The 72,089-nt window shown below is 37.8% G+C and overlaps 1 long non-coding RNA gene across 1 annotated transcript; it reads right to left on the reverse strand.

Annotated features, from left to right (window-relative positions):
- Window positions 1-32,514: 32,514 nt before the first annotated feature.
- On the reverse strand, window positions 32,515-40,913 carry LOC132077651 (uncharacterized). The gene is made up of 4 exons (XR_009419087.1): window positions 40,756-40,913; window positions 39,080-39,205; window positions 37,006-37,133; window positions 32,515-33,951 (listed from the first exon to the last, which is right to left on the reverse strand). It is a non-coding gene; the product is annotated as an uncharacterized LOC132077651 (long non-coding RNA).
- Window positions 40,914-72,089: the final 31,176 nt, after the last annotated feature.

The following is a 72,089-nucleotide window of genomic DNA, read 5'->3' on the forward strand; positions in this document are numbered from 1 at the left end:
ATACATTAAACTTCTTTTTAGCTTAGCCATTTAAAAGCAAATACTTGAGAATTATTTACATTACATTTTTTTCAGATCAACGAATAGAAAAAACTAAATATTCATACATTGCATCTGCATTTTCATGGAATACTACCAACCTTCATTTTCACTGCTTCTTTAATGTTGGCAAGGAGAAATTAATTGCATTAATTCCTTAATTTTTCTATGAGGAATCCAACTTTGATTTTTAAGATATGGCAGTTTCCTAATTAATTTTATTTGAGGACTTGCTTCCCTGAAAACAAACTACAGGCAAGGTTATATGTAGCTACATATTTTACCTTGGTTTGAAATCCTTATATCACTAAATTTTTTTAGCACTTTCAAAGTAATTAATAAAGTCAAAAAGTCTCTCATGACATCATGTATCAGCCATGCTAAAGCCTTCTGCTTTAATCTCCACTCTCTGGCACTGAAGTGGCACTCAGCTTACCTAAGTGAAATAAATTAGCTCAGGAAAAATTCAATCCATGATGTACTTCATTCTGTAGTCTTACCCACTTTCAGGAAACTTCATGCCAGGAGTGTACCTCTCCCAAGACAAATGTAACTATGCTCTATACAACTGCATAAATGGTAAAATAAAGTCAGGCAGAAAAACCTGGCATTTTGCCAGTTTCAAAAGGCACAGAAATATGTTATTCTCATCCACTCCAGGTTTACAAATTTTGCTGTGAGCAAAACACATTTTTGCTGCATCCTTTCCTAAGTAATTTTCCCAGGGTAGAATATGATTCTACCTTGAAGAATTTTGCTTTGCAAAAAGAAACTGCTAGAACTTTTTTCCTTATGAAAAGCAGTTTTTCTGGAGTACCTTACAATGAAACACCTCTCCTAACCACCTAATTATTCCAGCATCTATAGAAATCAGAGACAGGTAGTAGCAAAATAACAGCTCTAAATTCTTCCCTGAAGGTTTCTTCTCTCTGCACTTCCCCACCCTACTGGAGCTCATGTTAGTCAAGCTCAGAGACATTCACTCATGAGGATGCCAGGATATTCTTCATTTTGGACTAGAAGTGAGTGAAAAAAATCATCATTCCTCTTGGTGAGATTTAATAATGCTCAAACCATCTTTCTCAGGCAAAATATATTTATTAGCATTGCACAGCTGTTATGTTATTTTTTAGCAACACTGAATCAAGCTGCATTTGGGGAAAAAAAAGAGCTAAAACACTTCTATCTCTCAACTGATAATTCAGTGCAACAGGGGCACCTCCTGGAGCAGGCCAGTTGTGTGCCATTCCTTATACAATATTATGAGCAGGTGCTTTTTCCAATCCTGAGTGAATGACATAAACCCCTCCTTCATGCTGCTGAGGGACATCCACAGTGCAGTTGTGGAGTTGTCTTCAAGATTCCTAGTTAACATAATCCCAGAAGCACAGGTACAGCGGCACAGAGCACAGCATGGGCAACAAAAGGCTGTGGAATAGAAACATGAAGAAATAAATATTCAATAATTAGCCCAAACAGCTCTTAGCTGCTATGACCAAAGTGCTACTGAGCCTTAGGCTAAGTTGTTTAAAGCTGCTGAGGAATGTCTTATGGTCCAGGTCCTTAGCATTCCTCAAAAGCTTTTTCCTTTCTGTTCCACCCTCACTGGATGCTGATCCAACAAGACACTGCTGATTTATTTGTTGGATGAAGCTGGCAAAGCCATGTATGTCCAGTGGCTTGATTCATCTTCTATGTCTCTTTCATTCCATGCCAGTGAGGAAGATTTCTTTATTCCCTGACTGACATGCTGTAAGGTTTGCTTTGTTTGCTTTTTTGTTTGGATAATGCAAATTAGATTAAATCAAATCTCATTATTGTTAACTAAATTGCTTACCAATATGTCATATCTTGCCGAGTATAATGAACTCTATACACACATGCAGAAAGAGCAGAGAGTGAAAGGGCTCACATTCATCTGTTATAAGTGTTATGGAGGCTGGACTTGGTAAATCAGAAGCTTAAGCTTTATATTAAATAAGCTGCTTTTCTATGCAGCCTCTGTGCACAGACTCAAAAACCGAATATGTGAGAGGTAAATAAAATGCAAAAACAGCTCTCAGCAGAGCCAAGTTGATAAGTTCACTGGATTAAAAAAAATTAAATCAATTACTTTTTCCCGAGTGGTCACTGAAAAACAGCACATGTCAAAACATTTCATCAAATGAATAAACGTAAGTGTAGTTAAAAGAGGAGTTGAGGCCAGGGCTCCAAAGCTGACATTGACTCCTGGCTGTCACAAAAGCAGTCAGTGCTCCTATAGGAGGGTGGAACTGCTAGGAGAGAGCTGGAAGCTGAGCTATATTTTCTGTTTAGGCACTGGTCTTGCAGCCTCTAGACTGTGAGTTTGGGTTATTTTAGTGGCCTCTTTGTGAGTTTTGGACCTTCTAAGAGTTATTTTACTTATTTCTACCTCCAATACATTATTTCGAAGGCTTGACCTCGGCCGACAGCTACACGTGTCTGTACACTCACAAATATGATGGCTCTTTAGCTTAAATTTAACCTGAGGCCACCAGAACAGCAGGCAAGCATCTCTGCAGTTAGACTGGCAAGGTTATGAGGTGGAGACCACAACCATTTCACACACTGAAGAGGCAGAGTGGGATATTTAAGCTGTGCTCACTGATGAGTTGCACAAACCCCACTGACTTCAGCCTAACTTTGCACTTCCCTAGGAGGCCCCAAACAAGCATTCAATAGTACCAGAGCTATAGTTTAAAACCTGTGGTTGACAAACACTTTTTTTCTTTTATATAATGAGAAATCACTCATGCCTTACATGCAAAGTGAATGCCAGAAGAAAATCCTTTAAGACACTGTGCTGAAAATTTCAGTCAAATATGCTTTGGCAAAGTAGATACACACTCTATATATTCTCCATGAACTTTCCCCTGCTGAAAAAGGGTCATGCCTTCCAGCTATTTCAGAAATGAAAATGCCCCACACAGGTTATATTAAAACATGTGCAAGTTTATAAAATATATACACAGTCAAATGCAGTGTCTACAGTCAAATGTAGCATTGAGGTTGCTCAATCAACCACACAGGTCAGGAAATTCCAGAAGTTAATGGTGCATGGTCTTCTCTGGTATAACTCCACTGAAACTACTTTGCATTCCTAAAACTCACTGACATAGAAATATATGAAGAATTTCCATTCATTTTAGTTTATTAATATTTGTTACTTAATTAATGGTGGAGACTAGTAGGAGATTCTATCTGGACACATTAACATTATGATAAAACTGATTTAATTTCAATCTGGGTGTATAATCTTTGCATGAGAAACCTGAAGTCAAGACCAAGTGGTCCAAAGACTAATTTAGTACTTACCAGCTCAGGAGTTAAGTTAATTTCCTATCTCTCTTACAGATTCCCAAGTGACCTTTGGTAAATCACCTAAATCCCCATGCAATACTAATTCATTCTCATATTAGTATATTTAATATAAAATTATTTCATTTCATCTTGATCTACTCTATTTTCTTCTGCAAGAACAATGAAATAAACCAATTTTGTAGCTGACATCAGTCATATTTTTATTCATTAGAACATTTATTTTGAAATCACATCAAAAGGAGCATATCTTTCCCATGTTGCCATAAGTAGCCCTTATAATGCTTTATTAAAATTCAAAATGGACTCACTACCCATGGAAAACATCAAAATGGAAGGACTTTTAGAGAGGCAAGGCTGACTTAAATGGGATTAGAACTGAAGCTTGAACATATGAAGGAAATTTGGACAACTATCCCATTGACTTTCCCATTGTCACCTAGCTGTGTCATGTTAGCTGTCACTGCTACATTGCACATTCTTCTGGAAAAAATGCACATACATTTCCTGAAAATATTGAAGAAGTTCATAGTTCCGTTGATTTCTTTTCAGAAAATAAGATGTGAAGAAAGCCTTTCCTTGTTCTTAAGTTCCTACCACTTGGTTGTCTTACAGTTAGTCAAAGGTTGAGTGAAGAATGCTTCATGGTTTTGAATTTTTCTTTAAATTTGAAATTATTTTAAATTAATATGTATAATATGTTTTTATGTATTTGGAAAATACCTTTTACTTTTCCCTTAACCTAGTTTCTTAGTAAAAAAAGCCAGATCAATTCTATTTAAATAAATAATTGTCTGAATTGCTAAGAAATACTCCACTAAAATTGCAAATTTCTAGTATTTGTTTAGAGAAATTATGCTGAAATACACTAGCAACACTAAAATACTATAGGAACTGTTGATTTACATCACAAATTGTCTTTAAATTTTTATTATTATGTTGATGTGTCTTGTTGATTAAATATTTCATATGCCTTCAAATATTTCTTTACCTCTTTTAGAAGGTAAGATATACATGTGGATGTCTAGTAGACTCTTATTTTTCTAAAGTGCAGAATATACTTGCTGTATTTAAAGATCTCATGATAGCTTTCATGTGTATTTACAGCTTCATTAAGTTGTATGGAAATGTTATGAAATGGATGTATTTGCTACTGGGGTGGTTTCACAGGTGTTTTAAAATCTGCCATCTGACTGTCCTCTAAAATATGGCAAAACTTTGATATCAAAATGACATTATAAACTGAGAAAGCCCAAATGCACATTGACATTCCTCTTTGGGAAGTATGTGAGATGCAGTTATAGATGCTCAAGCTTCCTTTTCTGAGTATATTTCAATGTAAGTGTAAATACAAAATTAAAAATTATGTAAAAGAAATGGGAAAAACTCACTGAAATTTCTCAGCCTTGAAGTGTGAAGTTTTAGAGGTGTTAGATATCATATTCTGTTTGTTCTCAAATATATATTTTTCTCTTTAGAATTGCCAACATATGGCTAAATAAATGTGAAAAGCATTTGCAGTCATATGAAAACATGGCAGTCATGTTAAAAAAATATCTGGTTAGTCTCTATTTTGCATAAAAATAACTGGTGAAAAATTGTCTCCCGATATATCAATAAAATAGGACTGATTTGCCTGGAAATTTCATGTATTCTCTGAAATTCAGAAAAAAAATTGAGAAGAAAACTGGTGCTCTGCAGATCCAAGGACCCCAAGAAAATGCTACAAATCCAAAGAATGCTCCTGCATTCTACATTTTTGACACTAATATCTCATTTAGCAGTCAAATGTGAAAAAGCACATGTAGCTGGGAAACTTCCTAACAACAATACAGGGGGATGGGAAAAAGAACACATGTTTGAAGTGAGGCCAGTGTTCATTTGTACTCAAAATTAAAAACTATACTCATTAAAATAAATGTTTGTCACTAACTAAATAGACTTTGTAAAAGGTAAGAGTTAAGCCGTTCCTCACCTGTAAAAAATTAGTCATAAGTATTATTATTACTAAGTTTTAAAATCATCTGCCATTAAAAAAAAAAAAAATTACCTCAATGTTTTATTTTCTATTTCTTGGTAGGAACTTGTGCTATTCCCTGTGTTTGTTAAAGTGTCCTTGGACTGTCCCACCCAGCAGTGCCACTGCTGGCAGGAGTTTGCTGCTGCTGCTGCTTCTGCAGAGAGTGGCAGCTGGGATGGAAACAGAGCTCCTGGGTCCTGAGCCCAGGGCTGTTCACAAGTTCTCCCTGCTCAGCTTGCAGTGGGCTGAGAAAAGATTAAACTGCAAAGTCACCCACACTGTTGGGAGCAAGGAGCAGAAGTTCAGATTCCTTCTTTCCCCAGAAAGTGATGGCCTGACTGACTGAGAGACCTCAGTAGTCATTGCACACAAACCTCAGTGCGATGCAGGGATGTAAGGCCCCTGGAAATTCCTTAAAACAGAGGGATTTAATTGTTTATGTTACATGTAAATCACAAATAAGAAAGCTGCAAATTGCCTGGAGATTGGAAAAGTGACAAGTGCCAGGCCATTCCTAATAGATTCAGCTATATCAGTGCTAGAGAAAATGTTTTAGCTTCCCAGATTTTCTCAGCTATAACCACAATCAAAACAGAAATGAAAATGCATAGTTACCAAGATGACAGTTATTTAGACTCCAAACCTGACTTCCTTTGAATTAAAAATTATTTCTGAGAAATAGAAAGTCCTAACACTTGTTCAACAGTTTCAATTTTTAAAAAATAACAGCATTCAAAAACTATCACATTCTTTTAGTCTGGTTTTCTATTTGACAATTTTTGTGTTTCCTTAATTATGCAATACATGGCAGACTCTTGGATTTTTCCAAGAGGTTATAATATACCATCTCTTAGAACAAACACTCTAATTGGGTACATAATTCTGGCTTTTACAAGATGTCTAATCAACTCCTAAGGCAGATGAATTCAGGTTTGTATACCACATGTTTGAGAAAAAATATGAATGTTTTAGTGAAGTGTATTTATAAAGGCCATCCTTGGCCTCAGGGGTTAACTTCCTTATGCAAAACTCCTGTTTTGAAATACCTTCTGCCAGATCCTCTCTTACTACCAAGCACAGGGACAGTTTCAGACCAACAAAAAGGGGTAAATTGGCCACTGTGAACATCCCACTTCTAAACATGCAGAATTTTTTTTTCCTTAAGATATTAAAGTGCAGGTAGATTATAAATTTTCATATTTAAATAGACTCACAGACTAATGTCCTCCAAACCCTTCTGCAGCTTGTGCCTGTCTCACTAAGATCAGTGCAAGTCCCCACAAAACCTACGTGTATCAGTAAGTTCTGGCTGGATCCAAACCCCAGACAAAACAAAGCTTTCTTGAAGCCTACAGGATTAACAAATACTGCAAAAATAAACCGTAGAAAACGAAATGCACAGTGTACAGATCCAGTGGGTGTTCCAAGAGATCACTCCCAGGTGTAGAGGGTGGACAGACTCAGACCAGCTTCTCATGATGTGATAGAAATGTTCCAGCATTCACATTTTGCACACATTCCAGCATTCACATTATGCAAGTATTCCATAGTGAGAGTTATGTTCTCTGAAGCATGAATATAAAATAAAGAAGCTTTCAGTGGAAAATATGTGTGCTTTCATCAGTATTTTTCATTTAAATGCTCTTGCATGCTAATCAGAGCCATCATTTAGAACACAAACTCACTCTTCTCTGGTGTCTCAGCTCATTAACTGCTCACAGAAGGGGCTATGGATTCCAGAAGAAGCATCAGTCCAGAAATTGCTCCACATGGGAAAAACTCTGATCTTCTGTTTGGCTTCCAGAGAAATCAAGGGAGTTTTATAACCATGGGCATCTGATAATGTGTGGGTGATGAAGTCTGAAAGAAAGACCACTGTTTAGGTTAGAAATAACTCCAGATTTAGCCAGCCAACCCCTCTAGAAAGCAGCTTCACATCAAATGAAGAACAATTGATCTCACAGACACAAAGGGAATGAGCTTAGAGTAGGAGCCATCCAAAGCAATACACAAATGCATTCTTGAGAGACAACAGGACATAAACCACAATACATTCTGCCAGAAGTACGACATCTCAGGATAGGAAGAGACATTTGCAAGAGTCCAGACAACATTTATGAAGTTTTAAAATTTAAAAGCCACAAATTCTTTTATAACAACACAATTCCCTTATTTTTTGTCAAGTCAATGTTATCTGTGGCAAAAAAATCATACTATCTCATTCAACATCTGTTGGATTTTCACATGATAAATTCATCTCAGTCCATATATTTTTCAAATAACTGGAAAAGGCACACTCAGTTTTCTCTAGCACATCAGCAGTGCCTAGAAGAGGGAAAATATATTTTTTGGACATTTTAGAAAGTTCATGTGTACCATGCTGTCTTCTAAATTCTTTGAAGAGTGTTAAGAAAGAAGAAGATCCCCCAGAAATGCCCAGAGATACAAGGCAATCTGGCAGCCTTACTCACGGACTACCCATGGAGTAAAAGGACTACTTAACACAAGTACAGTTTTAGGTTCCAGATTTACAAAGCTGATGAAATATTGGGTCCTTTTATTTGCATTTTCTGAACTGTGAAAGCAATAAATAGTAGAAGAAAAGATTTCAAGAACATTTGTGTTTGTTTGTTTCACATTATTAATTAACACCAGATGTTAATTCTCTATATTTTGATTTTAAGACTGTGGACTCCTAGGGTCATATGAGCTATGACTTCTGGCTAAGCTTGATTAACTTCCCAATTTCTACTATGTTCATTCTTGCTGTCATATTGAAATCCAATTTTCAAGAGGACGCCAAGTCCTTGATGAAAACAGTCTTTTGTTATATCCTAACCAATGGATTAGAATTAGATTGGGCTCATATGGGAATAATCAATCACAGCTTACATTTAGGCTATTCAGCACATTTAATATGCACTTACACATACAATGTATAAAAGATATATACTATTAAAAGCATTGTTTTGACACAAGTGAAGAAAATACAGATTCAAAGTATTCTAGGTCATTTGGACACATCTTTCTTCCATTAATTTTAATGGAAGAGATGGACCAGGTTCATGCTTGGCTTGCAATGATACAATTTCACAGAAATCAGTTGGACAATATTGATTTACTTTTGCTGAGAATAAGGGTGCAGATCTCCCAAAAGAGAATCAGTCTGTGAAACAAAATGATACTGAGCCAATAAAATTCAAAAATATTCTCATTTGGCAAAGATATATTGAATAAAACCCCTGGGTTCCATCTTTTCTTTCAAATATTTCATTCTTACTATTTTAACATATATGAACACAAAATATTTAAGTCCCTTTAACTATTAAAAAAGTTTCATAAATAAGGGCTCCTAGATAAGCAATTAGCTGGTTAACCTCTTTAAAGATTTCTGAGAGTACTGGTGTCCTCAGAAAATACTACTGGACTTCCTCAGAAATGTGTTAATTTTGGTAGTACTTTGTTTCAGCAAAATATCCAAGCAAATACAGTTCAGTTATTTTGAACCATGTCAACACTGTAAGAATGCTAAATGAGTTTTTGCTTACCTTCTATTTAATAGATTATAAAATACTCTATAGCAGAAAAGAAATATAGAAAATCAAGACCAAAAACCTCTTGATTAACTAAGATATATTTTAATGTATTTTTCCCTTTACATGAATGCACTGCAGCATAAAGTATTTCTTAAGATACATAGTTCTTGACATGATTAGTTGGAATTGAATTCAAATTATTTCACCTTTAAAGGTTTAGATTGACTAACTGCCTAGATAATGCATTTTACTGTACTACACAAACATAATACAAAAGTATTAATTCATGTAAGATGAGATGATGCAAGCTATCAACAAGTCTGTGTTCTATTTATTTTCTGTAAATTTTTGTCTTCAGAGAAGATGATTTTAGCTATAAGAAAACCTATGGTGAATCCAATCTAAATGGTAATACAATAATCCACTTTTGTCACCTTCCTTAAATAACATGCTTTTAAAAAATGTCTATTAAAAACTTTAAAAAAAATCAGACTTTCTTGTCAGGAGAGTTTCTCAAATTGCATGATTCTTCAAGAGTGAATTACAGGGATACAAGCCAATAACATTTTTGATAGTCCTTCTTCAACATATCAGAAACACAATGAGAAAGTTTCTGAGTAAAGGAGCAAAATACTTTCTCTCTGTTAGATCTGAGTTGTGGGAGATACTGAATTAATCCTTCATGATGTCATGTAGGCACAGTTCAATAAGAAGAACCACAAATACCTGTATATTAAAAATAGAGTACAATTTAAAAACAGAAAAGAAACCCCTCCATTTCTCTGGAAAACCAACCCTCAGCTCCTCATTATCACCCTGTGCTCACTGATTCTTGGCTTTGACTTTCAGACTCCCACCCAGTCAGGACTATTTTAAGTCCAATATTGGCTTTTAGTTTCACTCAGGGACGATAGTCTTTCCAGTGTGTTTTTGAAGTTATTTTGAGCACCACTGAGCGTAGCTTTGCCAGACCTTTATAGAGCTCAGTTTTCTGCTTTTACACTTGTGAACTTGCCATTGGATTAATATATAAAGTGTCCCTGGTCACATTATAGTTACAAGTCCATGATACTAATGTACACATATGTTAATACATTACAGACGTGCTGTACCTCTTTTATAACCTGCTGCAAGATTAGATTACTATTCTGAAATATCTTGGATATTTTTTCCTGCCTGTGAAGGTTAACTCAGAAAAATATACCAAAGTTTTCCATGTCTTCCTACAATGACATTATGGTGGTTCATTTTGAGTGCTAATGGCAGGATGGTGTTGCTGTTTTCAAAATTTTTGCATTGCGATACAGAATTATAGAACACATAATTTCAAAAATAACCTTTAAAGGCCATCTAGTCTAATTCCTGCTGAAAATAGGGCCTGCTGTAAATGCCTTCTACAGAACTGAGTCCTATTGAACAGCTTGCTATTCCTATTTAAGTAGAGAAAATTCTTTCAAAATTATACAGGCCCTGGACACTGATGATCTATTGAACAATTGACCTGTTCAGAGAGGATTCTTGTGGGTTCAGCATCAGTAAAAGGACTTAAGAATAGCTGAAGTAGTTGCCACCATGTTCCACATTTCAGTCTTAATAAATGGTCACTCTTTTATGTTTTGTCAACTGTTAAAATCTATAGACATCTGAGTGCTGATGTGTTACAGGTTTCAAAAATGCTTTCTGTGGGGAACTGTTGATTTGATGGGTTTTTTAACAAATTTTTTTGTCATGTTTCCAGCAACAGTTAGAGGGATAACCTTTCTGGAATATTGTGCTTGATTATATTGAGTAAAGGCTGATTTTTTTTACCAAATAAAAGTATAAATATAAAGTTGTTTTTAGACTAATCTGGAGACAAGAATTATTTAAATGGTTTGTGCTGATAGCTTGGTATTTTTTATATTTAAATTAAAAAATCACAGCACAGTTGTGACTTTTCATGTCTTTAGTGAAGTGGAAAATATCACATGCTTTAGCAAACAGACTTTTTTAACTTACAAATCTATGCAAGTAAGATATTCTGCCTCCTAACAACAAGATGAAAAGCTTTTTAATTTGCAAAATAGGAAGAGGAAAGTAAAAAACAATACAAAGCAAAAACAGAACTGCAGGGTTCCTCAAAAAGAGATGTTCTGTTTATAGCTGCAATCCTTTAATTTTCCCTTTCCCTCCTACACCAGAGCTGTAAGTTCTGGACATATGCAGTGATTGACTTCTGCAATGGCCAGAGCCATTTCTCTCCTCAGAGGACCTTTATTCTCCTCTGCATTTTAAAGACCCCTCTGGAGAAAAGGGCATTGAGAGGTGATGAATTTGGTATGGAAAAGACATCATAGAGCAAAATTGCAATATTAGGCTAGAAGTACTGTTAGAGCACTCATTAATGTCATCTCATTATAACTGCTTAAGATACTCCATGTGCACCCAGCCTTGCAACCAGAACATTTGCAGTACAGAACATTTCCTGACTATTTGCTTTTGACACCTTGCTCCTTGTGTGCACCTCCAGCACTCCCACTTTTGTCTCATCAGCTATGAGCTCCTCAACTTTTCCTCCACCAGCCCACTCCTGCTAGCTCACAAGGACTAGCAAAATGTTCCCCACATCTCAATTTCCCATAGATTTTCATATTTCAAGTGCCTGGCAGTGTCTAGGCAGCCTGAGATCTCAGCCACACATGCAGCTCTGCCTTGTCTTGCAGCTTCTTTGTGCTTCCTCTGGTTGCAATGGACCCAGCAGTTGTGTCTGTCTCATCCTTAAAATTTGTGAGTTGTATAATGAAGGATTTTCTTACTTCTGAATTTTTTCAGACCTTGTAGTTCAGCTTGGTCAGTTGCTATTGTTATTGCTGTTGCTATTGCTAGTGCAATAGAAACATACGCTCAAGGGATAATAAAAAATATTTGCTTGTGAGAAACTATCAAAAGAAATACATTTTGCTACTCTTTTTGATAAAAATACTGAAAAGTTTTTCAGACAATAAGACTCAGTTTGAATAGTTGCTAAAAATTTTAAAATTGACAGAGCTGTCTTTTAAATGCTATCTTGCCCTGAATCAAAAAATTACTGCTTTTTATCAACACTGTGATAAAGCTAGCCAATTTATAGTGTTGTCTAGCTTTTAAAGGATTTATGTATGGAAATGCTCAAAAAAATGAAAAATATTTGCAGAAGTATTGTCTACAAAGCCTTCAGTAAAACCTTATGTCATCTATGGGAACGTGTAATATACTCTGGTACTCGGTGATTGATTGCTTCCCATTTAAATGACACTTGCTGGATTCTGAGGGACTTTCATTTGATGTATAACATTTCTTTTCTAGTCCTTAAATACATGCACATTCACACACAAAACCACATTGAACAAGACAGATGTATTAACACTTGTTAGCAGGTCAAACTAAAACATTTTCAAGGACACAGTGTTCTCTTTGACCTGCTAATACTTAAGCAAGCTGCAACAGCCCCATATAATTCAGATTGTATATGCTTTACTTAACCTTTGTTAACTAACACATGAAGGAACAGCTTTTCCTTTTAGTGAGGACAAAGCATGGTATTTCAAAAGGGCTTATGTGAGTTGAGAGTATGGCTCTGTACACTGTTAAATCCTACATTTGACTGCTGAACCCATTCTTTCCCCTTCCCACCCAAATCCACATGGAAACAACAGAATAGAGGAAAAAATTGTAGAATTGAAAATACTTTGAATTGTTTTCCATACCAAAATAAAAAAATATATATTATTTTCCATTTGTACATGGTGTTCCCTTGTAGACAACGTGAAGCATCTAAAGGTGCTTGTCAGGAACGATCCAAGGAAATGAAGGATTAGGATCAGAAATATGCTGCAAAATAAGAGACTCTGGTTTATCCTCTAACTTGGTCACTGGTGTACATCCTATAATCTCCAAACTACAGTTCTTGCTTTTACTTCTGGGATTTGAGATCAAACTTTTTGACAGTCCCCAGCAGAGCATGCCCTCACAAGAGTGCCATAGACTACTCCAGGCTACTTCTCAGAGTCATTGGAGACCCAGGTAAATACAACCTCACCACTGCTGGAGTTTCTCAAGTGCTGAGTTACTGGAGGGTAACTCCTCTCCTGATTCCTTTTCAGGGATAATTAAAACACACTACAAACTTTTTAGCAGCTTTTGTTTCAAGGACTGTAGGAGCTCTACCCCACAAGAATAGTGTCATCTTTTTGAAGGAAAATACTTCATTCAGACACACTCTCTGCCTAGCTCAGATCCCTCATCTGGATTCAGTAGCCCAGCCACCACGTTTTTAACTTCTTCTAAGCCTTTTGAGCCTCCTAAGCCTTTTCACTGTGGTCTGTGATTACACTTGACCTTTGTATAGGAAGCACAGAGTAAGGGAATGAAAGGGTCCTGCCAGACACAGGCTGTCCTTAACAAAAATATGCTGTCTCAGTGAGCAGGCTGACTCCCTGCAGGTCAAAAGTATTGTCATGGTGAGTCTAGCAAATTCTGGGGAACATCAGAGATTAAAAAGCTGTTATCACTGAGCCCTGGTTCCCCTTGCCTGTATGCTTATCTGGGGAATGTTCTTCCATCCCCTCACTGCAGTCACCCACTCTATAAAGTGAAAATGTGATTCTTAATTAAATTCCATAGTCTATCAATATTCCAAAAACCTCCCTTTTGACATATGAAGGTAAACCCAAATGCCTGTCTGTAGAAAAATTAAGTCTCCATAGGGTACAATTCTGAAAGAAAAAGATTAGAGCATTTATATGATCTCACTTTCATGATCTAATGCCAGTAATCTACTTGAAGAAATTTGCAAGAAACAAAATCCCAAATTTGTTTTTAATTTTGAGCACAGTTAATTGCAGGATTGTCAGTCCTGAATAGCTCATAGCACCGGGCAAGAGTAATATTGAAGATGGAGCTGTCTTGGATCGTGTCTTGGATCTTCAGATCTAGTCTTGGAACATTCTGGGACCTCATACAAGTTTGCTGACTGGGACATTGATTTTAAAGGTAACTGATACTACAGCCTAGACTAAAGTAAAAGCAATCCAGCCTTGTAGGCAAATTTAATTTTCCACTGTCAGTACAATGGATTCTGCCAGGGAGGACCTCAGAGAAACTGTGAGATTTCTGTTGGAAGCCTCTGAACAGAACCACTGGGATTTTAGGGGGTAGATGGGAACAAGTGTCTAGGAGGAGATCCTGCTGTTTACAGGATCCCAGGAAGCTGCCTTCCTCTTTTCCCACTTCTCATTGCTTCCCTATTATTTTCTGTCTATATACAGTCAAACCACTGAAAAGATAATAGAAAATCATTCCAATGTGGATCAGAATTGTGAAATAATACGAAAAACCACCATCTTCTGTTTATTTTCTTTTCTTTTCCACCATTAATCCCCAGGACAGATACAGACCAATCTGACTTAGTGATGCATCCTGTCACTGGCTTGGAAGCAGGCAAAGCAAAGAGATGGAGTAAGAATTGCAAAAAATCAAGAGTTCTCAAGACCCTCCCTTGAAGGCCCTGGAAGATGTTAACATAAGGTCTCCTAGTGGCTAGGAGCAGTTCTGGAGGCACATGAGCAAGAATAAAATTTCAGAATAACAAAAGCTGAGAGAGCTTCTGTAACTCAGTACGTCCCCATTTTTATAAAAGCATCAGTATGACAGGACTGCTAAGTAAAGGCCTTCAGTTTTCTTATTTAAACAGATGAATTACAAAACACATCAATACCAAAGGGATACCTGCTATATTGCCCAAAAGCAATATTTTCCTAAAGTGAATACAGATATTGGGGAATACATGTTATTGTTCTATGTGTGAAAATTCAAGTTCATGGAGGGCTTCAAACACTTCCAACACAACTATTGTTTCCTTCCTCAGTGTTCAGAACAATGGTGAGTGCATGCAAGGAGAAGATTTCAATATCTGAAATACATCCTGTGCTCACAGGGTGAGCAGTTTCTGTAGTGTCTGCCATCTTTCCTTCTCTATTCGCTGGGCTTACTAAGGAAATAATTGAAAAAAACTAAGCTAAACAAGGAAGATATCCAGAAGAAGACACACCATATAGTTGTGTAAATACAACTGCAGAATAGGCTTTACAGGTAAAGGCTGAAATCACTGACAGATCTCTGATAGTCAGCCAGAATTTCCTGACTTGGCTTTCAGCTGTTCTTCAGTACATGATGGCTTATCAAACAATGTTAAACAAATTGCTCAATTTCTTGGTTAGAGCTCCTTATATGTGACATGGGGAGAGTACCAACATCTATTATTTTCTGTTTCTATCTGTTCCTGGTGTTCTGCTTCCACATCCACAAATATTTAGTCATCTCTGTACCAAATAGTTTACGTTCTAAATTTATAAAATGTTTTTCTTTGATTTTGTCAGGAATTACCATGCATGAAGAAAAATACACTTAATTTTAAAAATCTTGTAGGCAAATATAACACTTGTCTCAATAAAAGGCAACTATTTGCTCTTTGTTGCTGTGTTGCTGCAGCTATTTGCTATTCCCAGTTCTAAGTACAAATTGCAATTCTATTGTGAAGTTATGAAATATCGAATTAATGTTTTCAGCCCAAATAAAAGCACATACTTAAAGAAATATTATGTACATTAATACTCATAAAACGGATTCGTTGGGCTGGCTCTTTACTTCAGGGGTTCTTTCATATCACTCTATCATGTTATTTATTTTATTCAGGTATTTAGCACCTGAAACTTTTTTAAAGTATTATGTTATCCCTAATTGCCTCTATGCCACCTTCTCCATGGCTAAAAACAGAGTAATCACTACACACTAGTGAGCAATTTCTATTGCAACAATTCTATTGTATCTCACAGTCCATATCTGCCCTTTCAAACACCCTAAATGTCAGCTTGGTCTCCACAGTACAGTTGAAGGGGAGCACAGAGGAAGTGGGAAAGTTTATTTCTAATATTTCCACCTTCCACTTTTACAAATGAATGAATAAGCATTTCTACTTTTAAGATGTGTGCTGTGAACCACTGCTTTAATTCCTCAGCAAATCTACCCAGGACAGACTGGCTGAGCTCAAGCACTCCAATAATATTAATAGTCCAAACCAACAGCTTCAGTCCCAGGTTTCCTGTTCCTCCTCTCTGTACAGGGAAGGAGCCAAAGTGCCGGTGTGTACATTTCTTATACAACTTCACCTGTCATGGGTTTGGCACCAACAGCTACAGCTCCATTCTGAGCCTAGGACTTCCCAATAGGATTTGAAACAGCACATATCAATAACACCTCCCCATGAGAAGATAAACAATGTTTTCCTATTAAAGTTAGACTACTGCACAATTTTGATTACACTGTGTTAGTTTTAATCAAATACTTCACCCTGATATTGCTTAAGCAAAAAAAAATAAAGGCATTTCATTTTATCCTCAAATCTGTCATCAAGAGCACCAACTACCATCTTAAAAACTTTCATTCAAAACACAAGTTTTGCCAATCTCAAAGGCTGTCATCTCTGAGGTACATTGAACTAATTAGTAATTTAGCAGGAGTAGAGGGAAAGAAGTTCACTTCAGGCACTTTGGTAGGCAGACAAAGAACAAAGTTCCTTTATCTGTATTAATACTTTAAAAAATAGCATTAATGTCCTGCAGCAAAAACAGTACCTGGAATGATTTCATGGAGTCAGTGCTTAATTTGAAAATATTCACACACTAAAAATGTTTAATGAAAATAATTAGGAACCAAACTACTTTCAACAGAAGGAAATAATACTAATAAATAAATAATGTATGTATTATAACAAAGTCAGACTCTCCAAGATCCCAGACAAAGGCTAAAGCATGGCAGTGTCTGCCTGCCACCCATGAAATGGTGATTCACACTAGAATGTGTCATGGCCAAATCCATGTCCATCTCCACCCTAACTGCAGGCAGCCACAGGATTTGCCCCAAACTCTATTTCACTTTTCTGCTTCCCTTGTTACTGTCTTACTGATGGGAGTTCTGCATATTTTCCTAGGGAAATTGGATGATCCCACCATCAGAATATTTTGTTTTCAAATGCACAACACAAGTCCATCCCATTTCCAATGTCCAATGGTCCATCCCATGTTTCAGGGTGGACAATCCTTTGTGTGGCCAAAGAGAACCAAATATTTCAGTTATACTCAAGAGAAAAGAACAAAATCCTCCTCTTATACACACACGCACCTCCCAAGCCAGCCCATGGCTGACAGTCCTGATGTGTGGCAATCTCTGCCCTCCAAGCCAAAGCTGTACCAAGTTAAGCAGCTGCAGCCCAGCCCAGAATTGCACAACACACTCTGCTCTGTCCCAGCAGGCTCCCAGCCCACCCAGTTTAAATGCCTTGCCTCCAATAGCCCAGTTGCATTGGAAGCAGGGTATTTTCTATTGCAATAATTGTGCACAATTTTTAGAAAACTATTTATACGCACAAGGATAAATTAAATATCAAAAATCAGTATCCAGCTAGTCATTATTGCCTATGATGTGTTACACCTAGGGCATAAAGTCAAAGAAATAAACCCAGAAAGGTTTTTATAGGTGATTAAAAAGAAAAGTATCCCAAGAGTGATTAAATGTACTCTACTGGCCTTTATTTTTATATTTAAGCTTTCAAACAAGCAGTTTGCATTAGGAGAGCTTTCAAATCTTCTACAAAATCCTAGTGAATTAGGAAATTATGCAGTGAACTGATATAAACTTGGGTTCTGGAACTCTAAATCAGTTGGTTTAAAATAATTTCTTTAAATCACAGTGCAAGATGTTTTTACAGAATGAAGTAATAAGTCTTGGTTCTGTGGTGATGATGAACAAATTGGTATTACAGGTGAACCTTTGCATTTCTTAATCTTTTTCTTCTTTTAGCTATCAAAAGCAAATATAAAACTGCGGCACAATTCTCCTAATCATAACTTACAGTTCACTGGCTATTTTTAAGAAGGTTGCCATAACCCTGTTGTTCTGTCTTGTAGGACCAAAAATTTCAATGGTAAATTGTTCATGAATGCAGTGAAAGGATTTCATTGATATATATATATGTATGTATGTATGTATGTATGTATGTATATATGAGATTAATCTAATTTCTTTGAATGTATATATGAGATTAATCTAATTTCTTTGAGAAGCAAACTACTGTGTATAGCTGTCCTTACCTGATAGATGGATGGCAGAAAATTAGTAGTCAGAATGGTATTTTTACTTCTCAGGTAGCTTTTTACCACCCAGTCAGAGCTTTAGGCATTCTAGCTCTAATTGCTTGACGTATAATTAGACAGAGAAAAATTCGAAATGAAGGAAAGAAAAATGATGTGTTCAGTGTCAAAACTTTCCACACTTGCTGGAGCTTGGCACTCCTCTGCCTCACAGATCCCTGAGACACCTGTAACCTGCTGTAAGGGATAATGACCACACAGAGGAAGGACCAAGTCAGTTTTTGCAAAAGTATCTTAATTCCTTATTGTGTTTTGTAAAACTTTTGTGTCAAGTGACTTGTCTAAATTGACACAGACACTTTTCAGAAGAAGAGGGGGTCCTCTGAGTCCCAGAAAAGTGGTTTAATTACCTCAGCCTTCTTCCTTAGCAGGAGCTATAAGGCAATAGAATAATTACATAATAACTGTGCTTAAAAGCTCATCATTTAGACCATGCAAAGTGAACTGAAGAGTTGTAAACTGACATTTGGAAAGGTGACCTGAATTGAAAACAGGTACTTTTTCAGTCACTTATTCTCTGAGCTGCAAAATTTGAATTCTAAACTGCACTTAAATGTAACCACTGGCAATTATTATTTTTTAAATACCTTAAAAAAGGATGAATAAATGAATTTTCTGCTGTCTGAGGATACTAGTACTAGAATGGTATGGTATAATTTAAAAACACTCTGAAACAAGCAAAGTCTCATCCTATTTCAGTTTCTTAATTTTACTTGTAAATTTTCACCAATATGCCATAAGTAAACTGCTTGCAGCATACTTTAATCATTCGCCAGACACAGTTAAATAAGTGAGATTTTTGGGTAGGCCATTTGTCTTGGATTTGAATCCAAATGACAGAATTATTTGGATATAGCACAATTAAGTCTGTCCAGTTATGATGGCCATTTAATGAGCTTCTCCAAGGCAGAAGGGAGTTGGCTCTACCTGTCTAACCAGGGTTTTAATATGCCATAAAGCTAACATAATAAATAATTTAAGTGTTGAAACATTACAAAGCTAAGACTTTCCCAGTGACTCAGTAATGTGGATTGTCACACATGGAGACAGCCATTAGGAATCCAACCAAAAACAAAGTGAAGAAAAGTAGATCACAATATTTGACTGCTAAATATTACAAATGTGCTGTCTCTCTTCAATGGGACACATTATGGTTTGAGATAGTTGTAACTCTCGCTTGACAGGAATTTTGTGGCTCTGCCTATCGGTCTGCTCTCAGGTGTCATGTTGCTAGAAGGCACAGTCCTGGGGAAGAGTGAGTGCATGAATGCAGACAGGGAGCATCTCTAACAGTTGTATCAGAAATCATATGCTGCCCTATTTTAAACAGAAAACCCAAATGATTTCTATCAGACACTAAATTAACCCAGCAGGGATTTCTGACTGTTCCAGGCAGAAAACTGCTTTATTCATAGGAATAATTGGATAGTCGAGAGATCGTCATGTTTTGTGCCATGGGTTGTAAACGTTGGCTCATCCATAAAGGATTGTCATGGGGTCTGTGCCTCTTTACCAAGGCAATTATGCAGTTGGTTAAGTTCAGCAATGCCCTGAAACCTAGCTTTAGGACAGAGTCAAGGTCCTAAACCAACAGGAGTTGGCCTTTTCAGTGCCAAGCAGGAATGAAGTTGGCAGCATTGCCCCAGGAGCCTCCTCTGTCACTTATTACATGAACTAGCTAAAAGGAAATGGAAATTATGTTGGAAATTGAGAAATGCATGGAGGGGAATGAGCACTGTCCACCTTTAAGAAGGAAATGTGAAAATTACCCTTAGTTATGGTCCTCCAGGAACAAAAGGAGGATATGATTTTTACATCTGGTGAATTTTCCAAGTCCTCCCTTCTTTTTGGTCACAAAAATACATAATTCAAAGACAAAACATTTTTTCGCCACCATAAAAAGTTCACAAGTTAGGAGGTAATTGCATTAGCACGCTGAGAAAAGAGAAGAGAATGCAAGAAATCCTGATTGGCGTTCCTCTGTTTAAAAGGAATTATTTTCCAATACCTGAGCATGCCCAGAGGAGCTAGTCTCTGAGCAGCTGTGAAACAGAACCTTTTTACTTCAGGGTTAGTGCAGGGAGCTCATTAGCACAGCCTCAACCCTCAGCTAAACAGCCTTGTTTGCATATTGAAGCAATAGAATGTGAAGGTGTTAAAAAGGAAGAATTGCAGCCACTACTCCTGACTGACATGTCTATCTGGGCTCTTGTGTTTACAAGAGAATAACGAAGCTGCCCCAAAGCCCCTACTGGGCCTGATTATTATGCAGAGGCTTCTTAGATTATGTATAATTGATATCCATTTTCCCTCCAGCTAACCAATGGCAGCTCTCAGGAGTAATGCTCACTCTCCTGCATCTTACCAAGCAAGCAAACACTGGAAATTGCTATCTTTTGCTAGGCTTAATAATTTTTAAAGACCAAAAATTGACATTTACATTTTTCAGAAGCACAGTTTATTGCACTGTTGGTGGGGTTCTCCTGCTAATAGCAATCAAACCATGGAGATACTGTATTTAAGGGTGAGGATAATCTGGGGCTATGTTTGTGTACCATTTCTATATTTTTTTGTACACATAAGTTTAATGGACTGTGTATATAACGTGTGTGAATGCCCCAGTTTTTCCATACAATAACAATATGGTAACAAAAAGCAAGGGCAAGTTCTGAAAGCTTACTTTCTGCTGGTTTTTTGTGAAAGATTTGCAAGGAGAGTTGTGCAGGCAAGGACATTCCTTCAATTACATTTACTGGTCCCCTTTCTTTACTTACAATAGTTATCTTCATCCTTACAATTTAGGCCAAATGTTCAATTCCTAAAATTGACAGAGGCATGAAATTAAATAGTGCAGTGCTCATTTTTTATTGCTCAGATATTTCTCTCCTCTTCTAAGAGAAAATCCCATTGAAGTTCTTCCTCAAAAACGAAATATTACATTCAGCCTTTCAATTACAAAGAAGTTAGGAGATATGAGAAAAGGGAGGTTTTTATTTCATTGACCAATTTTTTGGGTTTGGCTTTGGTTTTTTTTCCTGCATCAGAGCTTTTGAAAATATGTTTGTCCTGAAGGATTGAGCACAATAATTTTTAAAGTTTTTCCAGTAAAGAGTTGATCTTGAAAATGAAATGCTAATAGCTTGAGATAAACACGCAAAGTCTGTATAACCCTCTCAATGTGCTGCCCTTCAATCCTGACCTTCAGCCTTTTTGCTGTTTTGGTCCTGGATATCTCTTCAGCACAAGCTGTCAGTTGCATGGAGAATTTTTTATCCATACAAATAGCTTCCAGAATAAGGATGTGTCCAGTCCAATCATTTTCATGTCACCTTTCTCTCTAGAGGTGAAGACCTAGCTCACTAATCCTTTCTGCTACCTAACCTTGGCAGAATTTTAATTTTAATCTGCTCTCTGAGGAGATGCACAAGAAAATGCAAGGAATATTAATACATGGGCTGAACTAGGTTGAATGTGCAAAGGTGAAGTTTCTTTCAGCCACTTGCATATATACCTATTTAAAAGTATAGCCATTATGAGTGCACTAAACCTCCTCTCTGCACAGAGCAAGGGAAAACAGCAGAAAAGAATATTGTGAATTAATTTAACCACTTATACCTTGAGATTTCCTACAAAAATCTACATACTTCTTCCATGCACTGAATATCTGGACAAAACTAGATAATAATAAGCAAGGAGCGTACAACCTTTACATAGCTGATTTTTGTTCCAGTAACTTTTCAGAAACCAGAGAGCAGTCAAAAAAACTGAACAGCTTGCAGCTGCCCTTACCTTAGCACACCTGCCTTTATGTTACAGAAACATAAATAGACAGAAACCAACTGTAGCAAAAAAAAATTCTGCCAAAAGAAAAGGCAGGAACAGTCCCAACAGGCAATCATTCATATAGTGATCTCCTGACCTGTATTTAACAAAAACTGCACACTAGTTCTAAGAAAGAGTGAAGTCAAATAGTCATTTCAGAGTTGCACCTTTGGCCAGTGGACCATGGGACTGCAGTCTGCACTGTCACACAAGGATTTCAGGCCACATAATTACATTCCAAGCAGTGTTAGTCCTGCATTGACCAGGTAAATCTGTTAAGAGATAGATTTGCTCTTTTTTATAATGCAAGCTTCTGCTTTTTACATAAGCCTCTGCAAAGTGGTTGCTGCAGTTCTACAAAGAGCTTCCTGGTCACATACGTCTGTCTCTCCACCTCCTTTCAGGTGCTAACTTTCATTAAAAGAAGCTTCAATTAAATATTAATTTATTACTTATTTATTACACAGTGCTTTCCATGCCCTGAACTGCTGAGCTTGCCATACAGATCCTATTTGATCTCTGGGAGGAAAGGAAGAAAGCTGTGTGTCCATGGCTGGGAGGGGGCATGATCTGTATTGAGATGCAGCCCACATTATGAAAGACTTAGGTCATATCCAACACTTATAAATCTCAGGAGACACTCTATTATAAGGTGTGTTTGTATTGTTCACACCCTCAACAAGATTTTGAGATGCTCCTCAAAAGTGTTAGTAATATTCTGCCATCCCCTCTCCTTGGTAAAAAAGTTAGCAAAAAGACATTCTGACCTTTTCTTTTGCCTTTTCTTTTAAAACGCTGAAGCAGAAGCCTCCTTGGACCTCCATGGGTGTCCAAAAGAAGATACAAAGGATGTTTTCCTCTTCTTCAGAAATATGGAGCCACCTCCCTGCTGTTGGTTTGGGGTCCCTCTGCAGGACTCTCTCATGAGGAGTGGGCACGTTTGGCCTGATTTGCTCTGCACTTGTAGGAGCTCTCAGTAGAGACAGGGGCTGGCTTTAATAACACAAAATGTGAACTGTTACAGTGATGTAACTCTTCTCCTTCTGTCTTTGGCTCTGTAAGTCTAAAATAGGGACACAAAGCCACCCTTCTGAAGAGCAGACTCTGTTTCTTTCCTCGAGAAGAGATACAATGAAAAAGAAATGTTTTTCTTTTATCATTGAGAATACTTTCCAAAATCCATTTGCCATCATCACAGACAGAATATTTGTGCTGACTGTCTGAAAAAGATCATAATCAGGTGATATACAGACTAGAAGTTTGGTCCAATTCTCTACATAGCCAATCAACATCAATTAAGAAATATTCAATGTTTGGTCCATGAAAGCATTTAAGTATTAACTTTTGTATTAAGACTTAAGTTTAAAAGGTTGACTGAAAACCTCATAGGAAGTTTTTATCTTTCTTTAAATCTGATTTTAGATTGCACCAGATTTTTCTCATCCCAGGTTGGTAGTTTCCCAGGCCCAATGCACACAGCCATACATGAAAATCTACATTTTAAATCAGGCAGCACATCTTTTCTATTTATTCTCTGCTTATAATTTTGTTTGGTAGTAACAGGGGGCTTTTGATCCACAGCTTCTGGGTCACCCTGATGGCACATGGCCCACAGATGCATAAAAACAACTGCAGGACATGGTTATAGTAAAGAGTAATTGAAGGCCCAGGACCCTATATTCCAGAATAAATTTTAGCTTGCCATTCAGTGTATTCTCCATTCATTACTATTCAGTGGAAGTGCCACACACACAAACAATAAAAAGTTTACTCTTGGTACTAGAATTGTCACCTGCAAGAAGGCAGAACAGACTAAAGTGGAGAAAAATAACTGCTGGAATGAATATTTAATGACTTCTTCAAGAAGTTAGCAGAGGAAGGGAGGAGAAAAAAATTGCCCTTCAAAGAATGCTCTTGTATCAGGTCAGTGAAATTTGTTTTACAACTCTTCTGAAATAAATCATAAATTCCCTCTTAATTAAATTGGTCCTTTATTTGTTTCTACTCTCAGACACGCTGTGAAACACCTGAAACTTTGTATATCCTAAAAAACCTGGCTGTATTTTTATGTAAATATGGAAATTATTATAATCTCTTTTGCAGTCAAAACTCTTATTGTTCCATATTGTTTCCTACTTCAACAAAAGAATTTAATACAATCCATTTGCACAAGCCAGTGTCCAGGAGCTACCTTCAATCTTCATTTCCTCTCTACCTTGCTGGGCTATAGCTATTGAACATTTGAATCTTACTGACTTTAGTGCCTTACAAAAGGTTTTTGCCTCAGAATTTACATAATTTTGTGTACAGGAATCACAAAGAAAATATGACAGAGTAAAGCAATGCTCTTTGAAGAGACATTAAAAGTACCACTGTGCAAGACAACCCCCTTTCTCAACTGAATGAGCTAAAATTTCAAGTTGAATGAATCTGTTTATATCCAGAAAAACATAGATCCTAAAGTTTTCAAGACAGTATAAAGAACAGTCTCTTATTTATTTTCAAGACTGTTAGTCTTTCTATCGTTCACGTTTATCTCTGCATTTCTTTTAATTTCCTGCCAGACCAGCTATATGGACAGAATACCACAGAGACAAAAGAAAACTTCCACAGTCAAGTGCTGCTTGCTTGGGCTGCTTTGTTGCTCAGAAGTCCTTTTTCAGGCAGCACCTCATTGCTGCAACAAATTAATCACCAAAGCCCAGGTCTGGTAATGAAGTGCCATGGATTTGCAAGAGTTTGAAAGGCATTACATCTATTACCTGAAAGAAAAATGAGGTGAGTGTTCAGCCTGGGAAAATTAGCACAGCAGCTCTGTCAGAGGCCAGTCATCCTCTGGAGCAGTTATTAGTGAAGTTAGCAAAGTCTCAAAACCCTGTGGTTCATTTATGGCCTGTGCCAAAGTGTCATGTCTATACTTGAAATCTAGAACTGCATGGATCTTGGGTTGCCATTTACCACAGGTTTGGTGAAACAAACTATTCTCAAATACTGACATCAGCCTGATCTTTGTTAGTACTCACAGAGGCTGAGATTCAAATACAAGCTATTCATTAGTCTATTTTCATCCTTCCCCTTTCTAAGCTTGTCATAACTTCTATCATGCTCTGAAGGAACAATTGTGATGTTTATCCCATTGTTCAAGTGGCTAAAGTAATTATATTCTATCTCCAAAAGTTTTTGCATTTTGCCACTGTAAAATAAGACAACACTTTAGGGAGATAGTATGGACAGATGTATTTGGCTTTAAGCTAAAACAAGCAGAGGGGGAAAGCACATAAATGCATAAATATGGCATTTCCTGAGTCCCACTGAAACACCCTGCAGAAACATTCAGCACATGTCTCCTGTGACACTCGAGACTCAATCCAAGGCTGCTATAGCAATCAATCTCTTCATGCTCCACTGAGAGACTTGCTCTGCTCAAGCTCCACATCCCTCTGGACAGGAAGAGTCAGAACTCCTCTGCAAAGTGCTGTTGGTCCAAACTCCTTCTCGTGAAGATGGATCAAGTGCAAGAAATCATCCACCACCAAACAGACCAGCCCACTTCTGGCAGAATGGACACTTTGAGACAGATGGAGCTTGGTCCTGCCACAGGAGCTCAGTCATGGCAATTTTGCTCTGAATCCCTGAAGTTACTCTATTTTTCTTTCAGTTAAAATTACTGCAACTGAAAGTGGAATCAATGCCAAGTAGATTTTATTGCTGACACAGCAATGGGGAGCTCAATAGCAAAAATACATCCCCTGCCCTTTTATTGGAAATTTATCTCCCAGCAATAAAGGAGAACTGAAGAGTACATGGTGAGGTTTCCAATTAAAGCATTATCAAGCATGTCAAGTCCTGAACACCTATGGCATAAACACATCAATCTCTGCCTCTCAGCTTTTTCTAAATCAAGACATTCTCCTATCTCTCCAGGAATTACATTTTTCTTAGTTTCAGGACAGTAAAATTTCTTAGAGTTCATGGCCTTTTTCAGGATCATAATATGAGCCATTAAGAAAAACATATCAATTCAAGAATTTGTATTTAAAAATAAATGCTAGCAATATCAGAACCATGTCTCTGCATTATTCCAGGATATTATTTAACAAATTTTTGCAGAGTAAGCAAGGAATGTGTTTCTTTTGGTTTCCCTTACATTTCACATACCTATAAATATACATACAAAGAAAGCATGGAATATAAACATTTTTGTAATGAAGTCTACTGAGGGAATTCATCTCATCTACTTAAAAACACAGACTCTCAAATTAAGGTAGTTCAAAAGAAAGCACATGTCATCCTATCATATGTGTCTCAGGCAAGTGTAATGAAGCTGAGCTGGTTCAGACTAGATGCCTAACATTAAGATGCCTGAAATTAGAGAAGATGAAGACCCTCTGCTGTGTGGCAGACCAAGACAAAAGATTTGGGCCAATGTGGAAGGACTGGGACCACCTGTATGAACTAACTCTTGTTAAAATTTCAGACAATATATACTATTTCCTGTTATTCTTGCACTATTAGGTTCCCTGACCACAGGTAACAAAAGGGATTTGTAAGAGAAGAACACATTGTCATTCCCTTAGTGAAGTAATTTATTTGAGAGATCATGTACAACATTCCAGTGTGCAAATTCTTTCTCCTGTGACAAATAAGATATCCTATGAAATTTAGAAATTAATATTTATCTACATCTAAAGCACAAGACAATTTATAGATGTGCAGGGCAGCAGCAAACTTTCAGTAATATACTGATCCCACAACCCAAGCATGAGAACTTTTCTTAACCAAAATTACTTCTGCATATCACACATTTATCCAAGTCTCACCACACTGACCTTATCAATGTCTCTCATTTAGGATTTATTCTTGTGTGTTACATAAGAGATCTATAGATTTTTGATAATAATAAGGTTGAGGGTGACTTTTCCCAAGACTTTTAGATGCTGACATTGAGAGAAATAGCCATAATGACTAAACAGGTAGGACAGCCACTTAAAAGAAAAAAAGAAAAAAAGAAAAAAAAAAAAAAAAAAGAAAAAAAAAAAAAAAAAAAAAAACCACAGCTATCCATTTTTTACATTGATTCCCAGGAAATTGTACATATTTTTTAAACACAAGTTTCACCAGAAGAGGGTATGTGGGGACAAGAAGAGGTCAGACTCTCTTCCAGGAAGGAAGAATCTGGGCACGGCAACAATCTGTTAGTTGTGGAAAAGTCTACACCATGAGAGCTAATAAGCAGTCTAAATAAAGAAATTAGTATAGATAGTAAGGTCTCCCCTGAATTCAAGGTAACAAATCACCTTTATGTAGGCAAAAATCCTTTTAACCATCAGTCATCAGTTAATTCATAGTTGCCATAGCAGAAAACAACTGAAGTATTTCAAAGGGTGTCATTTCAGACTTGCTGCCAGAAATTGGAGATGAAGGCTTATCAGCATGGAAAACACAAATCTGGCACAGACCTCATGTAAACTAACAGTAGCAAGGGAGAGGCTGAAGTTCAAATGCCCTTTTTTGTTCCATTCCACCCTGCTTTGATAATGTAATTTCTAAGTTTGAATCAATGGAACACAGTAGCTGGTCCCTTGCCTTGGTCTGTTTGTCTGGCATCTTCCAAAATGCAGCCTGACCTGTGGTTCCATTTTTCAAGCATTACAATATAAATGTATAAACAGTAAATATAATCATTCATTTAGCTGATATTCTTCCTATTTAAGCTCTCTTACTAAAAAAATTTATATATCTGCTAGCTAAGAACTTCATTAGAAATACAAAATCTATGAAGAAGACTAAATAGTAATGTGAATAAACAAATACTTCCATGAATATTTTAATTAATAAAAAAATATTCAACAAACAAGTCCAACAGGAAGCTTCAGTCACTTGCAACACAAAAAATCAGGAACATCTTCATGTTAAAAGTCATTTAGAGAAGTTGTGATTGTGAAATTAGGATGGTTTACAGAAAAAAGCATGGCAAATTGTGTAGGGGAAGATGATGTTCTGCCCTGGTATTGATTTTTTTAATTAGAAAAACACAGATGAGTTTTCCTGCACACAAACTTCAGAATGCAGCGTTATTCTTTGTAGTTACATATCATATTGTATTATCACCTTCTGTTCTTCTTAGTTGCTTCCACAGGGCAAAATATTTATTCCATTGACCATTCCAACTCCTTAGAATGAATGCCATCTACCATATTAAAAAAATTGTTTATAGACTAGGCTTTGCTTCTACCAGCACAAAGTCTTTTTATATCTCTATTACTGTAGATATATTATGTCTTTTTTCTGTACTGCTGTTGCCTAATGAAACCCTTCCCAAAATTGTGCCATGCATTCTAAAACCACAGTGGGAAGCATTCTTACATTAAAAGCTTTGTTACCTAAATAAATAAAACAAGAGGAGAATGAAAAGGAGAACATGTTACAGCTGGGGAACTGAGACACAGACTGATTTGCTCAAAAGTATTTTGCAAAGACATACAATAAATCAGTGGCATAAGGTCTGATTCCTTATTCCCTATTCAGTCTCAAACTTTCCTTTCTTTTATTATTTCGTCTTCTACATGATATTACTTACCCATACACATGAGCAAGATAACTATCACAACTATTATGCTGTGCTATTCTATAGCACTAAGGATGAATAAAAACGCAGGCTATGGAGTGCATCAGTTTTATAGTGTGCTTCTGAGTGTCACAGATCTCCACCCATAACTGCTCTGCATCACTGTTTCCATAGTAACAAGATAACATGAGAGGCTTTGGTGTCTCTGAAAGAGTCCAAACTCAAGATGAGAATATCATATTGGACTTTGTAAATGAATTCTGATTTGTGCCTTTCATGCAAAATATATCTCTGAATGATGTACCCACTTGAATAGTGAAGTTATTCAATTTGATGATAGTAAAAATTATAGATTGAAGAGAAAACAGGTTTTAATGTTTAACAAGGAGCTGAGAATTCTTTTCCTTTTAGATAACAGGAGCTATAAGGCAACAGATTCCCATGCCAAATTAAGCATGTTTATAGTAAATTGACAGGAAGGAATTATGTGATGATACTGGCATATAAGGACTAGAAAAAGACTGTAGAGAATTTTTAGTACAGATTAGTCCCCAAAATATAACTGATGGCTGAGGAAAAAGTGTGATGTGAGATCACTCCATAGTACAGATATAATGGTAGCAGCCCAGGTGTCTGCACATCCCAGCAGCTGAGATCTGGGAGGTGACAGACCAGAGAAGTAAAAGAGCCCAATGAGAGGACAGCAAGCTACAGTGGAGCTGAGAAAAAGCAGCAGGTACAATGGAAAAGGATCTGATTTGTGTAATGTGGTCCAAAAACTTCTGGGAATTTGTACATGGAGGCTGTAGGACAGAAGAGAGGCAAAGGTACTGCAAAGATAAGTGAGAGAAAAATCAGGTACAAGTTGTAGACAAATAATACACATTGAGTTCCAGGAACCATTTTTACCACTCCTAAAAATTTGACCTGAGGTACAGCAATACCAACAAACCTCTTCCCACTGCTGAGCTCCAAAACCCACCACATAAGCTCACTTCCTGATCTTATTTTTGGAACATGTTTCAGGATATTTTCAGTTGTTTCATGGAATAGTTTGAAGTGCAAAGTACTTGTAATAGGTTGTAAAACATAGGAAATTTTCTGACTGGCTCCCTGTGTGGCAGGAATGTAATTGAAATACTGTAATACGATACGTTCTTAAAATTTAATTACTTTTTTCATATATTCTGGCTGTTTGTATTTTTTGTCTACTTTTTGATGTCTAAAAGTTAAATTGATTCAAAAATTCTATGGAGTTGGAAGACCTTCCCTCTGACTTGCAGAGAAGTGCATGGCTGGACTTGCATTCTCCTGCCACATGTATCTCTTTTGATGGCTGCAACTTCAAGGGGCTGACAGCATTTCTTCATTTGATCAATAGCCTGAGCAGTTGCTACGTGCTCTGGTGTGTACAATGGAAGGGGCCTGGCAGTGCTACCTCTCTCAAAAAAGGCAATAATAAAAAGTCACTTCTTTCCCCAGCATTCCTGCGTGGCAGCTCTTCATTCTGCTGAATGTCACTAAATGCCACGCTGGAGCCACAGCAGAGCTGTGCTGGTGAGGTCAGCAGCCATGGGAGAGCACCAAGGGAGGGCTTGCATCAGTCAGGACACAGCCAGCCCACAAGAAATTAAATTACCTCCACTAAAACACTGGCCAACCCTCACCACAAGGAAAGTCTTCAGTCAAATGCTCTTTTCTTCTCTCAAAACTTTGCTTCACATCATTTGTGAGAGGAACATAGGGGAAACTTTGTAAAATCATGAGAGCTGGGGATAGACTTGTATGAAAGTATGAAAGCATATCTGTATAGTCTACTGTGCGATAGTTTTCCACATTAAATAATCCATTCTCCTATTCCTGTTCCATTCAGGCTGGTGGGGACTCAGGTGGCTCTAATGAGACAAGAATGAGCAAAAGGCAGACACACAGACTGTGAACTGAGTTTCAGCAATAATGTTTCTCAAGGGCTGGTTATGCTCCTGAGTTTTAAACACCACTCACTTATTGAAGGATGATAACTGAAGGGAAGCTGAGTTTAAACATGTATTTGTATGTGAACAAAAGTGAGATTTGCACCAAGGCATCCAGTGACCTCACTCCTCTCCCAGTGAACCAGTCCTCTGACCTGCCCTGTCAAGGCTTTTCTTTTTCCTCCCTCCCTGACAGCTCTGAGCATCCTTTTCATCCAGAGGTCTCTGCCATTTCGGATCACCTGCTCTACAGCTGACTTTTGCTCCAGCCCTGCTCAGGTTTCTAGGGAGTTCAGAAATGACCTTATGTTTTACAGAATTCATTCAACCTTTCAAACACAGTAAGGAATTTCAGAACCTATTGTATGCTGTGCCTGTCCAGAATATGGCACACCACAAATCTTCCTGCCCTACCTGCAGATTATACAGCTAAAATGTATTTAACCTGCAGCACATGCTAGAGCAAGAAACAGTAAGAACTTTGCCTCATAGTAAGGACATGAGAAATATGAAAATCTGGTAATTTATTAAGGAACAAAGCTTTCAGTAGAAAAGTGACATTATAGTAATGCTGATAAATTTTTCTATCACAGGTGTTAGGATCTGCTATGAAACTCTTTACCATTTACATGTTCCTTGCAATGGAATTTGCTAGAAGATACAGTCTTTAACTGTGCCAAGGGAAATATAGGTTAGATATTGGGAAAAATTATTTATAGAAAGAGCGATAAAGTACTGGATCTGTCTGCCCAGGGAGGTGGTGGAGTCACCATCCCTGGATGTGTTTAAAAAGAGATTGGATGTGGCACTGGGTGCCAGGGTTTAGTTGAGGTGTTAGGGCTTGGGTTGGACTCAATGATATTGAAGGTCTCTTACAACCTTGTGATTCTGTGATTCTATGATACCAATAGGACTCCAATCTTTAACCCTAAGCTTGATTTATTCCCACAACAACAAACTGAAATGATATCCTTTAAAAGGAGATTACTCAGATTTGCTGGGTTAGATAAGTAAAGCAAAACAATTGGAAGCTGTTTCACTCCTTCAGAGGGAGAGTTTGAAGGGGGTGCCTCTGTAGTGTGTTTTGTTTTACTGAGGGGTTTGGTTTGTTTTCTTTTTTTACAGTCCTTATTTGCAAGTCAGCAAGTTTCAGTGACTTCCTGCATTACATTGACCCTACTTCACATGGTCTCCAAACAATTATTCTTCTGTTCATCACTTCTAAATGCTAGTTTTGAATCTGATCCTTGTTGCAGATCATACCCTGCACAACTCCCAGCTCCCTGCTTCCTTATTACCTGTGTTCATTATTTCTGTTAGGGAAGAGTGTAATTTTTATTTTCTTCCCAAATGCTCCAGAAGCAGGCAGGATAACAAAAAGTTGCTTTCCTTTTTGCTCTTACAGTACACAGATCATGCGCAAAAAACTGAAACCAATCAAGTGGCTGTATCAGAGTCCCTGGTATGAAACAAAATAATATATTTCTTTCACCAAGGTTCCCACCTGTGGCCTGACATTGTCTATGAACCCTGGATGCAGTTTTTATTGATAGATGTCTGCAATGCAGTGGTGTGGGATGGATACCAAAAGGTTTTGTTAATAATGAGCTAGAAGGAAACAGGCATTTAAGGGTGAAATTAATTTTAAAAAGTTGAAATGCTTGGTTTAGGCTGAGATGTACAAAACCTTATTTTTAAGGATTAAGTCTTTGGGGCCTTGGGAGCTGTTTAGGAGCACAACATTAATTTGATTTCACCAAAGCAATCCAGACATAAGTGGATCAAAGGAGGAAAATATATGCAGATATTTACTTCTAGAAGACTTACAAAATTGGGGGGTTAGTTCCTCCTGTTGATTGGGGCAGGGTTGTATTTATTGCTGAAGTGGCTTAAGATACAGACCTCTGTAAGAAATAACACCATGTGATGAAAAATAACATCACTAAGTGAAGAATGCACCAGAAAACATATTGAAAGAATGGGAGAAATCCTGTTTAACATTTTTTTTAATTTTTTTTCTTTTTAATCCTGTTTAACATATTTTAAAGCCAGTTATGGAACACAACATACATATAATCTCTATATGCTTCATTGAGGTTTTTTTTTAATTCTTCAATAATATCGTGTCCTCTTATAATCATAACAAGCAAAAAAACATCCAGGTAAAAGCAACTACAGATTTACCACAGATCTTTTCCTTTCATCTCCCTGAAACTGCAGAACATTGTTTTAGACAGGTGAGAACTTCCCATTCACTAAGGGAAGTCTCATGGAAGTAATCCTCTGACAAAATAGAACAATTTCTCATTACAATTATGCTAGTCCTCAGGTTACAGAAGAAGCCACATGCTTATTTCCCTGCAAGTCTACTGGAAGTTAGCACTATTTATCTTAAGAGTGGATTCTTCAAATAAGAAGGAGCAGAGAAACTTTTGTATTGGTTTCCTTGGAAGTTTGCATGTTATATTTCATAAACCTCTGTAGCTCTCTTGGTAACGTCTGAGATCTTCCCAACTCATTCTGTACCACATAGGAAGTTGTTGTAGCCTTGAAGATGATAATATGATATCATATTAAACTGAAAATTGGGACATATAAAGATATATAGATACTCAGCCTATATTCCTGGTCCTCTTGTCTAAAAGTATCAACTTCAAAAATTTTCATTTCAGAGAAAGTCTCAAGCATGGTCTGCTTTTCTGTGTTGGTTAGGAAATTTAGACTTACACTTCAACCAGGAAAAGTAACATTATATATCCTCCATGAGTTGTATATTGTCAGTTACCCTGGAGGATTAGAAACTCAGTCTTTTGCCCTATAAAATCTTCCTATGGTTGCTTTGATAAGAGCAGAGTTTGTCTCCAGGAATTAGAAATTAATTGCTTCAATAGCTCTTCAGCTCAGCCCCAATTCCTGCAGATTCAGTTTTCCTTAATGCCTGCTGCATTCCTGGATTTCCTGTGTCCTTTCTAAAGACAGGTCTGCACAATGTTGGTAGGTGCAGTCTCTGCTGGCTCCTTTTCCTGGTGTCCCATCACGCTGCCCCAGGACCCTGCTGTTGTGTGACTCAGTTTTCATCACAGTGTGTAGGGGAGAACAGAGGGCTGCAAAGAGCACATGGAGTGCTCAGGGAAAGAGTACAGAAAAGATACAGTACCAGACTAATACTTTGTGATGTGCCTGCTTTTCCAACCAAATGTTTAGAAAATTCTCGTACTAAAAACTGAATTAGGCCAATCATGTCTAGTAGCTACATATATATATATTTGTGTGTCTGTGTGTGTGCATGTCCATGTGTGCACACATATATATGCATAGAAACCTCAAAATCCACTCATATTTGTGTCTCCATAACACTTTGTGTTGTGTGAAAAAGTTCCAGGTATTGTTTTGCCAGCTTCTTGCCACATGGTAATTTTCAGCTCTTGTACTGCAAAAAAAAAAAGGTAGAAAATTATTCTCCATCCCCTTCTCTGACTGTGATTTTCTAGCCCTTTCTCATATTCCTACTGTCTTTATTTCAATATCTCTTATCTGAAATAAAAGGTCTTAATTCATTTATTAAATTTTCACATAGAGATCTGTATCAGATTTATTGCCATACTTCTTGCTCTTTTGCCTAAATATTCTTGCTGGTTTATACGTTTTTATCACTAAATCCCACCCTTCTCTGGGATTTCACAAGCTCCAGATCAGGAGTAAAAAAATCTTCTCATGAGGAGCACTCCATGACATCAAATATAAAATACTGTACTGTATACAGAGCACTCACTGGATCTGGGAGCACTCTGGTCCAGTTTCTCCCTTTCTGCTCCTGATTATTCCAAGCCATCCTTCTCAGCTCCATAGGAGAACCCACAAAGGTGAACCTACAGGTGCATCTCCTCCCAAGTGACACCTGGATGGTGGGGAAAGCACCCAACCCTCCTCAATGGGTCCCGAGGGTATTTTGTAAGATTTTTGTAAGACTTAAAGGAAGGGATAGAAAGTGTCTAGAGGAGAAACAGGGCACTCTTCAAAGGGAAGAAACCTGGATTTAAATCCACAGAATTTAGGAATCAAATTGAGGTTTTCTGCATGCTGGTCAAAAACTCCAACTCATGAGCTGCTATACAAAGGGGAAAGAGTGTTTATAATTTCCAGTTCTGTTAAAAGAGGGGGGGCATCAGAAGTTATTATTTACTCTTAAATTCCCAATGTAAAATCTTCATTTTTGTAAATTTGTATGAATAAACACAGACAATTGTACACTGTGCAGGGAGACTCTTTCAAGAACAGAAAAACAAGACATTCTTTCCTATTTTTCCTGGCATACACAGGCTTCAGAATTCAATTCTAACCCAGTATTGCAGCAAAAAAGTAGGGAAATTTTGGCCAACAAGTTGCAGAATCTAGCAACAGGAAAAGACAGGAAATTTTTTTGCCTTTCTTTTTCCCTTGCTTTGTTGGTAATTTTTTCCTCTAGATATTGGAAATGAACAGAGCAAAAGGAAAGGTGGGCTCAAATTCAGAAGAACTGAAGCTTTGATCTTAAAAAAGTTAAAAGTCAGAGCACAGAGAGTACACATATCACTAGGTCAGGGGAAGTGATGTCACACTCATAATGAGCAACAACAATGCTTCTGAAAAAAACAACTTCAAAAAATGCCCCCAGATATTACATCAAGGGGTATGTTTGCATGTTAACTGCCTCCAAGCAATCTTTTATATTAAACTACTTCACGTGCAAGACTTCCAGATCGTTTACAGGACAAGTGCTTAGGAAAGTAGGGGCTTTCCAAGTGCCTGAAAAGATTGTCTGACTGATTGTCTGTCTACAGGTTTTCTTTTAAAGCTATTTTAAGTGTATGATCCCATCCCAGCTATTTAACTCGGGAACCTGCCAATCACACACTGCCTAATTGAACTCTCGGATACTGTAGGATTGCAAGCCACAAAGCATATGAGCAAAAATGTGAAGAAAGGGTTTTCTGCTGTTATTTCATTCTTCAAACCCAATTTGAAAAGGTCAAACTTCAGATTGCACAGGCCCATTGAGACTCAGGGACTAAACTGGGACAATAAAAAAAAAATATAAAGCTAATTTTTTTCTTCCATTTTTGAAAAGCAAGAGGAGGTCTTTAATACTAGTTACTTGCTGGGGCTGATAGCAAGGTCTTAGGGTGGGGAAAGGACAATGAAAACTGAAAAAGGGAGACATGAGTCAGTTTTTCTACTGCTGAGCTGCTAAATGATGACTGACTGACTGTATGACATCCCTTCAGAGACACTTCTAATCTTGCTTTGCCTTGTTTGATTTTTTTTTCTTCAAAGAGAAAATATGGGAAAACAAACATAATTAGGGTCTGAATAAGGGAAAATATTTCTGGAATACATTCTACAAAAAGCTAGAAATAAACTGTATTTCACAACGGTTGGACTGTGGTTCTGAGCCAAAGCCCCCTGAGGTTAAGCGAAAACCTCCTTGATTTCAACATGTCAGAACCTAAACCTCAGTGTTTTACGGAAATGAGAGTGGCAGTATTTATCTTGGCATGAATTAAACAAATTTAACCTACTTATTTAATCAGCATACAAATGTGTTATCACTGTTTCCATATTTATTGATTGACTGCATAAATGTGTCACCTCAACTGGCTTAAATCCTTAGGACTCCACCATCTGCAGTGGAGCAGTGAGAGTTAATGTCAGCAGAGAGATCTGAACAATAAAGATGGGACTTTACACAGTCATTGCCATCCATGCTCTTAAATGAAATATGAATCAGTGAGCTCATAATATTGGCTAAAGGGGAGTTACTCTAAGGAGGGAAAAGCATATGACCACATATGCTCATGCAGCAGGTGGTTTGCAATTGTGATCACCCCCAAGTGGTGTCAGCAGTATGTCTTTGATATTTAAGGGAAGAGTCTTAATTCTACTGACCTTGTTTGAAGAATTTATTCCGTCCTGTGAGCATTAGTGACTGTCAGGGTGCACACTTTACACAGCTGCCTAATGGATGTTTTACTGCTAGTGATTTTTTTTTACCTGAGGCACTTCAGTCATGTAATTTCAGCAATCAATTTTGGCCCAAAACAGCACAGGCCTCAGTCACAGAAAAGCAAGTATTTGCATGCAAGCTTGCTATTAAAGCACCAGGGAGAAGAGTGAGTATACAAAAGCTTAAGAAGTTGGAATCTGAGTTGAATCATCACACAGTCAGCTAAATTACTAGCCCTGCAATTAGGTTTTTTGGAGGTCTCTTAATTGTTAATCCCTTTGCTGGTTATAATTGCTTTATTGAATCTAAATTAATCAAATTTTTTAAGAAATAATCATGCAAGTCTAATAGCTACATAAAATTAAAAATATGGAAACTATTTTGAGAACTAATTTAGATGAGGCTCTATTGAAAAAATTAGTCTTGGGAATGATATTTTTTGCAGGTTTTTTTGCTGGAACATTGAGTTGCAAGGATGGGAGGGGTTAATATTTCACTTACACTGTGTATGCAAAGCAGTTGTATTTAAAAATTCACGAGATTGGGAGTATCCACTGCATATGGAGAGTGAGTCAGTGCCAAATCAGAACTGGATCCGTGCCAAGGAAAGAGAGCCAGGGGTTAGACATCTGTAAAGTGTTGGATGGGATGAAGACAAAGGTAAAACACTTTGGTTCATTACACATCTAGGCTATTTCCTAGCCACTCATGTAAATCAAATTTTCCAGACCAAAACTACCCAGTCTAAAGATGGACATTTGCATACTTTTCAGTACACTGAAATTTTATTCGGTCCCATAAGGACTGATTTAACCTGAATATATACCACTGAAATACCCAAGGTCTTATCTGACCCACTCTGGGATAGAGAAAAAAAAATATATCTTCCAGGTGTCTGGGACTTCCAACACTACCAGGAATTACCTCATTATCCCACAGCACTATTCTTTATCCCTCATCAGATAAAGAGTATGGGGGGAAGGACATGGAAACATGAGAGGAACAGATAAAAGGAAACTAGGGAGAAGAAAAACGTTGAGTCTTAATTGGGCTTGGAGAGGAAGCAGGGGGAGAAAAAAATAGTTGGCTGGTTTAGGGTTTTTTCTCTTTAGTGATCTATGTTTGCAGTAGACTGAAATGTTCTCTTGTTCCTAATATATATTTTATTCCTTGTTTATCAAGTGTGAAGTCAAGGATGAACAAGTTTAAGTTATGGGCAGATTATGACTCTTCTTTAGAGCCAATGTCATGAGGAATTATATTGTAAACCCCAGTGAGCATGTTAATATTTTCCAAGCAGTTACACATTGCTCTACCCTGAGCCTCAGCCCAAGGTATACATTGGTTTAGTGTGTTACAATAAACATTTAAATGTATTAAACTTTATATAATCCTTAATATGCATAATGTGGAATCTTGATGTCTGGTGTTTCACCAAGAAATCATCACTGACTGAGCACAAGAAAAGGCACTGAGGTTAAATTTGGAAAGAGAAAGGGGAAAGGAAGAGCAGAGCCAGATACACAAACCAATGGAAATAAAATCTTCTTTCTCTTTCTCCATTCACATATTAAAATAGGGAAAGATGGCCAGGTTTGGATAGGTAGCAGGAGAGAACCAGCACAATGAACAGAGATCGCTGGTAACATGCCCCTAGATTTCATAAATGATCATAACTGTTGAACCAGACTTTGCACTCTGATTCCTGTTTGTGGGCTATTTCACTGGCTTTAACAGAATTTCTATGATTCTATGTTTACATGCACATTCAAAATTCCATATTCATATGTACAGATACGTATCAGCTACTCTGTGGATAGCTGAGGCTCCAACAGGCTCCTGCAGCATGTGTGAGTATTTAGAATACCATCACAATTAGCCCTGATAAAAATGAAATGAGGGTTTGAAACTACCCCAATATACCTACATGTCCAGTTTGCCCTTTGAAAGCAAGCATGTAATAAAATGCTATCTTTAAAATACAGCTCTCTATCTCTCACACACAGCTGAAACACAGCCATTTCAGCAATGAAGCTACTCAAAAGATTTCTGTGTCTCTACATCCTGTTCTCTTCACTTGGTTATGATGCCACCAGTAACTCTGTGCTTATGAAACTTTAAACTAAACATATTTTAATGTGTGCACAGAGGAGGATTTTGCAACACACAGCTATCAAATGATCCATTGTTATTACATGCTTTTTTTTTTCCCCATGATCAAAAATTTCATAATTCTATAGACAAAAAATCTGTGTCATCTGGAGGTGTGTCTCAAAATATACATATGTATTTAATGCTATTAACACGTTGAGACAAATTTTTTTAGTCCTTCTTCATGTTTCATTCAGAAGTGAAAGAAACCACAAACAACCTATGGAATCAATAAGTTGCCTATAGACAACTCTAGGTACTTAGCAATATTTTTCTCTCTGTTGTTTTAGTATTACTTTACAGGGAACCAAAATTAAATACATTAAAAGAGAAATCATTGGCGTGCTTCTTATTTCCATTACAAAATACCAGCCCTCATGTCTCATTTCCGTTTTTAAACTGCAAGCACTTCTTGCCTTCTTACCTTTTGCTTTAGTTGAGGAGCCCATCCTGCACTAGGTACAGCAGTATCTGCACAATGCCAGTGACCTCAGTCTAGAGGACACATACCGTGTGTTCTGGAACACCAGCCTGGCCTGACCATGCATTCCTCAATGATCCAATATCCAGGAAAGACACACAAAAAGATGCATAATCAAATTAACTATGGAAGCAGCACAAATTACTGAATACTAGTGAAAAAGGATGGCAGAAACTCATAGCAAAAATACTTCCATGAGCTCAGGAGCATGTCTGTGGCAGAATTTACAAGGGAAAAAAATCATGAAAAGAAGACACTTTAAAGCACTTTATTAAGAGAAAAAAAGGTAATAGTTAACAACAAAACACAGTTAATTACTAGCAAATAGGCTAAAGTGTTGACTCAGATAGGGTTACAGGAGTGCAGTTATATCTTTTATTAAACTGACTAATTTAGTATTAAAAAACAAAAAAGTCTTCAGGAACACAAACCCCATTACCAAGGCAGATGCTGATCTATTTTCCAACTGTATCAATTGGGTTAATGGGAGAGGTTGTTTTTTCTCCACAACTTTCCTTGCTTATACTCTTAGGCTATCATACTTAGAGCATTATCAGTTTATCTTGAAAGTGCTCAATGATCTTTTTCCTTTAACCTTTTTTTGAAAGATCAGTTTTAATGTGATAGTCAACTCAATTAAAATCATAAATAGAAGAGTGAAAATCAGGCTAAAAACAAGGAAAAAAACCCAGTAGACTCTACATAGGTAACATAGTTGTTTTCAAGTTGGTTGGGTCAGTTGCAATTCAGTTCTGAGAACATTGAAAAAAAATTATTAGCCATTAGCAATTGTCTTTAGCAACTTGAGGGACGCAGATTCCAGAATTCTAGAAAGGACAAACACATAATTTTAAAATTATATCCTTTTAAGGATAAGAGATTTTAACTTCAATTACCAGAAAAATATCAGAACAAATAATGAAAAGGTCTATTTTAAGAATCTTGAATATAAACAGGATACAAGAGACAAATTGATTTCTAATAAATATGTAATGTAAGAGCAATTTTATTTCACTCTACAGTAGATAAAATTTTTGGACAGAAGAGTCAAAACACTGTTATGAATCTGGATTTTGGCTTTTGACATCTCACAGAACATTTTTATAGACAAGCAGATTTGAGGCAGGTAGTTATTTGGGAAATCCCATTCACAGAATTAGTTACCAATAGTTATTAGTGATTCATTTTTAAATGAGCAAGATGCATCAGGTCAGGTTCTGCAAGAATCTGCATGACATGTTTATTATTGAACTGGTAGATGATTAAGATGCTTTTTGCATTTGAAAATTACTAAGCTAAAAAGACTTCAAACCCATCAGAGTGCAGAATGTACATTTTAAATTATCTTGGTGCACAGCAGAAATCTGAATGCAGCTAAGCAATTAAGTGAATTCACATGCACCTATACAAGTAAAATTACATGCACAAATATAAAAAGGAGAATGACTAACCAAAGACAGTGCAGAAAATAATCTGGCAATTAGAGTGGATCACAAAGAAGCAATACAATTGTACAATTGCCTAAGAAGCAATCATGCTGTGTTAGATAAAAGTAGTGCATTTTATGTTAAACACACAAAATATTCCTTCCTTTCTACTCAGAGCTGGTAATTCTTTACCTGGATCCCTGTGACCACTGCAGGTTATCACATGTCAATACAATACATAAACCAGCTGGAGAAAGTCCCAGAAACTGAAATAAGAATGAATTTAAAAGAGCTTTTCTAGCATATGACTGCAAGAAAGAACTGAGCTGGCAAGTTTTAATCCAGGAGGGGAAAGACTGAGAGGAGGTTTGATAGCAGCTTTCAAATTTTCATTAAGACTTTTTATGAAAACAGGCAGTGAATTGTTTTGGACACTGTCTGAAAAACAGGAAAGATTGCAATAAGGGAGAATTAGGTTAGAGGTGAGAGAAGTAATACAGTGTGAAAGGCCAACTAAGCAATGAGTAATAGACCCACAGAGCTTTTTCCTGATTGCTAGAAATTTTAAGGAGGAGCAAACCAAGCAACAGTGAGGACTGGTTTTCTGTATCATTCCTCTTCTGGAGCACACTTTTGATTTAGTTAATCTCATAAATAATGCACAAAAAGTACTATTATCAAACAGCATGCAACCTTCTAGCCTTGCTCTATTGGATAGACTGTGGTGCTAAACATATATCTCTATTAAGGGCATTATAATGTAAACTGAATATGAAAAATGAAAGTAAAATGAATGCCTTAAACAAGGAATCAAAATCTCTTTAACTAGGCAGCATGCTAATGACTACAGCAGATGAATTGAAACTGGAGATATACAGGTTTCTCACAGATTTTTCACAGGAGACCACTGCTTTCCATCCAAATATTTAATTGATCCAAAAAGATTAAAGTTTTGTTATTAATTACACCCACAGAATTGAATGCCTTTGTGAGTAGTTCATACTGCATTGACTTTTAAGGTTTCTGCATGCACAACAGTTGTCTTTTTCTTCATGTTAAAAATAAAATAAAATAAAATCACTTTCTCTATCCTGCAGTCCATTATTTCAGAAATATCAATTCTTATCACTTTCTTTCCCATTCTGAACTTTTCAGTAGGTCATTAGTTATGTGACACTGTAGATGATATTTACATCATCCAAGCCTGATTATCAACTGACCTAAAGGTTTGATATATGTATCAGTATACCATGCAGAGGCAAATCCTTTAAGCAGTCTGGATGACACTCTTCTACATTCCTCAGACAGATGAGATAATGAAAATTACACCTTGGGCCATTAAGAGGGAAGGTGGTCCCCATCCTGTCTGACATAACTGGATTCAAATATTCTCTACTTTGTTGTAGTCTCCAAGCCTTTGTCCCTTCTTACCTTAATATTTCTGAGAGAAATCACATATGAATGTTTAATTAAGCCTGTGATATGTTCCATTTCCAGCTCTTTATAGTGCTTTAATAGCACACGTGAACTGTTAAACAGACTTCTCCATCTGGGTGGAAAAATACCATTGAGGCCAAGAGAAATTCTACACAAAAAGCTGGAGGGGATCAAGTGCAAGAATGGCGAGAAGGCAATGTACTGAGCTTACCTTCACTACATCTGAAAGTCCTTCTCTTTCATAAAACACATTTCCTAGTCTTGAAAAATAACAGGGAATAGAAAAGAGCAGCTGCTGCTAAAAGCAGCAAATGTCCCTGCTGCTGTACACTCAAAAAACTCACAAGTCTTTGGCACAACTTTACTCAAAATGGTATATACTAGAAAAAGTGTTCACAAGACCACACTTGCCAGTATGTATCCTTGTACTTAGAACAAATCTATGGATGTACATATTTTCTAATAAAAGTGAGCTACTAGGAACTCCTCATAAAATAAAGCCCTATGAAAAAAGATAATTTCAGAAAGTTTATTAACTTCATCAGCAGAATTTCTCAAAAATCATTGTCATCAAAAATAGTATTTGAGAGAGGTTTTAAAGTTCTTTTTAAAAACAAATACACATACTTTCTGACAGGAATGAGAAAGCTTATGGTGAGGCACACAAAACCACAACCCACGCTGTTCTGATCGTTATTCCCAGTTCCCAATTATTGGACTACATGCCAAAGCAGCTAAGATGACAAAGTCCAGGAATAATTGTGTTGGAGTTTAGAGCTGCCTCTGGACCTGTCACATTGTTGGACTGTCTCTTTGTTACTCATCTTCCTCCTCCTCCAGAAGGCCATTTCCTTTCCTTTGGACATTTTTCCCCATAGTTTGTCTGGTTTTTATCCATTCATGAGCAACATTCAACTCAAACCCTTTATACATCCTGCCATACACAAGATCTGTTTAGAGGACCTTCAGGGTGTGAGTGCAGGTTTTACTGAGGTAGGCAGATGGATTTAGGAAGCACATACCTGCTGACATGGAAAATGCATACCTGGAACCTGCCTGCTGAAACACAGCCTGCACACAGTCTGAAGCCTTCACAAATAACATACCACACCCCCTTAGTCAAGTCTATTTCCTATGACAATCTTGGGTTCACTTCCTGACTAGATTCTGCTTCAATATGGAAAACAGACTTGGTCCCATATTTCATGTGTTCTGTTCAAGTCAGGGAAGTTTAGTGTCCTGTCTGAAAGCAGCTTAAGGATGGAGTTGGATTTGATCTGAAAAACTCCTGATGAGAACTTTTTGATCAGAAAACTCCTGAGACCATCCAGAATATCCTGTGTGCCTACACACTAAAAGTGTTTGAGTCATTGCCAGCATCTTATAGCTGTACTTCCAACAAGTATGCGCAGAGAAAATCCTGGGGCACAGATTCTGTGGTGTGCAATAAGTCATCCATCATTCCATCTCCCATTTTTTCCACACTGTGTAGATGTTATGAGCCTGCCATGCAACCCTACATATGACACAGGGTCTCAGAAAATGGCTGGGAAGGAGAGGAAGAAAGCAGAATCACAGCCAGGTGCAGGCCTCACGGTGTCAGCCCTCCCCACAGTTTCCCAAGTGCTGACATTGTCTGAACTTGCAAATAGAGGCTGTGCCTGTGCCTGGAGTAAGGATAAGAGAGAACAGCCATGCTCATTAGCACAGGGGCCCCTTGTTAGGCAAACTGTAGAGATGCCACCACTGCCAGCTCTGCTACCAAGGGTCTGCAAGACTGAAGGTGGGTGCAGCCCTGGGTACGAGTCCCTGAACAGAAGCAGAGCAGCAAAGCAGCCCTTGCTCCTTCAGGGCAGACCTGAGACACAGCCAGGGGTGCACCTTCCCCTCTCAGGGGACTCTCAGTGCCCCTCAGAGGCTGCTGGAAGGTGTGGGAGGATGGGCAGCCAGAACACTTGGTCTCAATGACTCCTTCAACAGAGCCACAAGGCACGGGGCCTTGAGGTCCAGTTATCACACTGACTATGTCAATCACCCTGTTTGGAAACCACAGTTACAACATCCTGCACAAATAAAGGCTTGTCAGCAAGAATGAGATCCTTGAGGGCAAAGCTGCAGTCAGTGCTTGCATGATATGCTGCAAGCAAGTTGCTGGGCATCCTCCTCCTCCTCCTGTTGTCCCTGCATAGCGCCCTGTCAAACCAGTCATTGCTGCCCACTGCGGAACGGGCACTGTGCGCCACAGGGGACAAAGAAACCTGGATAATCAGGGCACAGGAAGGAGAGGGTCTAACCTGTCTTCCCTTCTTGGCCTTGGTTCTGATCCACTGAACACAATGTGATTTGATTGGTGACCTATGCAGATAGAGAATGAGTCTGCATTCTCCTTTATTTGGACATTGGGCACATACATTGGGCACATATCCTGCAGATCCAAGGGGAGGTATGACATCCTAACCAAGCTCCATCCAAGCAGCTCCACACCATCCATTGCCAGCTTGCAGCACAGCCCTCCTCCCATGACAAGACACATTTATACCATAAGTTCCTTAAGGCCCAGTTTTTACATTTAGAACAAGCCTGTGCTTTTTAGTAATAACAGATAATGCTATGTATGCATTGATAGATTGAGAAATAGTAACAAATATCTTCTGTAAAATATTTAAAATGCACATTAGGGACCATTATGAAAAGACAGTGATATTGCACAGTATGGATCACATTCTTATCTCCAGAATATCCTGACCTGAATCTATCTTTACTCAGCTTTTCAGAAAGATGGAATAATCCCTGGGGATTTCACAAAGCACAAAGAGGCAAAGCCGTTTGTCCACAGTAAGTGAAACAGTGATTCAGAAATGTTCTTCCTCAATCCATTATCTGTCAAGCAATATTTCTTCACCTTATTAACAGGCTAAGAGATCATGAGAATTAATCACTGTGATTAATTGTGCTTCTAGATAAAATGTATATCACAGATTGTGTTTTATTATCTCTGGGGCTGGGGAGAAATCATACATTGCATCAAATGACTGTCAGTTCTGCTGCAAACTCAGTTCTGCTGCTCAGTTATAAATAGTGCTCACAACACATGTGAAAACCATCATGCTCCATTCCGAGGTGGGAAAATGCTGAAGAAAAGTGTTCTGGTAAACAAACCCTTCCTGATGGCTCTCTGAATATCTGGCACTGAGCACAGCTCCTGGTTCATTCTGCTGACAAAATCTGCCTCACTCCTGCCTGCTAATAAAGCAAGGCTGCGTGTCAGGGGAGGCTGAGACCACTGATACAGAAACAGAGGAGTCTTGGTTTCAGCCTTAGAAAAACCCAGCCAAAGCTGCCCTTTTTATCAAACCATCTCCTGAGTACGGCCTGGGTGTTCACTGCAGCTCAAATAGCTGTTGATACCATCATGTCCTTGCCAGCCCTCAGCACAGGCTCAGCATTGCTCAGTCCCACATGGCAGACACAACAGATGCATTTTCCCAAGTTGGAGATTCTTGAGGACAAGTATGCAGCCTCCTTCAGTGCTGCTCAGAAATAGTTATATCTCACTAGGCTCTTCTCTGCTATAATTTAAGCAAATTCTTCTTTCCTGTCCACCAAGAATAAGGAGAACAAACTATCCTCATTTGTATTCTCCTCGTTTTGCTTTAGACAAGGTCACTGTGACTGCTAACAACATTTCACACAGTTCAGAACTGTTCAATGCTCATACACCATCCTATTTAAGGTGTGTTTGTGTTTAAGGTATCACAGACCTGTGCTCTGTTCCACAGTGTCACACCAGATCTCCAGTACCTGGATGGCATAGCATTCAGTGGTCTGTTTCCCCACCTTACCAACCACAAGCACAGTCCTGACTGCAGCCATGCCAAACATCCCATGCAGTACCCCTGCCAGAAAGCCTGGGAATGTTTTCCCTCTCATCCATTAAGCCATTCTTACACCAGCATAAATTATGCCAGCTGATTTTGCTATTACTAAACACGCCCCAAAACTGACATAGAGTTTGTCCAATGCATTTGGTCTGCAAGCAGTCACAGTGGGATGTACTCACACCATCCCCCTTGGTAGTTTGCACAAGCCATCCTTCAGATGTGCCCACCCCTCTCCAGTGATTCTATGAGGACCATAGGCTCCTAACTTTTGGTGCACCAAATCACATCTCAGTCTGATATCTAAAGTGGACAGTGAGTCAATCTTGCATCAGCACCTACATGGGTGGTTATCTCAGCATAGGACTTTAGGCATATGCAATATTTGAGTAAAATCATGCAACAGAGCTCCTCCATAAGCTTTCAGGCAAATGCAATGGCTCAAATACTCCCAAAAGAAAAAGCCCAGTCCTGAATGAAATTAATTATTTTCTAAATATAAGTGAAAGGACAGAAAATACTTTTTGGTCATCAGCATACTAGCAATGATGAGGCATCTAAAGAAGAAGTCTTCACTTCGAGTCACTGGTCAGTGTCCACACACACCCTTTACGTGGTTAATACTGAGTTTCACAGTACAGATAACATGTTGTAAACTTCTCTGTAGCTATCCAGATCTTCAGAGAGAGAACTCATCTAGTTAGCATTGACATTTAAAATATGTGCATGGTTTTCCTTCTCCTTTATTTTTGACAGCTACTGTTTAAGAACAGACTTTGATACGGCCCATGACATGCCTGAGGGTATTTTTAAAAAACAGTTTGGGGGAAGAAGAAGAGAATGAATACATGAAAATAAAGCCTGATCTTAATTAGTAATTTATGTGTTCCCAGGTGTTTCCTTCTTGAGATCTTGCATAGAGCAACTGCATCAGATCACCTGTAGTTTAGGGTTTTCAGTTTGTCAATTAACGTCTCCTCCTTTTTCATAAGCTGATCTCGTGGTTTCCAGAGTAATGTTGTTTTCACTTCACATCATCTGAACAAACAACTGAAGTTTTCTCTCCCTCGCAAACACCAGCACATGCTCATACATGCTTCTCTCTTTGGTCTGCATAAGGTAGTTTTGCACCAAAAAAATATGTGATTAAGTTTTAACAAGTGTCAAAGCCAAGAGGCTCACAGACACTTACCTAGAGATCAGAATGAAGTTTAGGTGCTTTCTGAAATTCAAATTAGCAAGTGTCATTCTTCCTGCCTTCTACCACACTTCAGGAAACGTTTGATCTGCAAGAGAGAGAATGAGCCAGAGAAAATGAGCAAGAGAGAAACCTCCAGGATCCAGAGGCTCAGACTCCCCATGCTCCACAATTACCACAAGCTCTCTGGAGCTTGTGAATAATCTTGGTTACTCTTACATGGTCCTACTGCAGGGCACTAATGTAAAGTACTGTAGAACCAAATTACCCATAAATATTTAGGTCAAGGATTTCAGCATACAACAAGAATATAATTAACAATTCAAAATGCTGCCACTGAAAGTTGTTTTTGACACCATCAGCTGGAAGTGAGCAGACATGCCTTTGTTAACTTACACAGTAGTCTATCATTTGTAATACAATATCAATGCAAAAAACAACTTCCAAGAGCATTGATCAGAAAATTCATAATCTTATTTTTTGTTTGCTAAAGCACACATTTTATAAAGGCTCTTGTGATCTCATGTTACTGCCATGTTGCTCAGAAATAAAAGACATTGCAGGGGAAGGAAGAAGATCTAACATCTCATGACCTACATGGGTTCTTTATTGTTAAAAATGCTAAATTTATGTAGCTTCTGTATCAGGGGAAAAATACACCGACTAGACTATAGAAAGTGTATTTTATACATCAACTTCAATACAAATTTTACACTATACATAGGGATCTCGATTAATGTACTAATGCTTACCTTTATCTACTCTTCATATCTCTCTAATACACTATTATACAAGTATTTGAAAAAATATGGCAACAACGAGAAAAAGACTTGCAATAGCAAATAGGGATATATGAGCAATAGTGATCTCTTTTCATTTTTAACTGAAAACTATTTAGTCCAGTGACCTGTAAGACTTGAGTCCTTTTTCCACCTGAGTATTCCATTAAGCGGGAAGGGAAGGGAAGGGAAGGGAAGGGAAGGGAAGGGAAGGGAAGGGAAGGGAAGGGAAGGGAAGGGAAGGGAAGGGAAGGGAAGGGAAGGGAAGGGAAGGGAAGGGAAGGGAAGGGAAGGGAAGGGAAGGGAAGGGAAAAGGAAAGGAAAGGGAAAAGGAAAGGAAAAAGGAAAGGAAAAAGGAAAGGAAAGGGAAAAGGAAAGGAAAAAGGAAAGAAAAGGAAAAAGGAAAGGAACTGTCCAAGAAGTACATTTTTTCCTCTTGTTTGTGCTCAGTCAGTCCTGTACCATAGGTCTTCTACTTTCACTTCTGCAAGCAAGCTTCTGTTTGCATGCCCAAATCTGAGCAGTCCACCATCCAATCTTATACTGAGCCAGGGGCTGAGTTTTAACGAGTTTTAACAGCAAAGAATTATCTTTGGTCCATTTACACATATTTTAAATACTGACTCCCTTCTCCTGTCACAGGACAGGCAAAAAATGACATCTAGTTTATATTAGAACTTCTAATTTTATGTTGGCTTGTTGAATTTGGGTCTAATCCTTTCTTGATGCAATATTGGGTATTGATACAAACAATGCAAAAAATAAATGGAACAGGAAGAAAATGTATGATCAAGGCACCATGAAATCTTCATCTCTTATATGTGCTTTTCCTGTAGTTCCATGGCCTTCCTCATCAAATTGCACGAGGACCTGTTACACCAAATTCTGACAAAGGAGGCAGTGGTGTGGTCATGCAACAGGCACCTGGCACCCAGCAGAGGAACCTCCTCCCTGACTCTTCCTGGTTAAAAGATGGACTAAATGCAGCCCTGTCAAACCATGCTTCATCTAATTCCCAGTGTCCCAGTGTCCTAGCAGTGCAAGGCAAGGACAAAGGGGAATTAATATATTTGATATGCCTCTTATTGTTAATAAGAGCTCACACATATATAAAGGAGGTACAATTGCTAAGTGTTATTGACAGAGAATCAGTCTACTGTGACAGGCTAGCCAGTTTTATATGTACCCACCCTTGGAAGTGTTCAAGACCAGGTTGGATGGGCTCTGAGCAACCTGGCCTAGGTGTCCCTGCCCATGGCAGGAGGGTTGGCACTGGGTGATCTCTAAGGTCCTTCCAACCCAAGTCATTCTATGATTCTTTGATTCTATGAGTAAAGAGTGTGCTGTGTACCTTAAAATCTTTGCAATGACCTTCTAATTTGTCTTTGCATGCTGCTAATTTTAATGTGGCTATTTTTGGTAGATAGTATTAAGATCAGAATGCTTTCTGAAAAATACAAGAGGATTTAGAATAATGAAGGGTCCAGATCTGAAAACATTACTTTTTACTTAATTCTTTTTTTTTTTTCCTTTGGCATATCCGACAATCTATTCTTTTAGACTGATGTAATCCATTCAGAAATGGCGTCATAGCAGCAAGCTTGAACTACAGTGCAAAAAAGTAGCAAAGAATCTCTGTTTCTGTCTTGCCCTAAAAACTTTTTCAAAATATGCATATGTACACATTTATAGCTCTGTTGAACTACAGAAGTGAAGAGAGAGAAAAGCACTGAATAATTCATCAAATTTTCTTCCTTTATTACATATGTCCAATTTTCCCACATAAACATATAAAACCAAACTGAATTCTTACAAATTATTAATATTAAAGATACAGCTAGAGGATTTAATCTCAAAGAAAAATAGTCTTGCTAGTCAGCCTTCGTTGAGTTTCTGTGACTTAGAGACAGCATGCAGATCTGAGGCAGCCATCCCTGTCTCAGTGCCTTTTCCATGTAGGTGACAGAGTCCAGGGATTAAGAGGTCTCATCCTAAGCAGAGATCTAAAACATTTGATATAATAATAACTTGATTGATAAAAGTATTTGATATAAAATTAATATTTGACATAATAATAATAATAACTTGACTATATTACAAAAGTGTCTATTTCTCTCAATAAAAATAAGAAGAGTCCAAGCAACTATGGATATGTACCCCACAGATGCTTAAAGTCATGAGAGAGTAAAAAATTTCCTCTGAAAAACCAAATTACATAAGTTGAATTATGACAACAGAAACAGTGTCAGACAAATGCATAACAACATTCAAGAATATTCTAAATATCCTGTTACCTTCATGCCACTGCAGGGAATTCCAATTAAAATAAACTCTCTGGGAATACCCAGCCAGACCCATTGCAGATTTTAGGTGTCAATAAAACACTCTCCTATGACAGAACTTTGACTTGACTGCAGTGAAATTGAGCCTTATGCAGAGAACATCCTTGCTATAGTGTTTACTGATTTAACTTGCAAGGCAGTGTTTAGAGGGATATTAAGAATTAACTAACATGTTCTCTATTTGTGGATTATGTGTGTAATTCTCCAATCTGAAAGAGGAGTATACATATCTAAAAGCAAAGCTCCATACACAGTTTCCCATTAGACATTGCTTACTCATTTAAAATGTATGTTTACTTAAAATTTTGTTCCCTGGGAAGACCTAATGAAATATACATTTCATTTTAGCAGGGATTCCCAGAGGAGTCAGCTGCCAGGCAGCCTTTTTCTAGCTCCTTCCGTGTAAACTATGTAAAGCAGGACACTAAATTTGCAATAGCAGGCAACACTCAGGAATTGGAGTTTCAACTCTGTTTATGCAGGCAGTGCCTGAGGAGTACCTGGATCTGAACAATTCTGTTAGTACATTGAGATTTCATCCATAGCAATTTGTTACCTGACACTAATTTCCTACAAAATCACAGTATCTAAACATGCTCCACATAAAATCACATTCAGGAAAGTCAGAAGCTAAGAGGAAATGAATGAGTGAAATTTCCTTAGTTATGAAAGCCTGCAGTATTTTGGCATCCCAAAGTCCTGCACGACCCACAGCTTAATTTTACCTGCTTTTGTCTTAGGCAATGGATAGGCAATACTAATTCTTCTAGCTAAAAATCTATCTTAAATTCTGTCCCACATTCTGAAACAACGAAGACAGATTAAAAAAACAGACTGAAGAAAGTTAAAAAGTATTGCATAAAGTTCATAACTACCAGAATTTGTACAAAAGACTTAATACCTTGTATTTTATCAAACAAGGTCACACAGATCATTTGCATTGTTAGAGTTAAATAACTGTATGCCATGTGAAAAGACATGTGCATGAAGAAACACAATTGTATACACTTTTCATATCCTGAATTAGTATAATGTTTTATTAATTTTATATATAAATTATGTTTATATACCATAATAATTATTCTATAATTATATTATTTCATTATATATTAATTATTTTATTTATATTTTTATAAATACTTCAAAATCAATGTCATAAACAGTCAAAAAGAGAAAACTACATTACAAGCCTTTGGTTGAAATAAAGGCAGGGAAGTAGTATTATACTTCTTGACAGGAGTCCTGAAGACATTTATATCAGGAGTCATTTTAAACTCAATCAAGAGGGATCTAGGCATCATTGGCTATAAGTAGTGCCAGCCAGGAAAACTAATCTCTATGAAATGATACTGAAAAAGCATTTTAAAATATACTCTTTTCCATCAAAGCCTTTCACAGAATAAACGTCTTGAAAGAGTTTGACTGGACTGACAGATCTGAATCTCTCACTCAACAAATATAAACCAAAATGAAACTATAGCTGGCTTTATGGAGGAAAATAGAGGTAAACTCGAGAGACAACTATAGTTTCTAGAGAGAAAACAAGTACTCTTAATTATGAAAACAGTTGGAAAATACCAAAGGAGCAAAACTCTCTCAGAGCTTTTATCCAGCAACTAATAGCAAAGGTGAGTGGCACTTGCTACAGGGAGAGTGGAAAGTGGGCTACTCACAAAATTGTTTAACACAGGATTGGGTTCTGCTCAATCATTCAGACCCACCAGACTTGCTGCAGAGCCATCTACATCAAAATGCATTGAAACTGATAAGAATACAGCATATTTTTTAGACTTTTCCAGATTGGGCAGGGCTCATAACAAAGGAACTACTTAAAAAAAATAAATTTAAAGGAAGTGGGTTAGAAATAGGATGGGAAAACAAGAAAAAAATGGTAAGCAATTTTTAAAAATTTATTTTAAATTCATACTCTGGTTCTTTGTAGCCTAAGCAAGGTATTTACAGAAAACCCTGGAGTTCAAGACAATTTGGCTTTGAAAGAGGAAATGAGCTGATAGTTTTGAAAGAGGTAGCAGGTTCTATCATGAGAAAGTTATATGAAAATCATTTTGCAGATTTGAAGTGTTGAACATTAAAATACACAACAGCACCCTGTTTAAAAGTTATAAAAACCTTCTGACTCTTTTTGAAAACTGATTCCTGGAACCGTACTGGTCCCCAGCCTTGCCACGTGTCCTATTCCATTCCCCTGCAGAGACACAGCAATATCAGCCACACAACTTCAGGCTAATCTCTCAAGCTTCTCCAGCAGGTGATCAGATATCACACCAGCCTCCCCCAAGGTGTCAGCCATCAGCAGTCACATCTTTCCCCAGGACACCCCCCAGCAAAATCCATCTGGCTCCTAATCATAGTATTTATCAACTCAGTAAAAAGATAAAGACATTTTGTTAGCAGAGCAGTTACCCTCGAGACTGAAAAAGGATTTGCAAGACTGTAGTTGTTTCATAAATATATACAAATGTTCCTTAGAGTTGCAGCTTCGGTGCCCAGGTTAGTTAAATGAAACCATTTATCTCCCCTTATGTGTAACAAGCCCATTACTTTTTTATCTTCTGAGGCTGCTGATTGACAGTACTGAGGTGGCATGGTTATCTAAAAAGAATGAGACTCTAACTTCTTGTCTTGGCTCCACCTGGATAGAGTTAATTTTCTTACTAGTGTTGTAGGTTTGGTTTCAATAGAGAAAAATATTGACAACACACCAGTGGTTTAGTTAATTCTCATAGTTAGTACTCTAAATCAAGGACCTTTCAGTTTCCCATGCCCTGCCAGTGAGGAGGGGCACAAGAAGCCAGGAGGGAGCATGGCCAGGACAGCTGATCTGAACTGGCCAAAGGTATATTCCATACCACAGAACATCTTGCTCAGGATAGCTGCTGGGAGGAGCTGCCTGGGAGGGGCTGATTGCTGCTTGGGGACAGTCTGGGCTCTAGTCCGTGGGTGGTAAGGAATTGCATTGTGCATCACTTGTTTCTAGAGAGTTTTATTTCTATTTTGTTGTCTTGCTTTTCATTATTGTTGTTGCTGTCATTACATTTTATTTCAATTATTAAACTACTCATCTCAAGCCACAGTTTTTATCTTTTTTCTGATTCTCCTCCCCATGCCAATGGGGGCATGGGGTGAAAATTGAGCATCTGCAATGACACTTTCTTGCCAGCTGGGGCTAAACTGTGACTCTTCTTTTTCCCTTCCTTGGAATATATTTCCACCTCCACACCTCTCCAAGCTGCACAAGTGCTAACACCACCTATTTCTCCAAAGGATCAACTCCTGAATCCAATTTACCCAGCAGCTGCAGCAGGTCAGGGTGCAGAATTAATGTGGCCAGAGGGCAGGGTGACGCTCACAGCCAGGAGGGCTCAGATGCCTCACACACAGCAGCTAAACCCCAAAACACCCCAGTGCAGTTTGATGACAATGTCCCATAAGAAGCCCAAGTAATTAGAGACCTGAGATTTTTTTAGTTGCAAATGTAATTGCTCTGTAAAAGAATCAGATAAGAAAGGCTGTTACCAACAATTAATTTATAAGTTTATTAGAATTATGACTAAAATTTAATTGAAATAGAAGATACAAGATAAAATTTAAAAGAACTATGCTAAATAAACACATCCATATCTACTGCAGCTCTGTATCTACTGTTCACTAGAACTGCCATGGTACTGTTATGTTGTCTCTTATATTAAGAAAACAATTATAATAATTTGCCCTGATAGCATTTCTACTTATCTTAATAGATGAAAAATAAAAAATTGTTCCATTTCTGCATTAAATCATAATTTTTAAAAAGCTTCTACTTAAGTTTTACCTCTATTAAATTTTGCTGGACTGCTGTACTCTTCATTACTGTTGTCTCTCAAAATATCACCTTCACTTCAACTGTAAATAGCCCAGGAAAATAGTTCAAACCTTAAAGGGAAACTTCCAAAGAGAAGATATTTTTTCCCTCATAACTGAGACCTTTCCCAAGGGAATAGGACACTTTTGGAGGTGTTAGTGCTTCATGTTTGTAGCAATGGGGGAAAAAAATGTAGAGAAATAATGGGTTGGCTGAGTTTATTATGAAAGGGTTTCTCCTATTAGGAGATTGAGGGCAAATAAGAGTCAAGATAAAACAAAGTTATGGTGGAAAGTTGGAGAATTTGTACTAGTTTCAATATCTTTTCTTCCATCTCCTAAATTGCCAATTGTCATATGTCATTACTGCTCAGGCTGTTAGCTGCTCATTTGATTACAGCGTGGATCCCTCTCTGGAGCACAGCTCTGTCCGTGTGTGAAATCACAAAATGTGCTTGTGCAGGTGCAAAAGCTTGGGAGAACAGGAAGATGATAATTAAAGTATTTTGTTGCCTTTTAAATGCATAGTTACATCTACAACAAAACACAGAAATACTAAGCTGTTTGCTTCTATTTGTCCTTAAAGGATTTGTGGCTGGATGTACTTCAGTAGTTGCCAAGAGTTCTTGCACAGTATTAATACTAATTTATGATGAAGCATACCAAATGAACCACAAGTTATTTAAGAAAATGAAATAAGGAAACTTTTGAGGTTTTAGCAGGAAAACAGACTGGAGTGTGAGTAGTCTGATGTAAATGAATGGATGGCTTCAATGAAAATGAAAGAGAAGAAAACTCCCTCCTGGGGTTCATTATGCATTTTTAAATGCTTTGAGGTGATTAAGAACTCAGGCATCACTCTAAATGTAAATAAGTCCTGTTTCATTTCCTTGCAGTTAACTGATTGCAGCAGTCACCAGCTACTTAGCTTGCTGATATATTTGAGATCTGTAGTCTAGTTCATAATTAACCCTCTTCATATGAAGTGATAGTGTTAGCAAGCCTGTTGTTGAACATATAAAACCAGGATGTGACATATTCACTCACTAGGGAAGGAGAACGTTTACATTTGTAAATCTTGAGGGCACTATTAGAAGCAAAAGTTTCACAGAACAGAAACCAGCATAGAAAAGGAATTTGTTTCCATTTACACTGGATGCAGCTTAAAAATGCAGCCAAAATATATGTAGTTTAGAACCTTCAGCATAAACAGAATAATTATTTATAGTAAAATTAAGAAAACCATTAAAGCTTTACCTATTCCTCCCCATCAGGTCTACTAAAAAGAAAATTTCAATAACCTGTAGATGAATATCACAAAAATCTCAGATGACAATCCATTTGTGTAATGCATATAAACAAACAATTAAGAATTAACATCAATAATCCTCTTCAAATCAGTGATTGGACCCTTGAAATCTTTTTTCCCATTCCCACATCTGGAATTGAGGTAGTTACATGGCTAGGCAAAAGCTTCAGAAGTGACCAATTCTGTTCACCAGTTTGAAATTACCTAACCTAGGACATGCTAAGCCATAAACAATGAAAATATCTCTACAGGATGCTGAGACAGTGAGGCAACCAATATTCAGCTCTGGGGCAAGCTCCTCAGGTTGTGGCCATGGACCAAGCCTGTGTGTGTGCAAGAGATATTTGGACAATGCTTTTAGATAGTCTAAGTTTTAGTTTGCCCTGGGTGTAGTCAGGACCTGGACATTATGACCCCCATTGGTCCCTTCCAAGTCAGGATATTCTATGCTTCACCAAAGAATAAAGATACAGGCTTTATTAATACAACACAGGTATTCACACAGTCCAAAGCTCAGAAAACTTGGGTTCAAATCCTAGTCCCAAACTCTTGTTAGATAGAAGCATGTCTATCACCTGCTATCAGGTTTCTTTACAATCCACAAAGGGATCTGATATTTGTCCAAACATACGATAAATGCTTGAATATTTCAAGGCAAAGGGATTTACACTACAGAGATTTACACTTTAATGCCTACCTGCAAAGTCAGCCATTTCATATGTTTAGTCAAATCAAATTTAAACGTTTTTTTTAACTCAATTCCTTTTATTCACTTGAATACCAGAAGAATTGTTAAAGGAAAAACGTACACAAAATGGACATGAAATTGTCACAGGTGTTATCTAACCCAAAAAGCAGAAAAATCTCACGGTTGTTGGGTACACCTCTGCCTTGCAGAGAAAGAGATTGTTCTTCTAACCATGGCAGATCAGAACAAACAAAGAAGGAAAGTAAGGTTCACCAGCAAGTAAACTAGCAAGAAACTGGTAATTTCCAAATAAATAGCAAAATGCTAAAGTCATTATAAATAAGGCCTACAAAAATGCAGTTGCTTTTTTCCTAGCTCTGGTATTTAACACTAAGTAGGTAAGTGAAAAAGGGAGAAATGTCCTAAACTGACCAGGATAAAGATTTCCTAAAATTGTTGGCAATCTGATCCTAGCTAGAATCTGTGCCACTAAGAATTCTATTTTTGCTCCAAGACTGCCACAAATCTATTAGTAAATTTGCTGAACTAAAATTGACTACAACCATTTTGGAAATCACATCTTTCCTGTGAATTTTACTCCCAGTTTCCATCCTCCCACTGAAAAGTTTCACTCTACTTTGTTTTCAGGTAAAATATTTCATTACAGTCTTACCTGACAAATATCTCCAATATAAATTAGCAGCTGGATTGCTAATTCTTTCCTTCAAGAAATGACAACACAATATAGTAATATCCAGCTAATGAGTAATATTTCACTGCATTTTAATTATTAGCTTTTGCTAAAGTTACCAGAAGAGTTTTTCTCCTCCCTTGCTCTTCTCCAAGTTCTGTATCAAATTACAGCTAGTATTGCTTATGTCTCTATACCTCCAGTTGTAGCTAGAAGAAGATAGGGAGGGGAAAGGAGTTGATCTAGTCATTTATTAATGTCAGGGAGCTTCAGGCTAGATCTTTTCAGTGGGGGAGAAACACTGTTACTGCTCTCAGTAAATTGAGGCAGGTCTCGTCAATCTTGCAAACAAAAATTCTCCAGTTGTTCACATTTGCTAAATAAAGGCTCTCTGGCCAGCTGCCTGCTGACAGCCACAGAACTACAGCAGCAAGAAACATTGCATATCTCTCAGGCACCTGCAGGGAAAACAATGTTGCCCCATAAAAAGGTTCACAGAATTTCCAAGTAGCAAACAAAAAGGCGATGAGGAATCACTAGAAAGCACATTTGAAACAGGAGTCTGATTATATAGTTATATATGGATATTATTTGTTAGGAGGGGTTGGCTGTAACATCTCCAGCAGGCGAGACCTTTTCTTCAATTTTATTCCATACCCTAAGTATGGTTAACTTCACAATTTATTTTTTAAATTATGTCAGGTTTGTGAGTTAGGCTTGAATATACCTGTACATGGATGCGTGCATTCAGTGATTCTGAAGATTCAAATTAATCTATGTATCTAGATTATTTATATTAATCAGAAAATCAGAAATTGATCTCTGAAAACAACTCTCAAATCAAGGTAACAGCTGCCAGAGAGCACACTCCAATATTCATTTTAGCAAGCATAGCAGTTACCTACTCCTGTGTTTGAAATTCAGGCCCTCTGCACAGTGCTTTAAAATCACTTCAGAATTCTACATCAATGCCCTTATTTGAATCACATTATTAGCAGGTGGACATTCTCTCAAAGGCCAGAGTCACAGCCCATAACAATACCAATCAATATATGTGGATTTTAAAAGGTAATTTCTGTTCTATCCTGCTTACCAGGGATCTGATAAAAACTTCCAGTAACTGTAGCACCCCATGAGAAGGTATGCAGGCAATGAGCAGGTCATTTTGCTCCTTTGCTCTGAATTTTTCATACAGCTTCTCTTTTGTGTGCTAAGTGAGGACAGATTCTTTGCATGGAAGTTCCTCACCCCTCAGGTCTCCTCCACACACCATGACAGACCCATTCCCACAGAGAACAGGTCACATTTACTGTTTTGCTCCACAGAATCACAGAATGGTTTGGGCTGGAAGGGGCCATGAAGAACATCCAGTTCCAACTCCCTGCTGTGGGCAGGAACGCCTTTCCATAGACCAGGTTGCTTCTCTCTGGGGCTGCTCAGCCACAGGCAAGGAAGAAAGCTAAAAGTCTTCTGATCTCACTGACTGGCCACAGCAAAGGTGTTGGAAATCCTGGAAGGCCTTTCCACCCATCTGGATGATCAGCTTAATGCAGAAGCAGCCAGGAAGCCACAGAGCAGGAGATGGACACAAGAAGAGCGGGGTCCTCTCTGTGGTGTGGAGCAGTCCTGGGGTGTGTGCACTGCCTGCCCACACAGCTGAATCCAGAACACAGCCACGTCCTCATGGGGAACAGGGGACTCTCCTCTCACTACTCCCTAAAAGCAAACAGTCAAACAGTCATCCCAAAAAACGCCTTTTTTTTTAAGCCTTGAGATTCTTAAACAACCTTGTTTTCCATAGAGCTGAAGAAGGTGTCTGACCAGTTTTGAAAGTTCGTAAACGGCAGCCAGTTTAAAGTGTACAAACCCAGAGTACGTGCTGGCACCCTGGTGCCGTTGAACTGGTCAAGTATTCTTTCACAATACTTTGGTATGGATAACAATTTCCTTCATTGTAGCGCTGCATTCATGGAGCCTTTCCCATGCCTGACCTGTCTGGGATAACAACACGTGCTTGTTCAGAGTACTGCTGCCATTAGTAATGAAGTGCAGTAGGAATAAGGTCCCTTAAGCAGGACAGCAGCACAGCCCTGATGCAGTGCCCAGTTTTGGCTTCCCCAAGTGAGGATGCTCAGCCTCAGGAGCCCTAAAGCACAGAGCATTAATGGGTGCTCAGCATCTCTCGCAGCATGAGCAAGACTGAGCAGCTCCAGCCCACACTGACTGCCTGGGTGAAGATTTTCTCATCTTATCCTCAAAGCTTTTCAAGCCCTGATCCTAACAGAGGTCTTAGGAGACTTCTTAATCTTCATGCTTCTCAAACTCCATTTAATTTAGCTTCTCGTCTCAAATCAAGTCAAAGACTTAGAGGGATTTGAGGGAAATACAATCTTCTTTCATTAAAAGCAGGGTCTTATCACAGATCTTTGTGATTTGTATTGTCCTGGCAATAGGGGAGATCATGTAACTGGGAGTGTTTATTTTCTATGAGGCAATTAAGTTTGAGAGATATGATTGTAATTCTATGTGCTTACTTGCAGAGCTATGTACTCACACCTGGGCTGGGCCTGGTCACTCTGGCACCAGTTGCTGCAGTTATTTGTGTGTGCACATATCAAGGGCTTTGCGAGGTCAAAGAAGACCATTCATTTGAGACTTGAAAAACCTTGTCAGTGTAAACAAAATTCTTATCCATTTAAGAAAAATGTTGGGTTTTTACATCCCATTGCTCTTTTCCAATCAAATCTGCAGAAATGAAACATGAACAGAACAGAAACAGAGCAAAACAGAAAGTTCATTATTACATTTGAAGTGCTCTTCAATTCAGAAATTATCTTCAGTTTAATATCTCTTGAGTTTAATATCTCCCCAAAAACCCCAATAATTTATTTACAGAACAGAGAAAAGGTTTCCTGGACAAGGCTATGACTTGCCAAGCAAGGACAGCCACAAGTGCTGATTACAAAAACACAGTTTTCTGTTTTGGCTGAGGATGAGCTTTTCCAGCAAAATGAGATGCCAATTAGCATTTACTGTACATCAAAAAGACTGGTTCTTAACCTTTTGTGACATGAGAAAGAACTGAGGACACTTCAGATAGTCATATGATATACAGGTACTCAGTTAATCATAAAGCACAAACACCCTCCTCAGATAATCACACAAGAACTGCTAATTATGAAAGTAATAGATTCTACTGGGAAAAAAAAACCCCAAACACTTATTCTAAAACTTTTCTCCTGGGCAAGGTGATTTCTTCTCTTTCCTAATACTGATGTTTATTACATTCAGTCTTTGCTCAAGGGATTTTTTTCCAGCAGCTTACTGTTCTCAGCTACATCTAATCTTTCACACCTGTTCAGATTCTTTAACCCTTAAAAATCCTGCACATTGATACCTCTTTTAATTAACTTCACTGCTTGTAACTGAAATCATATAACTAGGAAGAATTTGGTATGAAATTTGGTTCTTAATCACTTTCATTTATACCCCCTAAAATATTATACAAATCAACCCATATTTCCCAGTCAGTGGCCAGTTCCTGCTTACCTGAGCTCTCCCACTCTCAATAATTTCTGCCCAAAGACCAACCACATGAAGCTCATCCCAGTGAAGCTTCTAGTGACAAAAAGACAAAGCAATCAGTAGCAGTTTTAGCCCTAGTGCATTCTCCTTAGGAGCTAAAAGGACCTAAACTATTGAATTAGGATTAACTAGTACTGACCCATATACTGGTGCTGAATTAGAATGTCATGAGCTCATCGGTGTTCTATAACATCATCTTCAACATAAGAAGAGTACTTAGTCCTGATCAGCTGCAAGTTTTTCTCAAGCTCAAATACCAGTGCTGTTCTGCAGCATTGGAAATGTTCACAGAATCTAAAAACTTGCACTACCTCTTGCAGTGTTTAGCAAGAAATGCTGGATTATCTCAGATTTGTTTGCCAGATTCTACAATATCATCCCACATAATACTGAAGATAGCTAAAACAATGAAATACCATGTTCAGGATAACTTATGTCTAGAATATTGATTAAAACCAAAACTGCCATTTACTTGGCACATTAGGACTTCCACCACAAGAGTAAACTGTGAAGGCTACACAAGGCTACATTAATAATAAAACTCTCACAAACCTGACTACCTCTTGAAAACCTTGTTTTTCACACAGTTAGCATTATATGTGTGCATGTGTAGGGATGCTCCTTTCAAAAAAAAAAAAAAATAAAACAAGACATATTATTGCAAAATTGTCATCTTTTTTGTAAAAAATTAGGTCAAATGCAGCAGGTGTTACTTATGTTGGTTAATGTGGCTGGGAAGGCAGGATGTTGGCTGGTATAAGAAACCATAGGATGCAAAAGTCCAAATGGAAATGAGTTTATGAGGGTCTGTCTCTAGAGACAAAGTGATTAGTCTGTCAAAATGATTATTCAAAAAGAGCAGTCTCTGATAAGGAAAAAACCAGATAGAATGAGGGTCATAGGGGGATAGTGTGCATTGTTCCAATATTGATAAATAAGCTGCACAGAACGGGGTAGAGCCTGAGAGACCAGTCACAGCAATGGAATTGCCTATTTACTGGAGGAGGAGAATTACCAGGTGAAAATCCACTGGAAATGGACAGAGAATAAGAATGCAGAAAGACAGATCCATGTGAAAATCTTTAAAAACCCCTTGATAAGAATGGAGCAGTAACTGCCATCTCCAGATTCACAGGCAGTAGGAATGGAGCTGCACCAATCCGCCAGAACTTCTCTTTTCCAATCAAATTAAGGTTTAACAGAGGGGGTATGTGTGTGTGTGTGTGTGTGTGTGTCTATGTGTATAAAATGACAGATTACATACAAATTGCTCTTCATTTCTTAGGATTACAAAGCTGGGGTTCTGTTCCTAGTAGTGCCCTGCTTTCCAGCACAGTTACCTAGAATCACCGCTGTGTAATTACGTGTTTCACAGAGTGGTACATTTACAGGAAGCCATACTAAATGTTCCTACTAAATTAGCCTCTCATGTATTAGTCAGTCTTTTCATAGAAGAAAAATGGAGTTTGACTCTTCCCTCACATCAACACCTGTTTTGAACTGACCTCATCTCACTGCCTCTACATGTGATCTGCCATTGCAAGTAGAAGATTGATCTGTTGTTTCAGTTAACTTTTCAAGATACATATTTTCCTCCAAATATTAATAGTATACAGAACAAAAAAAAATTACAAAGCAATGTTTATATACAGAATGTCATATTTCAAAAGAATTCATGATTTAACCAATGTAAGCATAAGAATAAACTTCCACTATGCAGCAAAGGAATGCAGAGTATGAGGGAAGTTTCAAATATTTCACACATATTTTTATGTACATAGCAATAGAAGTATGCATTGAACTTGAAATTTATGTAAATAATAAAACAATTCTTACAACCAGAGAGAAGAAAGAGAGAAAAAAAAAAGTTCTATGCAATATTTTTCCTTCATCCCCATCCCAATCCATTCCCAATAAAGAGACTAAGAGTGAGGCTAATTAAGTAGAGAACTTAATTCAAATATGTTAGGATTAATATTTTTTTTTAATATGGTTGACTCTTACTATAGAATTGCCACAAAACTTGTCAGTTGCATATATATCATGTTATAAAATGTTCCCCTTTATAGTGACATCATTAATTTTATTTGGAGGAACTTTGCTGATCTCACCTTTATATGAGACTTTTCCTTGCATAGGAGTAGGTAGAAGGGAATGATGAGTACAGAAGACATACAGTAGAGTTTTTTTTGTCTGCACAGCACAGTGGAGTGATTACCACAGCAAAACGTCAGCCACCTGCAGGAGGTTTCTCTTTCCCCCCTCACAGTACAATGAAAGGAGATCTGCATTTCCAGATTGCAGCTTTCCATTGAAGCAGACAGTGAAAGTATTATTTTGCAATTATCTTTCTCATACTAGAGATACAGAATGGCAAGTCTAGAAAAAAAAACTCGATTCCATAGCACTTTTCTAAAGACAGCAGGGCAGACTGTGACCGCAGCATTAGGATCTTTTTTAACTGCTTATGTTAATCAATTGTGTCAGTGAAGGAGGAAAACTGTGCAAAGAACTATTGACTAAATCACCTGCAAAGGGTTTATATTGACAACTCACACTCCTCCCAAATGAAGCCCCAAGCTGTGCATCACCCTCTACAGATATTCCCAGCATAATTCCAGGGTCCCTCTCTTTTCACAGGGAAGCAATGGGTTTCAGTGTTGCTCCTCTTTTAGCATTGATAGTATTTCACTTTATCCCATTTCAGAATAAAGGGTACTTATTAAAATTAACTTGTGCTGTGACTTCAGATTAAAGATGCACCCAGAAAACACCTACATCTTAAATAGAAAGATAAGAAGGACTAGAAAAATACTTCCTCCTGACTGCTGTCACTTCCTTTCTAAGATACCGAGTCTCAGAAAAAAAAAATCTATTTGAATAAATGAATATAGGAAAGGCACAGTTGGCTCTGACTTGACTAGCTGAGCCAGAAATGTTCCAAAGACCTTGAGTGCAAGTCTTTGTTTATTGAGAATAAGCAATCAATCAGCCAGAGCACACAACAAGACCTTGTTCAAACAATGGATAATACTGAGTGCCTCAGTCACACAGCTTAGATTGAACAAGTAAGCTTGACATTACCAGCAAAAAAGGCAAAGTCAACAGCATGAAAGTCACAGAATAAGACAGTTCAGGGAGGTCTCAAGCACAGGAATGTTAACATACGTTCAAATGGACAGAGGGCTTTATTGAGATTTTTCTTAAACAAATTGTTTATTATTTAAAACTATCAAAACTTGCCTTGAAAACTAGATTAAATAAATCCTTCACATTTGAAATGTCTATGACTAAAGGCCCACTTGTGTTAACTTTCATGAAATTAATAGTATCAAGATTATTTTTTTCTTCCTGTATATATTTATATATATTTTCTATATTTCATTTACAGCAATAGCCCCCATTTATAAGCTTCACTTGAAAGCAGCCCCAATGTGAACAACAGCACAGAAAAGAGTCTACATGATCAAGAAAAAAATTAATACAAAATCTAGTGCAAAACTAGAACAAAATATTCTGTGAAACACACATCTCTTTCTATTTCCCTGTTCAGCAGTTTCTCAAATATGTCTTTCTGTATTACAAATGAAATTATAAGTACTCTCAAATTTTGCAGCCAGTAGATCATGGCAGTTTTCTGATCACCTGGTGATGAATGAACTTGCACTATTTACACAGGAATTTGGGGTGGGAGAGAGGGAGAAAGGGAAGTGGGTATGTGGTGAGAGGCGAGAGACCAGATATAGAGAATGATTTCACATCCTTGGGTTAATGAACAGTAACAAGATAAGAACATCATTTGCAACCTGCAAAGTATACTGGAAAGCAAAGCCTGGTTCAAGATAAAATTTATGGGTCTGCTTTACTTGCTGCTAACTGAAAATTCTATCACATGCAGTCTTCTTTCTCCCACATTTTCTGTGATGATAGTGAAAACCTTCGGATTAGCCAAGCTATTTAAGACCATAATTTCATGTCAGCTGTGGTATATAACATCAATTTGTTACCAGGCTGTTACTATGAACCATTTCTGCACTGCATTCCAGCAGCCCATTCCTCAAACCTTAGCTGCTCATGCAAGATGATTTTCCTTGAGCCCTCGCAGAACTTTTTTGTTCAAAATTCCTCATGTCTCAAAATTCCAACACGTCTGCTGAAAATCATGCATTTAACTTATGTATAAAAATAAAATATTCAACCAAGAATATCCAATGGAAATTTTCTTCAGAAAATCTACTACATCTTTTGGTTTGATAAAATGAGCATTCCCACAGCTACACAAACAGAGGGCATTACATCTCCATAAATTAGTATCAATCTTATCTCATTTATTCCCACATGCACAAGAGAGACAAATGCTGGAAATGGAAGTCTGAGGTATATTTCATAGTGGACAGAACCAGGATGTACTTCCTTCTCCTGTGCTGCACTGGGACAAGGGCTCTCTAAGCCTTCAGCCTCTGTTGTGGCTATGAAATTCATTTTGCACAGGTAGAAAGAAACTAAATTACACACTGATAGTTGCATTCAACTGCTCCTTCTGGCAAAAGGGAAGACACTGTGCTGAATTTTAAATGAAGTGAATTTGATAGATTTTCAGAGTATGAACTGCCTGATGCCCAGCACACTCCAGGGGCTGCAGAAAGGCAACAGGTTTTTTGTTGGTTGAGATTGCAGTGGGTGAACAGCAAAAGTGATAAAAGCTGAATTTATGCTGCACTAATTTTCCTCCATTTAGAAAATAAATATATACAAAAAGGAATTTATTTTTTATTACTAAGGCTAGAAAATGTATTGTTAAATGTACACTATCCTCTAGTTATTTTGAAGCATTCTATCAATTGAAAGGCAGAAATATACAAATCTAAAAAGTTCTTACTCTTTCAAGTACTATGCTACACATCTTTTTGTAATGCAGTTGTTAAATTCTAAGATGATGATGATGATTATGATGACAATGATGATTAATATTATAAGTAAATAGGAAATTTTCTGTGGGATACTGTTATTCTGATCCATAATCAACTCTCCAGGGATTTTTCCAGGAATTGAAATTTTGGCTAAAGCATTTTCAACTGCACCCCTCATTTCTTCTAGCTGATTATAATCCCAAAGGATTAGCATGACACACTGGCAAATGGGTGACATCCAACAGAGTAGGTGAAAATTTGCCTACACTCAAAGGGTAGTAGGCAACAGTTCAAAGTGTAAGGACTAATAAGTGGTGGTGTAACCAAGGGGCCAATATGGCCCCTTGGTTACATTAAATGAACACATTAAATAATTTAATGTGGTTACATTAAATGGTTACATAAAATGGTTACATTTAATGAACACATTAAATAATGTGTTCATCAGTGAGCAGGAGAGAAAAAGTAAAAAAGGCTGATGGCTGATGCCAAGCTATGGGGAAGTTCATATGCTGAGGAACTGCATTGCTGTGCCAAGGGGCTTCAACAAGCCAGAGGGCTGGATAGAGAGGAAACACATTCAATTCAGCAAAGAGAAATGCCAACTACTGCTCCAAGGACAGAAATGTCCCTTGTGGCAACACAAACAGGGGACAGATTGCCTGCTGCAAGAGGGGCCTGGGCAGGGGTGAAGAACACAGCCCCAGAAAGACAAGGGGAGAGCTCCTCCTGCTCAGCTCTTGTCAGGCTGCATCTGGGTCCAGCTTGGGGCTCAGCAATATGTGACATATACTTTCAAACTGGAAAGTGTGCAGAGAAAGATCATTTAACTGGGGGCTGGAGCAGATTAAATCCAAGGATAAGCTGGTAGGACATGTTTGTTCAGCCTGGAGGAGAGTATAGGAGAATTTAATTGCAGCCTCCTGCTATAGAAAAAGGACTTTGCGTGAGGGTGGAGCCAAACTCTTCTCTGGGGTGCTCAGCAAGAGGTTAACGCAAGTTAACAGTCACAACAAGTTGCAGCAAGACAAGATCTAATTGGATATAATAGGATAAAAATGTAGACTGAGAGTGATTAAGCACTGAAACAGGTTGTCCAGGGACATGACGGAGTCTCGTCTTGGGAGATTTTGGAAACAAGACTGGACAAGGTCCTGGTTAACCTGGTTTAAATCTGAAGTCATTCTAACTTTGGTTTGGATAGTGTAACCTCTGGAGGCTTTTTCCAACCTATCTCTTTGACCCCAACTCATCTGATGGGTACCACCACCTCTGAAGGTTGGAGATGGTGTGCAGTCCCTCTGTCATGCCAAATGAAAGCACAAGAGAGAGCTGCCTTCTGGAGACTGAATTCAGCAACACTTTCAGAGGATCAGCTAGGCCAGAGCCCTTCTATACATGCCCTCTACTGTATCTGAACAGCATCAAACATTGTTGGAATCTCTGCAGAGGAGAGAAGAGTCTGTTGTGCACAGGGGGAACAGAGTCAGCACAGGAGACCCTCATTCTTTTATCCTGACCTGTTGTCACAAACTTTGTTCAATAAATTCACTGGATCTCCCTAGGAAGCCCCAGTGAGACAGTTTTCACATTTACTCAGAAACCAGTCCAGTGAGGTCCAAGTCTTTGGACAGTTTAATAAGATAAATGTTTATTAATTTTAGTTACTATAATAGCAAAAGTGTTTACTGTCTGTGAGAATTGCTTCCTTTTGGTCTCCTCCCTGCAATTTTCTACAGCTGGAAGTTGTTCTTTCCTTCACATTGCCTGACTGCCCTCTGAACTCCCCCTCACCTCTCTCCATCCTTCCTGTGCAACTGGCATTAATTTCTGCTGGTTTTGTACTCTGCTACTGCTGCACCCACTCTCTTCTTAGCACAGCCAGCCTGGGAGAACAACCAGCTCCCATTTTTATGGGTTTCACATGTATCTCTCATGCCTATAATTCCTGCTACCTCTTTCTGCATGATTTCCCTTTGTCTGTTTGGATGGTGGGTCAGACCAGGTGCTTGGATGCTCATGGGAATGGGTGTGGTGAGTGAAATAGTTTATAGTTTATGATAATGGAAACTTCTAAACAGCACTGAATATCCAGGGTTAGGTAAGTGCAAACTGCAGGAATTCACAGGACCAGGCAAGAATTCATGAGGGAGTAAAAGAAATGAGATATATTTGTATTTCCAAGCCATCCTTCCTTTGAGCCTGACACTGAAGAGCAGCACCAAACAGCTGTGGTGCACGCTGTCCTGCAGCAGAATGAACAAAGCCTCTGCTGGCTGTAGCAGGACACTCACAGGCACAGGAGGGCTTCCTCAGTCCCCCATATTTTATGCTCCCCTAACACATAATCAAACATTAATGGTTTTTACAGTTACATTTTTTTTAAAGAAAAAGAAAAAATCTATGCCTGACTACTCACCAAATTTGTGCAACTGTCTTTTTATTTGCTGAAATTTAATAAAATCCCTGTGAGAGCCCAAATTAATGCAGCCTGATGTTTTAGAGCACCACAACTGTGACTGCTATTGGGTACTGGGGTAGGCATGAGTTGCAGATGAAGCTTCCTGCATGATGGGGACATTCAGAAATTTTCTGTTATGATTTTCCTCACTCCATGAGTGAGATCATTTTGTGGTCACACACACACACACAGAGGATGAAGACCTAAACCTCATCTTAGGAAATCTGGCTAAACAAATGAAAGATGGAGAGATGGAGCAGAGAGGTATACTTAGTAGACAAACAGATTTTTTCGCTTGGTCTTTTCTTTTATTTCTCCTTTCTAATGCACACATAAACCTAAGACACTTCATTCTACTTATTTCTGGGAAGCTGGACATTTTCAACACCCATAACTTTACTCATTTCTGTCTACCACTCTACCATATTTGTAGGTAGCTATCAAATCTCAGGCATTTTCTCTTTTAACCCAAGTTTTCCAGTGAGGATAGCAATATAGAAATGCAATAGTTTAAACTGCTTTATTAAGCCCATGAATGTAACTGCTTCTACTTTGCACCCATCAGTCTGTCTGTTGTTATAATTAGAGCAACTTTTGAACAATAAACCTCTAAAATATGCATCTTGTAGATTTTGAAAAAAATACAATAGTATGTTAATAAACTCCAGGGAAAAAAAATTCCTGCTCCTAGCTCCTACACATGTTCACAGTTGTATTTTTAGGTTATATATAATAGACAGCAATCTTTGTTTGGAAGCCAACACACACTTCCCCAGTGAACTGCAGGATACACATAAATAATCAGGGCAGGAGAAAGGTCATCACATGGCTAGAACTGGGGTTAGCAACAGCACCAAGCAAACCAATTGTTCAGAAAGCCTTAAGCAAAGCAAATCAAGCTAAGTGCAACATAACTGACTGTGCTGAAAGCTGGACAGACTTAATCATAGGGATGAGCCAACCTTGAACCTTAAGGCTCAACAAATTTTATTAAGAATGGACAAGTTGTGAGAGAAGTTACACAGTTAAGCTGTAGCTCAAGGGAATAAGTGTGCAAAAATAAAATGAGGGGGATTTAATGAGGCTCAAGGACCACCAGCTGAGCTCGTGAGAATCAATCAGTAAGAGCTTGGCCCCAAGGTCTCCTTGTTACTGGAGTAGGGAACATATTAATGGTATATATTGATTTGTAATAAGAGATTCCTGGAAATGTTTGCCTTTTAACTTTTGCTACATAAAATTTAGTTAACAGCAAACTTCATCTGTTTCCCTTCAGAAAAATAAAATAGACTTCATCAAGACTTACTTGACCAAAAGCTCAGTTTCTGTAACTGAAAATTGAATTCTTCCATTTCAATGTACTTGTACAATGTCTCGTGGTTGTGTCATGATCTCATTTGCTTTGTTGGGCCAGAATCCCTGGACAAATTTACCTGCACTCATACCTAGGGACTCCCATGCTGCAAGCAAGAGCCCCTGCCTGAAAGGTGGAATTGTCTCATGGAAGGGACAGGTATTTTCATAAAGAATAAGCCCCTCACAGCAGCCCATAAATCGTGCCCAGAGCGTATGGCACACTAAGAGTCACTGCTCAGCAGGAGGAAAGGTGGGAGAGGAGAAAGGAGGATTTTCAGAGGTGTTATACACTTTGCAACTGAATTGCTGAATTCTTTACACACAGCTTCACAGCACTAATGAGAAAGCTAAGCTTTGTGATTTCCTGATAGATTTCTAGATATCTTAGAAAAACCCTTAGGGAGAAGAGTAAAAGGCAGAAATTCCACAAATGGACTGCATCTAAACAGAATCAGTTTTGAATACCACTCCAATCTGACCACAAAGTCTGCCTTCTGCCTGAATTTTTTTCTGTATGTCCTATATGAAGGAATCATATTTGCTTGGATTTTTGCTTCTCTTTTCTCTCCAAAGTTTCCTGTAAACTAGATAACACATTTTGCCCTGAATTCTAAAGGCATTTTAAATTAATACTGCATACTTAATCTTGTCTTAACATGCCTTTTGGTTGGTTTGTTTGGGTTTTTTTCCCCTTTGGTCTGGGAGCTACACTTGGTGGGATGCAGCAGTTGTACTACTGCTGATTACTACTGATTAACTGATGTTACAGAAATGTTATGAAACTTAGGTAATTGAAGTTTGTAAAAAGCTTTACAGAATTTTAAATGAACACCGCTTCAGTTTAAGTAAGAAATAGTTATTAGGAGTAGAAAATGGGAAAAAAAATGGAAAAAAATCTGATGAAACACCGTATAGCAAAACTACAAAACATAGAATCTATGCAAATCATAACTAAATGAACACCCATTTGTAGGTCCTTTAAGAGAATAGAGTGATTGAATAACACGTGCTGGAGCCTGATCTCATTTATCTGAACTGTGGTTACAGGAGCTGAGTTATTCCTGATTTACACCAACACAAACAAGACCAGAATCAAGCTAGGCAAGAGCCCTAGGGGTACCCTTAGAATGAGAAGAAAGGAAAGAGCTCTGCACTAGACAAACCCACCAGCCCAGGGGATTCCTAGTTTGAACTACTTTTTATATGACAATTGCCAGCCCTCTGGCAAAACTGCCACTTGGTACATACAAAACCTTCCAATCATGAAGAAAAACATTTTTCTTCCAGAGGAAAATTCAGTGTCTGGGAAGGGACAATGTCTAGTCGAGGTCAGAAAAAATTATCTGATAAAAACAATTCCCCCTTCCTTATCAATTGGACTCATTTCCACTATACCTGAAGGAAATCTGTTTATTTTACTGACAAAGGCTATTTTTCTTAGTCATTTGCAAGGGGATGCTCTTTTGAGACAAATCTGAAGCACAATGTGAACATTCTTTTACATCCCCAGCAATAATCCTGGTGAAGCTTCACTTGCAGCCCAAACAATCCAGAACTCCATTTTCAGCCTCAGACTACATTGCATACTACAAATATATCTGCAATGGTTTAACCAAACAGTGCCCATCTTGAAACCAGAAATCTTGGAAAACCCAAGTATTAAAGACAAATCTGCAAATACCTATTCAAATATCCATATTTAGGGGCCATTATTCTTCTTCAAAGACTGACAAAAAAAAATTGAGACTATTTCAGATGCCTGACAACAGTTGTATATGACAATCTAATACTGCCCTCTGCAATATATTTGTTCCCTTGATAGTTGTATGTGGCAGACAAAGCTTTAGCACAATAGGTAGAAAAAATTTACTAATTCTACCTATTGCACCTACAACTGCTTTGAATTCTTCTTCCAGAAAAGGAACCATCTCAAGAGGAATTCTTAAACAGTAAGACAGTACCAGGAGCAGGGACCAAATGACCCGCCTAAAACCAAAGTAGGATTCACTTTTCTAGTATGCTATTTTTAATACACAGCTCACACTAAAGTCTTCCAGGATAACACAATGCAGTTTTCTTTATTAAAAATAGTCTTTAGAGACTATACTTTGGGTGTTTTTTGGCTACCACAGTAGATAAGAATTAAATTCTTTGTTATGATTTTTTTTTTCTTTTAAGACCCTGATCAGCAAACACTTAGGATCACTAGCTGCAAACTGTCTGTCATTTGAAGACTTCTTTTCCTTTGACATACAACACAAATCTTTGGAGTATTTTGCTCCACCAGTCCTCTCTTGGTTTTAAGAATAAATTTTAACCCTCTCCATCATTCTTATAATGAGACTGAAATATCTGAAGTCTGTTGCTTCTCTCCACAGAAGGTGAGCCATTGACAAAAAAACCCCTCCTGCTTTCTCAGTGCATTTCTGCTCATCACCTTCTGTATTCTGTGTGCTATGGTACCCCCTTCTCCTGCCTGGGGTGATTAAGGGATGACTACTTTCTTCTTGGATTTTACTTTCTTTGGTTCCTCAGCAGTCAAATCCTTTCTTCTTAGACCTGGAGAGTTGCTGCCAGTCAGCTTATCAAGAAAGGCTTACCTTCACTTATATACCACATTACCTTAGCCTTTCATTTCATTTTCCTGATCTTTATTTGCTAGGCCCATACTGCTGTATTTGAACTAAGGTTTCAGCAAAAAATGGAACTGATTCATATCGTGCTCCCTTCTAATTTGCCAGTGTCTTCATACTTCCCACCTTTTGCTCTTTATTTGAGGAGTTCTCTCTTCATGAAAACAGTTATTATCAGCCAAATTCAAAGAAGGCCAGACTTTCTTACATATCTTACAATTTACAACAACCCTTCCTTGTATCTGAGGTGTCATATCGTGTGACTGATTACACTTGCACAGCTGTAAATATATTTTCTTAAATGGACTTTTTCCTGACATGAACAGAAAGCCCTAAAATTTCTTAGCATAGCTATTCACTTTATCTAAAATAGGGGTTTATTATTATTTTGTAAAAAG

This window comes from Ammospiza nelsoni, chromosome 1, assembly GCF_027579445.1.
Source record: "Ammospiza nelsoni isolate bAmmNel1 chromosome 1, bAmmNel1.pri, whole genome shotgun sequence".
NCBI classification, from domain to species: domain Eukaryota; kingdom Metazoa; phylum Chordata; class Aves; order Passeriformes; family Passerellidae; genus Ammospiza; species Ammospiza nelsoni.